Source organism: Ixodes scapularis, unplaced genomic scaffold (genome assembly GCF_016920785.2).
Source record: "Ixodes scapularis isolate PalLabHiFi unplaced genomic scaffold, ASM1692078v2 PGA_scaffold1__304_contigs__length_218370807, whole genome shotgun sequence".
Classification (NCBI taxonomy): Eukaryota; Metazoa; Arthropoda; class Arachnida; order Ixodida; family Ixodidae; genus Ixodes; species Ixodes scapularis.
This window is the reverse complement of record NW_024609846.1, coordinates 100690287-100761998: the sequence shown is the minus strand read 5'-3', so window position 1 is coordinate 100761998 and position 71712 is coordinate 100690287. Positions and strand designations below refer to the sequence as shown.

General features: G+C 48.7%; 2 protein-coding genes and 2 pseudogenes across 2 annotated transcripts; 2 read left to right on the top strand and 2 right to left on the bottom strand.

Moving 5' to 3' along the window:
• Positions 1 to 16775: 16775 nt before the first annotated feature.
• Positions 16776 to 18914, top strand: LOC115318215 (annotated as a pseudogene).
• A 263-nt stretch (positions 18915 to 19177) lies between these two features.
• On the bottom strand, positions 19178 to 25208 carry LOC120836321. The gene is made up of 3 exons (XM_040217911.2): positions 24861 to 25208; positions 23191 to 23481; positions 19178 to 19987 (listed from the first exon to the last, which is right to left on the bottom strand). Exons 1-3 carry the CDS (start codon positions 25059 to 25061, stop codon positions 19214 to 19216), a joined length of 1266 nt encoding a protein of 421 aa, XP_040073845.1. The 5' UTR covers positions 25062 to 25208; the 3' UTR covers positions 19178 to 19213.
• A 1578-nt stretch (positions 25209 to 26786) lies between these two features.
• Positions 26787 to 34449, top strand: LOC120846226 (annotated as a pseudogene).
• A 1845-nt stretch (positions 34450 to 36294) lies between these two features.
• On the bottom strand, positions 36295 to 41323 carry LOC120846217 (the record flags this gene model as incomplete). Its single annotated transcript, XM_040217910.3, has 3 exons — positions 36295 to 36786; positions 39699 to 39852; positions 41112 to 41323. Coding segments are annotated over 3 exons (858 nt in total), but the record flags the coding sequence as incomplete, so codon positions are not given.
• Between the last annotated feature and the right edge of the window lie 30389 nt (positions 41324 to 71712).

The following is a 71712-nucleotide window of genomic DNA, read 5'->3' as shown; positions in this document are numbered from 1 at the left end:
CCTGTTTCCACTCAAGGTTGGCCCTTGCTGCCTAAGGAGGTGAAAAAGGAAGGAAGAGAGTGCAGAAGAAAAGAGAAAGAGGTGGAAGGAAAAGTGAAAGAAGGAAGAATAGGGTAGAAGAGGCGACTGACTGAATCATCCTGGTCGGGCCAAGCCAGGACACCCGTCTACGAGAAGCAGAGGCCGAAGCGGTGTATTGCCTTGCCCGGGGGGCCCCGAAGGGTCCAAACATACCCCGGGCTCAGCTCAATTACCACCAGGGTCCCCCTTTCCCCGGACACGGGTACGCCACGCACAGCCAGACGTGGGTGGGCGAACCCACATGGCTCGGGGTTCGTAGTGATGCCACTCACCAAGCACCTACTAAAAAGTAGGTGCCCCCTGCGTGCGGGTATGGTGGCCCACGTGGCTGGGGTCCGTGGTGACGCTACTCACCAAGCACCTAGCACCTAAAGTGCAGGCGCCCCCTGCGGGGCTCGGGGTCCGTGGAGACGCCACTCTCCAAACACCTGCTTTCACAGGTGCCCCCTGCGGGGTCCTCATCCCCAAGCCGGGCAAGCAACCCAGTGTAGAGAACCTCAGGCCGATCTCACTTACGTCGTGCGTCGGGAAACTACTCGAGCACGTACTGCTAGACAGATGGCAACGACATCTGGAGGAGTCGGGCCTCTACCTGGACACCATCATCGGGTTCCGGAATAAGCTGGGGACACAAGACGCAATGATTCTCCTGAAGAATGAAATCATAGACGCACCACTTAGCATAGGTGACAACAGGGCCATCCTGGGGCTGGACTTACAGAGCACCTTCGATAAGGAGAGCCACTCTGCCATCCTTGCCCAGATCTCAAAACTTAACATGGGTAGGCGATCCTACGATTATATCAGGGACTGTCTAACTGGACGAACCACTAGAATCTGTGCGGGGTACTTACAACTAGACGAGAAAGAGTTAGGCAGCATCGGAACACCACAGGGGTCGGTGATTTCCCCACTACTTTTCAATCTTGTCATGATAGGGGTGGCTAACCGATTACAGGAAGTTAGGGATGTCAGACACACCATTTATGCCGACGATATCACATTATGGGTCAAAGGAGGCAGCGATGGTCACATAGAAAACCAACTGCAGGAAGCGGTCGAGGCCAGAGGAACATCTAGAAAGGTCCGGGCTCGTGTGCTCCCGACAAAATCAGAACTGCTAGTGTTACCACCTAAAAGGGCAGGCAGAAGAAAGGACGCGCCGATCATGGTGGAGAGACCTAAGATCACAGTCAAGACGGCGGGCGGGCAGATAATTCCGGAGGTAGACAAGCTCAGGGTGCTCGGTTTGCTACTCGAGCGGAACAGAGTGAATGGAGAAACAATCACTAAGCTTAACACCAAGGTCATGTCTGCTACGAAGCTCTTACGGAGGATCTCCAATAGGAAAGATGGCATGAAGGAAGAAAGTTTAATCAGGTTAGTGCAGTCCTTTGCGATCAGCCACATTGCGTACGTGGCTGCCTTCCACAAATGGACTCCAGGGGGAACGAAACAAGATAGACGCCCTTATCCGCAAGGTATACAAGATTGCACTGGGACTCCCAAGCAACGTGAGCACACAGAAGCTCGTGAAGCTGGGGGTACACAACACTCTGGAGGAGATTGCAGAAGCTCAACGGTTGGCGCACCTGGAGTGCCTCTCCGGCACGAAGACGGGGAGGAAGACCCTACAGGACCTGGGCATAAATCCTAATGGCAGCGGCTCGGCGGCTTTCGAACCCGTTCCGAGCAGCTTAATGAGCGGAATCCGAGTATGTCCAATACCGCGGAACATGAACCCCACGCACAACGCAGAAAGAAAAGCAGCTAGGGCGGGTGCTCTCGTGGATAGGCACGCGGAAGACGAGGGAGCCGTCTACGTAGATGTGGCGGAATATCAAGACCGTGTCGAGGCATACACAGCAGTAGTGGCGAGTGCCTCGACGGGAGCAGTCAAAACGGCGGCCAGCACCCGCACCAGGGACACGCATCAAGCAGAGGAGGTGGCCATTGCCTTGGCCATCGCCGACCCCGGCTGCAAGACGGTGCTAAGTGACTCAAGGACGGCGGTGTTGAGTTACGCTAAGGGCAGAGTGTGCAGTGCGGCAGCCCGCATTTTGCGGGCAGCCGAAGAAGCAGGGCGACAAGGGGCGGTGGTGATCAAGTGGTTCCCGGCCCACATGGGCAGTGATGTGTCAGGGCGGGGCAACACCAACCACAACGAGACGGCCAACGCCGTGGCGCGAGGACTAACCAACCGCGCGACGGCAGACGTGGCCCTCTCGGAGGGCGGTGCGTGGTATAGTTCCGAGGACCGGATGACCATATACAACGAGATTGTGAAGTAGTAAGGTTAAATGAAGAACTATGCCTCCCCCTCACCCTGGAGTCAAGCGGGAGGAGGCTGTGATCTTTAGGCAACTACAAACAGGGTCCTTACTAACACCAGTGTTAGCTAAGTACATACTCGGGACTTTATGCGGACGATACGTGTAGACAGTGCATGAAGGCTAGGGCCACCGCGGTGCACGTACTCTGGGACTGTGAGAAGAACCTGAGAGAGGCAACCGAGAAGACGACGATTCCCTCGCAGTTCGAGGCTGCGGCGAGCTGCGACTTACAGCCGAATTCATAAACGGGCCTCGACTCGAACTCGACTCAAACTCGACTCGAAACTCCACTCGAGGCCCGTTTTGCGCTTCATAAACCGACCTCCACTCCAAACGCTCCTCGACTCGAGGAAATACTCGACTCTTCCCTCGAGAATCTCAAGGTAGCTCTGTCGCTTCCTCGAGCCGCTCCTCGACTTGAGTTTGGGGTGTCATGGCGGCCGGCGAGTCGTTCGCGGAGTTCGTGCACTTCTTTTTTGTTGTATCTTCTAGCTAATTACTTTCCGGTCACTTCGTCTTCTTCTGTCCTTTTCCTTTCTACTTCCTCTTCTTTACCAAAAAAGATTAAACATAGAGTCTCGTGGCAGCTGCGCTCAAGTGTGGTCGTTCCATTCCGGGTCTCCAGACACCACATCCTTTCTGGCGTCGAGGATGGAGGGATTCGGACTCAAGCCACCTCCAGACTTCTTGGAGAAACCAGGGACTCCGGAAATTCCCTGGGAGCGATGGCTTTCGCTGTTTGAATGTTACATGGGTGCATCTGGTGCCCATGCACTGCCCGTGGAACGCCGCCGATACATGCTCCGCCACTGTCTGGGAATAGAGGGTCAGCGGGTCTTTGACAACCTGCCTTCTTCCCGCGCTGTCGCTGTGCCGTCGCCAGCAACGACGTCAGCGGCAGCCACTTCTGCAACGACGTCAGCGGCTGCCACTTCTGAACCGCTGACAACGAATGTCTACCAAGAAGCTGTCGACGCCCTCAGCGCGCACTTCAAGAGGTCGTGCGACGTCAGCCTGGAGCGTCACCGCTTTCGTCGGCGCCATCAACAGCCTGGAGAGTCCTTGTCTGATTACCTGACCGCGCTTCGAGACATGGCAGTTCCGGCCAACTTCGGGTCTGAACAGGACGAAAACATTCGGGAACAGTTCACGGCTGGAGTGCTATCGACTACAATTCGAGAACGGCTGCTCCTGGATAGCACCCTTCCCTTCGAGCAAGTAGTGAAAATCGTCCTGAACATCGAAAGAGTCAAGGCCGAAGCCAAAGAGATAACCGTGACTACAGAAAAGCAACTCGCATGCAACGTCACGCACGCCGCCGAGACCGTCGACTACCGACCTTCACGTGGAGCTTCGTCCTCCCGTCAATTAGTGGGGCAGAACTTTCCACCGCGTCACGGCGACCGGTACAGCTCGCAATTTCAGCAAGAGTCACGTGAGTGCGTCCCTTTTGCCAAAAATAGACCTGGCTATCGCGCTCCAAGGTACAACGACCAGCAATCGACTCCATCCATTGCGTTCGGACAGCCGCGGCGAGCATTTCAAGCCCAAACACCTAAGCGGCGCGAAACCTATCGCGACGGTCGATCATGTGCAAATTGTGGATTTGGGGTGGACCGCTGTCAGAGCTACGTTACGTGTCCAGCACGAGGAAAGACTTGCAACGGTTGCGGCCGTATCGGACACTTCCAGCGCGTGTGCCGCAGCAGGCACCGACCTGTCCACCGTCAAAGTCACGTGCGAATCCACGAAATCTTTTCCGACGAAGAGGATGACGAGACACAGGTTTGCCATGTAGCTACGACTTCCCGGATGGGAATTTACATTAACGTAAGTGTCTACGGTAGACCCCTTACGTTCCTCTTGGATACCGGCTCGTCAGTGTCCATCGTCGAAAAGGAAGTCTTTCAAAAGTGTTTCAGAAATGACGCAAAGATTATTCCACCGCCAATAACTCTCCTCAACTACTCCCGGCAACGTATTGAAGTCCTGGGAGCGTTCAACGCAACAGTCACGTTGAAGGAGCGTTCAGCCAGGATTATGTTTTATATAGCGAATACTGGCACGTCGTTGTTGGGAATGGATGCCGTAAAAGCCCTGAATCTTCAGATTCAAGGATCAACAATGAGCTGTCTCTACACGGAAACTGAAGACTCAACAGAAGCCTCCGAACAGAGCTCTGAGAGTGCCGTGCCTTTTGACCCATCATCTTCGGGTCACAGCTCGACAGGAGCTCCTGAGCATCAAAACGAGCGGACGACACTGCTTACAACTGTACCTTCACGGGCCTCAGAGCGAGATGTGTCGTCGGACTCCATCAAAGCTGCGTGGATGTCCTGTCTTCAACCCCAGGAATCTGCAGCTACGTCCGATGGACTTCTGACGCAAGTTGATCCTCCAGGTCGTGAGAACATGGCCAGACTCCCACCAGCATTACCGGGCCTTCCAACGTCCTTGAAGGAATACAGCCACCTCTTCTCTCCCGAGCTGGGTCACGTGAAGGACTACACTCACAAGGTGAAGATCCGAAAATCAGTGCAGCCCGTGCAGCATAAAATGCGTCGCATTCCATTGATGGCGCGGAAGCCTGTGACTGAAGAAATCAAACGCCTTGAGGCAGCGGGAGTTATTGAGCGCATAAGTGCCTCAGAATGGGTGTCACCCATTGTTGTGGTCCAGAAGAAAGATGGATCAATTCGGATGTGTGTGGACCTTCGTGAAGCTAATAAGGCTGTCGTTATTGACAGTTACCCTCTTCCTCATGTTGAGGAGCTTCTTAATGCGCTGCACGGCGCGAGACGTTTCTCTAAATTGGACTTGGCGTCAGCTTACCATCAAGTCACACTACACCCTGACAGCCGAGACTTAACCGCGTTTATAACGCACGAAGGCTTATTCCGTTTCAAGAGAGTTTGTTTTGGTCTCGCTTCTGCTCCAGCTACCTTCCAGCAGATGATGGCAACGATTCTAGAAGGATGCGAAGGGGTCTTGTTTTACCTGGACGACGTCATAGTCTTTGGTAGGACTGGAGAAGAACACCTGGAGCGATTGCGCCATGTCCTCCAGCGAATCGCTGATAGTGGACTCAAACTTAACAACAAGTGCGTTTTTGACGTTGCCGAACTTTCATTTTTAGGCCATCATGTCAGCGGCGAAGGAATCGCCCCACTTAAACAAAAGGTAGACGTCATCAACGCAGCTCCCATCCCAACAGACATTTCGCAACTTCGATCATTCCTTGGGATGGTAGAATACTACAGCCGTTTTGTTCCTCGTCTAGCCGCAGAAGTAGAGCCCCTGCGCAAGTTCTTGAGAAAAGACATTCCATTCATTTGGGATACCGAAGCTGACAACAGCTTCAAGAAAATCAAAACAATGCTATCTTCGGCAAGGGTTCTGAAGATGTTTGACCCCAGTCTTCCCATAATCGTATCCACCGATGCGTCTGGATACGGGCTCGGTGCCGTGCTCCAGCAGCGCAATGGAAATGAAGTTCAGACCATTGCTTTTGCCTCTCGCACATTAACAGCAGCGGAGAGAAAGTATTCGGTGGGTGAAAGAGAAGCATTGGCATGCCTGTGGGCATGTGAGCGGTGGCACAACTACTTGTGGGGCCGCCGTTTCACCCTTCGGACGGACCATCAAGCCTTAATGACGCTGCTAGCAACACGGGGTACAGGCCATCGACCCCTCCGAATTACGAGATGGTCGACCCGTCTCCTCTGCTACAACTTTCAAGTCGAGTTTCAACGCGGAGCGGAAAATCAGGTCGCCGACGCGCTTTCTCGCCTCCCTCAGCCTGAGGATGAAGGCGGTACCGAATTTGACGAGGAAATAATTTCCTTCATTGCATTGCAGAACGAATGCATCACCAAGCTGCAACTACAAGAAGCTACAGCCAATGACTCGGTCTTGTCTGCTGCCATGACATACGTCACATCTGCGTGGCCTTCAAGACGGAACTTGTCTTCCGAACTCATCCCTTTCTATGACCTTAAAGATGACCTCGCCGTGGATGATGGCATTCTTTTAAGGGATGAGCGGTTCGTGATCCCTCAAGAGCTGCAGGGCATTCTCATCGCCAAGGCGCACGAGGGGCACACCGGGATCGTCAAAACCCGTACGAGGCTCCGAGAGCTCTACTGGTGGCCGAAAATGAACGGTCAAGTGGAGAACGTCATTCATGCTTGTGACATCTGCCAAGCGGCCGACAAAAGCGCAAAGACCTTTTCCACACCGCTTCAACCAGTACCTTTCCCTGAGCGACCGTGGTCGAAGGTAGGAATTGACATCGTGGGCCCTTTTGAGCGTGCCGAACCGTCATGCCGCTACGCCATAACCCTGGTTGATTATTTTTCAAAGTGGCCAGAAGTACAGTTTTGTGCAGATGTCACCACCTCAAGGGTAACAGAATTTTTGCATCTGGTATTCTCCAGAGAAGGTTTACCAGAGAGCCTAGTGTCCGACAACGGTCCCCAATTCATTTCTCAACAATTCAAAGACTTCTTAGGTTCTCGTGGAGTCAAACATCATCTGATTTCGGTCTACTACCCGCAAGCCAACGGGCAAGTTGAGCGTTTTAATAGAACACTCAAGGGTTTCATCCAGTGTGCATCGAGGGAGAAACGGCAGATAAAATCTGCTGTAGTTGATTACCTGGGCATATACAGATGCACACCTCATACGACAACAGGGCTATCTCCTGCTCTGCTACTTCATGGTCGCAAACCCCGAACGCGATTGAACATTCTAGGACTCTCATCGTCAGAGTTTCTTCGTAACCCTTTCGAGGAAGTGCAGCGACTTCGTCGACGTGTTCGACAACAACAAGAGAAAACCAAAGCCTACACCGACAGAGGGCGAGGAGCTAGAACACCGAAGTTCAAGGTTGGACAGCTGGTCCGAGTGAAGAAGCCCGGATCTGTTCCGAAAGGATCCTCTGCCTTTAGCAGTCCCTCCCGGATTGTCGAGCGTGTGGGCCGCTGGACATTTCGGCTGGAAGATGGCAGAATATGGAATGCCTCTAAGCTAGCGGCAGTTCCAGGACCGGCTTCCTCTGGTTTGGACCTCAGAAACCCGGTACCAACAGGGAAGTTTAGTCAAAGGTCAGCTGACCATCACCAGTGGCAACCACCGTCTGCACCATTGGGCTGGCGGAGCCAGCATGACCAGCAGACGCCACGGACATCAGCTGGTTCCCCAACGCCATACGGACAACTGACCAGGTCAGCTTCTCAGCCGTCATCGCCAACTGGGAACCGACCTCTATCGGTACCTCCACCAGGTCCAGCGGGAGATGTGCCGTGGCCAGATCGACCACGGCGGGAACGACGACCGCCTGTGCGGTTTGGGGACTATGTCTCAAGATGAATAACTTTTGGACTTTGTATATGAACATTTCTATTACTCTTTGATTTATTTCCGATTTTCTCTGTGAATCTTCCTCTTTATTTTTACCCCCTTAATTACTTTCTTTAGGCTTTGTCTTTTAGTTACTTTCTTAAAATGGGAGGGGGGAAAATGTTGTATCTTCTAGCTAATTACTTTCCGGTCACTTCGTCTTCTTCTGTCCTTTTCCTTTCTACTTCCTCTTCTTTACCAAAAAAGATTAAACATAGAGTCTCGTGGCAGCTGCGCTCAAGTGTGGTCGTTCCATTCCGGGTCTCCAGACACCACAGTTTTAAGCGCAGAAGAGATCCTCTACGACGACGCAGGCGACAGCGAATTGAGACGTGTGACGAGACGAAGTTTCAGAGAATGCCTGAACCCGTTGGAACACTTCAGTGACCGCGGATTTCCTGTGCGGTGCCGCTTCACGAAGGCGACCGGCGAGCACTCTGCTGTCTCTGCCAGGAGCGCGAGAACTCGGGGCCTGCCGCCCTCAACGATGTTGCAGCTCCTCGTTGCTTTGAGCTTTTATGGTGCCCGGACGTTCCAAGTAGTTACGGGAACCATGTGAACATGCCGCAGCCGACTGTGTGCCGGATTGCGGAGCGAGTTTCGCGGCTCCTCGCACGGACCATTTTCACCCGCACGGTGAAGCTCCCGCAGGGCGCAGCGAACTTTAATGCGTTCGTGCGGGGCTGCTGCGAAATGAAGTTTCCAGGGGCGACTGGGTGCATTGATAAGAGGACCCGGCGGTCCCGATGTGGAGGTGTTCTCGAAACAGAAATGGATACTTCTCCATCAACGTGCAGGTAAGTTCACCCCTGTTGTTTGCGTTAGGAGTGCCAAACTTAATTAATCAAACTGTACGCTGAGATGCGATATCGTAGGTCTAAACTCTGACGTAACGATATCAATCAAAACTTTAAAACAAATCTGTATCCGGCGACAGCTTGCACGACCGAGCGTGAACGTACTCCCGTTCTTATGAAGAAAAAAAAATGGCATTAAACGGTTGCCGACTCTTGTGAGAGCACAGTTGAAATAAAACGAACTCCCGATCGGGTTACCGAGCACAATGATAGTAGCGGCCCGAGCGCACCCTCCTTGCCAGAATGATCATGACCAAAGCACATTTCCAGTGAATGTGGGATGAGACGATGTGTGTTGCAACACAGTCTCAGCCCAGATGAACCTTTTTGATCGTCAGATTCTCAGACATGAAAATGATGAGCGAATGTTGAAAATGACGAGCGAATGTTGAATGTTGAAAATTGAAATTGAAAATGATGAGCGAATGTTTACTTTCTACATACACATGAAAGTATTCATTTAGTGGCATTCACTAAGTTGTCTGTGCAATTGTTAACTACAACAGTCACATATGTAAACAGTTTTTGTGTCTGCATGTGCTTGTGTCGTGTAAACCAAACTGCACGGCGAACACCCACTGCTTAATAACATTTGTTGTTCATTGAGGTTGTTTGTTTGTTGGTTCTTGGCATTTGTTGCTTAAATGAGACCGCGGCTTACGAGTCCACAGAAATATACAATAATGTAGGAAAGATACGCCGATACCACACCATTCGCAGGTTGACATCCTTCGGCAAGCAGCAGAGTGTACTGAAAATACAACTAGTACCAAAGTCCATATCGTACAGCATACCACCCGAAACGGACTGATGCCTGCAGCCATCTAAAAGAGACTTTCTGAAGCTTAAGATGTGCGCGAAGGGACATTATCCACTCACGACAAAAAGCTGTGTGAGTACATCTGAAGAAGAGTGTTATCATACACAGCACTTTCTATCGAAAACAGTAGTCTTAGCATTAATTGGACATACACTACTCCACAAACTAGTCCCACATTTTCTATTCAAACAAGAATTGTGCTGTATTGTTCTTCATTTTTGTCTTATGTAGGTACCAAAAGGCCCACTTCTGGACTAGGAACTCAGTGCAGCAAGCCTAGGCACTTTCCGTGCCTTGACATGTGCTAGCAGCACAAGCCTGAATAGTCAGCTGTGATGATCACTCGTGGACTTGCACTGCAAAACTTGGCCCACGTGCAGAACGAGCCACTTCCCGCTCTACCAGTCCCACCCCCCAATGACGATGAAGGCAGTCTCATCTCCCATCGACTCCAGACCCCGTGGACACATTCAACGGGGCATGGGTGGTGGCTCAACTCGTTGTGTGGTGTTTCCAGGAGGAACTGAATGCACAGCATGTCCTCTTTAGCTTAGGTCACCGAAGAATCAAGTCACTGGCCATGTTAAAGCTCAAAATGCAATCGGGCCAGAAACAAATCAACCTTACACTACGGCCACACACTTTCTAATTTGAACCGAAACAAGTCCGCCGGTTTCTCAGCTAGTTGGTCACCACAGATTGTTGCAATGTCTTTGTTCTAGTCAGGTTCCCGCTGGACGACAGTGTTTGAAACTATGCTGGTGGTTGCTGTTTTATCAATCTTCCAAAAGAAGCACGACCAACTTGCCCTCTTTGTTGTGGAAACATTTTGCTCGAGAACAATTCAATATTTGTCATCACACAAAGCAGGGGGGGAGCAGGATACAAAGAACGTGAGAAGCTTCAGGTAATTACATTAAAATAACTCAAAATTTTGCCGTGTTCAGACTCGAGACTTCTCAGCGAGTTGTTCAGTGCACATTTGTTTGAAATAAACTTATACATGAGAATGTCTGAAATGATGTCTTGCAGCTGTGACCCCACATGAAGAGCTTTCGGTTAGAATAAATATTACAATAGCGCAGCGATTCCTTGCAAGGCCACCTTCGGATGTTAGGCAGTCAAGGGTGTCCTACCTAACAGTTACTTACACAAGCATGCAGGGCCCATGCACTCAAACTGATGGCATCACACTACGTATTACTGAATGCGAGCATGAATGAGGTGAGCACCGTACCAGGGTTTAGCTGGAACCGCTGTTCAATTACTGTATCACTGTGTGGTCAGCTGCAAACTTGGGCCCAATTGCTACGTCGGCACTGTAGTAGTGTGCAGTGAAAAGGCAGTGAAGTCGAATTTGGGGGTTTTACGTGCCAAACCAACGACGGGCATCTGGCACGCCCCAGCAGAGAACTGAGGATTAATTTTGACCACCTGGGGATCTTTGGACAAGCAACCCAAAGCTCTGTGACAAGGCGCCACCTCCGCAATGAAAAGGCAGTGGGCAAGCCTCGTCAGTGTTATGTCGACTTTACTCTGGTAGGCGGTGCAAGTTCATAGAGGATTGCGAGGCACAAACCCCCGGACAGGAAATGAGACGTCTTAACTCAATGAAAACTATGGCAAAACTCTGTGACAACAGCATTTAATGAGCGAGGCTGCACATGGACTACACAATAATAGAAGAGACATTACATAAATAACAGTGGCAATGTTTAGGAAACACCTGGCTGTACATTCAAACAGATTCCTAATTTCCATCAAGGGGATCGGTGGTCGAATGCATTCACGGATCACAGCTTGGAGCACGTGGAGTGAAAGCTCGCACAGCTGAACATAGGAATCTTGAGTTCAACCTCTGCCTCTGCCTGTATCGATGTGAATGAACATTGTAACAGCATGCGATTGTGTATCACTACTGTGATTTAAGTTAAAGATCCCAGGATAGCTGTGGTATGACACTGGCTGAATATCTCTTCTACAGTAAAGATAAGTTGCTCACTGGGGCTGACTAACTTCCCATTGTCTAAACATACAAACAATGTAATTAGTAAGAAAAAAAAATACTTGGTTCCTTTTTAAGTTTTAGAAGAATAGATTTAAAGCTGACACAACTGCCCTTTTGCATAAAATGTTCACTACAAATAGCCAATCGAGAAACAAGTTAAAAAAATGCTAGGCTTTACTGAACGAGAAACGGTCAATACTTGTAACAACTTCAGGTCAGGGATAAAATGAAGCAAGTTACAGACTTTAATAAAGCATTCTTAAACCCAAAAGAGAATGTAAAACATTGTAATTACTAAAGAGGAAAATGAAACAAATCGAATAAATCAGCGTATACTGTTGTGGCTGGGCCCCGAGAATAAGCAGTTGTTGCAGCGTGATAAGTTTGTTGAGCTGAAGCAGCTCAAGCTCGAACCAGCTTGTTACGCTGCTGCTGATGAAAAACCTGGGCCTGCGTCTGTTAATAGGCAACCTGACACTGACGTAGCTCCACCTGCAGCAGGTGCAGCTCCTCCAGTTGGTGCGGCCCTTTAGTTGTCTTCACTCGGACAGCCACACGTGGCGGCTGAGGAGGTAGAGGAGGCAGGGGCTTGGTTGGTGGCGCAGCAACCGCAACCTCCATGATGCCACCCCAGTCCAGCAGCGGTGAGGCAGGTGAATCTAGGCAAGCACAACACACTGACGCCGAGTGTTACAGGCACGTTGAAGACACCGGAGAACTGGTAGAAACTGTCACAACGACCTTATTACAGAAATGTTAAATGCCAACTGTTGGTAAACATGAAAGTTTTCCTTCCTTATTCTGACCCTTTCCTTTCCGTTATACTGTCAGTAGCGGCAGAGCAGACTCCAAATGGCGATAGAAACAGCGCTGTTATCTCGGACCTTGTTGGCCCTCGGGCACACGTGTGGTGTATTCGTCAAAAAACATGTCATTATCCAGACCCAAGGAATTTACTGTGTTTCTACGTGGCACCCCTAACAAGTCGCATTCATGAAAATGTGGCTCATTGTCACAGTTTTAGCGTTCCTACGAGACAGTATGCCAAAATCGAAATAATAAACGGAAGAGCATAAACAGATTTTTTTTATAAATAAACATTGGAAGCTGTGTGATCAAGTAGCAACTAACCATCATGGGTACGTAGCAAATGCAATCGAAAACTTTTACCAGGCATCATGCCAGTCGTCATGCTCGTTCACTGGGGCTTCGGGAATGGCGGCTGGCAGCATTGACAGCACCGGCCAACCAGCGCGGGCGCTGCCACTGTTGTACGGGCTTGGCAGCCGCATTGCCATGTGGGACACCAGTGCCCCCACAAGATGGAGGGACGGGCTCATTGTTCAGCGGGTGCGACACCAGTGCCCCCTCCTGCAATGAAAGGCCGAAAAATATCCTGTGACAGCATCCATGAGTTGAGATGTACAGAGCACAACGCAGAAAGAAAAACAAATCATACTACAACTTATGCGGTACAATTTGTTGTTTGACACTTAACTGCAAGAAATAAAGGCGAAACAAGTGATGTCATACCTGTGCTGTTTTTATATATGGAAAATACTGGAGTAGCTTAATGTGATCATCGACAACAGTCATATTGTAGACACACAACTTTTCAAATCAATAATGTATACTTCTACCCATATTAAATTTGTGCCAGCTTAATCATGCCAGTACAATGTGCTGGTTAACCTCGCAAATAAATGACAATGGTTGCACACTAACATGGACACCTGAAAAAAGACATCTGTCAACAACTGGACTCCAGCACGTCTCATGTTCACATAATGGCATTTCTTAGGAGGTTACAATTAAGAAATGAGAGCTGGTAGTCAATTAAACCAGCACAAGATTTTTTTTTCTTCAAAAGGTTAGCACACAAGGAGATGAGGTGCTACGTCTAATTTACATAGTCGAAACTCCTACTTAGCGTAACTTCTACGTGCACTAGTGTCAGTTTCGTGCGTCGCGTTTTTCTTTATACGTCCAGGTTCCTCTCTAATCTCAAGAAAGGGGCCGGAGGCTAAGGTAGTGTGGCGCAACCAGAATGTTCGCAGCGTAACTTTCGCTTGGATATAGCACAACACGCAAAGTAAGTTGTCGATGTCGGCACAAGAATCACCAGATAGCGACAATTCACCGTCACTGCCCACCTACGGCCTCGACAGTAACGTGCTTGACTAGCTCCAGGGGGGCTATGTTGCGCTTTTTGCACTCCCAGGAGACTTGGAAGAGGGAAGTGACGTCAACGACTAGAGCAGATGCAGATTGGATGTTGACAGAAGAAAACAAAATCAAGATCCAATCTGCATTTGCTGCGTTGTTGACGTCACTTCCCTCTCCCTAGTCTCCTGGGAGTGCAAAAAGCGCAACATAGCCCCCCAGGTGGCCACAGCAAAGTCCCTTGCAGAGGTATCTAGTACACACGTCCTGTCATGTGATTTTGCGAACCCGTTGCGTTATTCTGAACGAATATAGAAATTGCTTACACACCTGCTGCGTGGATGCCCTGATTCTTCTCGGAGTCTGTTTTCTTCCACTTGGGTTTACCGTTGTCCCAACTCTCATGGGCGGACATGCGGCTGGCGCTTATACTTGGTGCAGACTCTTCTACGCGTCAATTTTAGCTTCTTTCGGGGAGTTGTTAGTAGAACGACGAAGAAGCTCCCCTCCTTCGTGAAACCACTCGCCCCTTCTTGTCACCTTCGTTGAACGACATCGTTGTAGGGCAAGGCACTCTAGTAGGACTCTGAAGAAAGAGGAAGGGTGAAAATGCTCGTTCTAGGCGGTGACAGCGAAGCAGATAAGCGGTGAGACGAGGTGAGACGGCGAAGAACGGGCGAGACGCAGAGACGAACGACGGCCGCGAGCTACAGCTGCCTCTACGACGCAAAAGCTGGAGAGCGGCCGCCACCGTTGCCAGACTGGAGAACGCTTGTGGCTCTTTGTCCGAAAACCGGCCGGAAAGCATAAAACATGCGTGCTGCGGAGCAGAAATCTTGCAGACTCCCAATTCAATGTTAGTAAAATGTGTCCCTTCAAAGAAAATGAACTAATATGTTCGTAATTCACACCACAAAATTGTTTTCAACTTCGTTTTTTACTACAACCTCGTAACCAGACGCCTTTCACGTCTCCTCGAGTTTCCTCGAGTGGAGGAAGCGTTCTCGAGGAGCTCCTCAGCCGAGGAAACGCCGAGGCGCGTCTGTGAAGCCCGATGGCTCCTCGAGTGGAGGCGAGCTGCTTTTCTCCACTCCAGTGAGTCGAGGTGGAGTCTCGAGTCGAGGCCCGTTTAAGAATACGGCCGTTAGAGACTCAACGTAGGGCCGTCCAGCAGATCTCGACCGCCCTGGAGAGGCAACGGGCAGGCGATAGTAGGGGGGGTAAGGGAACGCCCGGAAAACCGGGCGGCTCTCCCTCCCGATCCCGGTTAGATAAGGGGAATGCTCGGGGCCGGGGAGTAGAAGGCGCGAGATAGACGTGGGGGCCCCGTCGCGTTGTGGTCACCACCCCTGCGCGGGGCAAGGTACCACCGACTGCTGGCATTCAAATAAAGTTTTTCCTCCTCCTCCTCCTCCATCAGAAGGTAATTAAGTTACATATATCACTGAGTACCACTATACTGTGTGGAAGATGATTCTAAATTTCTGCAAAATGTAATCAATGTAAATTATGATGTGTGGAACGTATATATATATAGGGTATGTGGAGTATAATTACAGCGATTGCGCTAACTAATAAAAACAAACTTTTGATGCCTAACTGAAAGGGGCAAATAATTTCGATATCAATAAGAGCCCGAAAGGAAGGTGACCAGGTGGAGCCGGTGTACGTCCAGCAAGGAGGTGTACATGTATTAAACATGACCAGTCGTACTGACCTTGATCAAGCGCATGGCAAGGATGGAGAAAAAAAGCAATCTCGTCTTCAGGACGTTCCGGAAAGGGTAAAAGGATGCATTTTCAGGTCTTTTGTATTATCGCTGTGAAATGAAGAAAATGCATACTCATGCCACAACTCCGTAATCGCGATTTCCTCTTTCTTTTTTTTTTTTTTTGTAACACGGACTCTTATTTTATTAATGTTTTTAAAAAAGGAAAAGATGCTTTGCTTACCTGGGGCTAGACACCCACAACGCGTAATGTTTCACAGGAGCACGTCCGAAGATGAGAGATGTTTATAAAAGTCAAAATGTTTGCCACTCATAAGGAACTCACCGGTTTGGTGGGCTTGCTTTCAATATAAAGATGCAGAATATCAATTTTGTACCATCCCATCACTTCGGAAGGCCCCGAGATGGCAACAAAATGCCTCAAATTGCCGTTACATGGGGCTCCATTCAGATGCCAAGAGTGGCAATTAATATTTCGGGGAGCGTTCATTTCAACAATGCTGTCACAAGAAACTAAATTTTGTAGCAATTTATTTCAGAGTGGCCGAGCCCCTCAATGAGATGGGGTACCCGGTCACTGAGGAGCAGTGTCACAATAGAAAATTTAAAAAAAGCGTACAAGGGGTTAAGGACCACAACACCAAGAGCAGCAAAAACAGGTGCGCATTTCAAGTTTCATTTTTATATTTCTCGAGAAAGATTTTGATGAGATCTTTCAATCACGTTTTAATCTCGCAGGAAGGATTGGCCATTCCTCGAGGAAATTATTGACATATTCGGACGAAGGCCGGAGGTGGTCCCCCTGGCTGTTGCAAGCACCTCAGCTGGCCCGAGCATCAGGGAAATCAGAAAGGAGCCGAAGGCAGAGTAAATCCGAGGAATTAAGAGAAAGTCCAAACTCTCAGAGGCACAAGAATTGCGGTCCAAACAAACGGTCTTAAAAAAAAGTAAAGTCAAAGCCCCGAGTAATTTAATTGTTTCTTTAAAGATTTTATAGAACTTAAGAAAGCAGAGAAAGTCAGAGTGGAAGAGCCATAAGGTTTGACACTTCATGATCATGAATTTAACTGATGCAAGCAAAAGAGCTATAAAGATGAGATCATCTATTCGCGACTCCAACTAACTATACACTCCGTGCGGGAACTACAGGGGGCGCTTTGAAAAACGCGCGTGGCGCCGCTAGCGGCGGAGCCGGTGCTAGATTGCGAGTGTTGTCCGGCAGCCTGCAGACGGCTTCGTACACCTGGAAGCCATGGCGACGCAAGCTTCCGCGGTCGGAGGCTTAGTTTTTCGGGCCGGTTTTAGAGACATCCTAGCTGACTCCCTATTTCGCGATTCCACTACAAAGAAGGGCGAAAAACTGCATGAAAGTGGACATGTCTTCGATGTAAACGAGAGAGTATCGACTGCGTCGTCGGTCCTGAATGCGAGGTGTGTGCGACAGGCAAGCGTCTCCCAAGAAGCCTACTCCATAACAATCAAAGTAAGTTGCCGTTATTCAGTGCTCAGAAAGTACTTTGTGCGTATTTACTAACCGTCCATCCTTCAGAATCTTGGAGTTATCCGGGGTTGCCGATCGCCTAGATTAGATCGTAGCGATGCTGTGTTTACTGCTTCCGATTATGGCAATTCGCACGGCGTCGAGTTTGCGCAATGTTTCGCTTCACTTCGTTGCTCTGTGTAACGATCTCTCTCTTTGCTTATCCTGCCTTTATCTTTTCTGGAAGTAGTTTGTTTACATGCCATCTCTTTGTCGTAGCTTGCTCGATTGTATTGAGCACCCAGAGAGCCGCGATATCAAAAATTTCGTGAACGACAGCTACGGTTACAAAAGCCTCCAACCTTTATTCGTTCAGGAAATTTCGGCAGCGCCTGTGAGACTTTGGGGGTGATTTTTGGAAACCATTTCTGTCACTGCTACCAATTGCTAGACCCAAGCTCATTGCAAAATGCGTTCTCGCCTTTAATATAAAAGAGGGATCATTCACCGCTGGCTGAAATAGGATCGAGCGTCCGACCAGTAGCAGAAACGGTCTCCTCAAACTGTTTTCGCGAGGGGGGGGACATTAACGGGATAAATGTGCCTGCATTTGTAGTACAGTTGTCTCACTCATCTCATTCCACGTTGGTCGTCCTAACTAAAATAAATTCCTGCACACTTCTGACGAATATTTTGTGAAAATGTTTTTTTGTTGCTGTGGTTGAGAGGATAAGGTGTAGGGCTGATAATCTTCATAATGACAATGTTCAATGAATTTGACTGGCCATTAAGTAGTGTTACATCTATGGTTTCCTTTTGTCATTAGCTGGACAACAGCAGGAGAATCGTGGAAGCTCACTGCACCTGTAGAGGTGGCACATGCGGCCAGTGCAAGCATGCAGCAGCAGTTGTGGCATACGTGAACAAGGAGGACACGTCGACAAAGACGTCCATCACGAACGTGTGGAAGAGGCCATCAGCCAAGCAGCTGGGCATCTACAACAAGGGTGTTCCGTTTTCCGAGATGTACGCTCCGAAACTACCAGATGGCAAACTGCGGGGACAACCAGTACCAGCTTCGATCGTTGACTCGAACTGCCCTCTGGGCATTATGCTTCGGCAAGAAGCGCAAGTGAAGGAGAACCTCGCAGGTCTCGACAAGCTTTTACCACAACTTGGACCCGAGGTAATATTTGGAGCACAAAACATTTCATGCGAAGAGGTATGCGACGATATCCTTCTTCAGGTTATGGTGAGCCAAGATGAATGCAAGGACATTGCAAAGTACACGATGCTGCAGAGTGCTTGCCCACAGTGGCACCATGAGAGGGCAGCAAGAATTTCTGCCAGCTCCAAGGCTCACCGAATCAAAATACGAACTGCAGACTTTGAAACCCTGGCGAAAGACCTTGCAACACCGCGGTCGTTCAAGAGTGCTGCATGTGCTTATGGCATTGAAAAAGAACCTGAAGCCCGGAGGGAGTACGAGTCGTTGGAGAAACACAAGGTTATCCAAGTAGGATTTGTTGTCTGTGCCCCACAGCCATGGCTGTGCTGCAGCCCTGACGGCTTGGTAGAAGAAGACGGGGAGATCCGACTCCTAGAAATAAAATGCCCTTCCAGATGCGAGGCCAAGCCTGTAGTCAACAGGGATATCAACCTCCAAAACGTCCAACCAACTAGCTCAGCTCCTTCCCATAGTAAGGATATCAATGTGGACTATCTCTACTACGAAGGAGAAAAGCTACGACTACAGGAAAGTCATGTTTACTACACACAAGTACAAATAAGCATGTATGTCTTAGGTGTGAGGATATGCGACTTTTATGTGTATTCGCCAAAGGGGTCAGAATGTGTAGAAGTGAGAAGGAACGACTCCTTCCTGAAGAAAGTTGTGCCGAAATTAGAGTGGTTTTTTTTAGGCACTACTTCCCAGCTGTGCAGAGGCGCCAAAGTCTGTGTTAAATACAAAACTTGAAAGTATAAAAACAGTGAGGACGGGGACAGGACACTGTCCCCGTCCTAACAATTATACGTTATAACAATTATCTCCTTTCCCTCTTTGAGAGCGTTGAAACCTTTGGGGGGCGGTTTTATCGTTGTGCCATTCTGTGTTTTTGCTAAATGAAAGATGCCCTGTCCCCGTCCTCACTGTTTTTATACTTTAAAGTTTTGTATCTATTAACCAACACGCTCGTTTTCAATTGTATCTATGTTAAACTCCAGCAGTGTTGATTTGTGAATCTTTTTTTTAATTATTTATGGAATGAAATGCGCGCATGCCTGCAGAATACAGGAAAAATAAAAACATGTATCCAAACATTTATTTCTGTTCAAAGCACTCACACAGTTTTTATGACAGGACCTTGTAGGTTGGCCAGTGTGCTGCACACATGTACTATCTTGTCAATGTGAAATCTGAGTTCTGGTGTTAGCCTTTCACTCAAGATCGCAAAACTCTTGATGCGCTGAATGCATCTCTCGACATGAATGCGGTGAGATGCAACCTTGTAGGTCTCTTTCAGCTCCGCCTCAGTGAACTGCTGGTTGGCTTTTGCGAATGGTGGCATGACAAGTGTGACGTCCTTACTTTCCAAGTCACACTTTATATGAGGAAAACCTTTGTCCGCCATCACCATCTCCCCCGGTTCCAGCAGGCTAATCAATCCAGAGTTGGCGATGATGTATGTGTCGCTTGACCTGCCACCAAACACATCTGAAATGAATGTTATGTACCCCGACGGTGTGATCCCAACTAGAAATTTCAGTGTAAAGTCACTCTTGTAGTTGCTCCAGCAGTTTACCCTGTCTGCGACTTTACCTGGTTTCTCGATTCGGACTTCCGAACAGTCCACAATAACCCTACAAGTGGGATAGTTGAAGCAGAAGGAGGGAGGCATTGACGCTTGTACAAGATCCCTCGAAAACCACTGGATCCACCCTCGAGTGCTGACATACAGGACGTCCAGAGTGGCATAGAAAATGCGCGACGCGCTACTCCGATGAATGCTGAATAAAACTCCTAACGCAGAGAACGTGAGGCCATGCTTCATCTTCATGAGAAACAGCAGAAGCTTGCTGTCCATTGCCAGGTCCAAGTATCTCTCGCCACGCACCTGTAAAAGAAAAATATTTTGTGAGCACAATATTTACAGCAGAGATGAAACTAACCTTGAAAGCTTTTTGGTTCTGAGCAAATCAAAAACTTGAAAACTTTTACAACGAATGTTCAGCTTATTTGGTGTTTTAGGTGTATAAAGCATGTCTGCAAACCCTCTACCATAAAATACCGGGCAAGCGCCCGCTCAAAATAGAGATAATAACGAAAAAATGGGGGTGGGCGCTTATCCGGTCATCAATTTTACATACAAATGTACTGTGCATATTTCCTCAGGTCTTAAAAATTTGGATATGGGCGCTTAATGTGGAATGGGCAGATGTGTGGTATTCTACGGTAATGTCAAAACACAAGCAGGCGATACTTTGGCGTGGGTAGACGTCCTTCCCAAGTTTGTTGATTTTGCGTCGGACGATTGCCACCTCCTTATTTTCGCAGGAGACTATTGCCAGCTCCTCCGGCCCAGTGCATCTGGCACATTGATACAAACACTCCTGTGCAGTGCCGTTTCGTGTCTCATACAAACATTTATCTGAATGTCGCTGTTGACAATGATGTTTAGGATTGTACCCGTGGTACATAGTGCGACCGCATTGTCAAATGCAAGCTCGAAACCACCAGAATGTACCCAGGCCTCCTCCTGTATCAATTTAGAGATGTTTCTCATTCATTCTCGAACCACAGATCCAAACACTGACAACCTTGATAACCTTGTCCACTGTCGAAATATTTTTAGGCTTGAATACGTCCGACCAGGGGAGCTCACACTCCTGGCTTCTTGGATCCAAACCTATCCGACACGCCCGAGGTTCAGTCGCTTTCGCAAAACTTTCCTGCGACCAGCATTCCAAACTCAAAGCCTGTTTTCATAAAAAAAAAAAAAAAAATGCCACATTGATACTTGAGGACCATGCTATGGGTAAAAATAACCTAGCGGCCGGAGCACCAAAAAAGTATACCTTTCGTGCCCATGGAAGTGCATTGTGAAACGTTTTAAGCACACACCTGATCTCACTGCACCGCCATGTCCTACCTCATCAAAAGTTTAATGGTTGTACGTATGAAGCCAGCATTTGAACCCAGCAAGAACGGACTCCATTTCCTGGCTATCGTCTGGTGAAATAAAGGCTTTCCGAAGGCTGATTTTCTCCAGCACCTAATATTTTTGTGCATCTTATACAATCAGCATGTTTTAATGTTTGAGTTTAAACGTGTGTTCTCCTATTAAGAACATGGTCCTAAAGTATCAATGCTAAAAGATTTTCTCCATCACAAACTTTAAATATTGTCAGACGAGGGGCTCATTTTTTTTTTGTGTCAGTTGAGATCGATATCTCAATTGGCTTGCACTGAGGGGGCTAAAATCGCGTTAGCAGACAATGCCTGTAAAAACGAGGGGGAATCTACCATGCTGCAGTACCATATGCTTTGACGAATTCCACGGTGTGTTAAAATTGAAACAAAGCTCTAGCGCATTAGACATCTTGAAGGTGAACATTTGAGAGAAGTCTCTCTGGTTGGGGAGCAACAATAATGAAAAATAAAATATACACCAACCAAATCCTCGTTTAAAGGCGAAACCCCACTTTTCGAGACCTGCTCGGTCTCTTCTTTGGGGGTTGACTGCGGCTATGGCCGTTGAGGAGCAGTATTCTGTTTTCTTCTCCTTCTACGGCAGTCTCTATCGTTTTGCATCGGTGTGGTGGCTAAGTCTGTTCACGTAGCCGGTCGGCAGAGTGCCGAGGGATCTATTTATGTTTCCTGGCATCGTTTGTATGTGCCAGGGTTCAATAAAAGGTCTATGTCTGGGATTCGTCTCAACAGCCAGGATGCTGGTGTTGGCAAAGTCAATTCTGTGGTCCTTGACGTCGCAGTGCTCAGCTACGGCGCTTCGTTCATGGTCGAACTTTCGGACATCGTTCTTATGCTGGCGGATTCTCTCCTGAAAGTTCTTCGTTTCCCCGATGTATGCGACCGGGCAGTCCTCGCAGGGAATTTTTATAAATGGACGCCTTGTCTTTTTCCTTAGGCGGGCGACCCTTTGGACGGGGCATGAGTCTTCCAAGCGTAGACATCGGCTTGTGGGCCACCTGGATCCCCTCTTTGGGCAGTACATGCGCCAGCGCCTCGCTTGTACCTTTTATGTAGGGAATGCTGATGCGTGAGGTAGGACGGCTCCGTATACTTGTTGGGAGTTGCAGGTGTCGGCGATCCCGGGCTTGATGAAGTGCAATGCGGCGGATGAAGCTGCTTGTATAACCGTTACGTTGTAGGTCGGCGAAGATGGTGTGTTCCTCTTTTTTACGGTCAGCTTCGGATGAGCAGATATTTTTTGACCTGGATAAGAACGTTTTGACCCCTGATGCCTTGTGACAGGCTGGGTGATTGCTGGCGCATGTACTGCCCAAAGAGGGGATCCAGGTGGCCCACAAGCCGCTGTCTACGCTTGGAAGACTCATGCCCCGTCCAAAGGATCGCCCGCCTAAGGAAAAAGCACAAGGCGTCCATTTATAAAATTCCCTGCGAGGACTGCCCGGTCGCATACATCGGGGAAACGAAGAACTTTCAGGAGAGAATCCACCAGCATAAGAACGATGTCCGAAAGTTCGACCATAATTGAAGCGCCGTAGCTGAGCACTGCGACGTCAAGGACCGCAGAAATGACTTTGCCAACACCAGCATCCTGGCTGTTGAGACGAATCCCAGACATAGACTCTTTCTTGAATCCTGGCACATACAAACGACGCCAGAAAATGTAAATAGATCCCTCGGCACTCTGCCGACCGGCTACGTGAATGGACTTCGCCACCTCACCGATGCAAAACGATAGACACTGTCGTAGAAGAAGAAGAGAACAGAATACTGCTCCTCATTGGCCATAGCCGCAGTCAACCCCCGAAGAAGAGACCGAGCAGGTCTCGAAAGTAGGGTTTCGCCTTTAAACGAGGATTTGGTCGGTGTATATTTTGTTTATCATTATTAGACATCTTGTACGCATTTGTGCAATCCATTATCCACAACAAAAAAAAACTAAAAAGAAAACTGAAACTTTTAAGGGAAAACGTTGAAATATAATAATGCTGCGGCTTTAGATGAACATGCAGGACATCAGCCCCATATCTATCTTTCTGTCCAATTTAAATTGAGCAACTTGTGAATATGCCCTCATTGATCTAATTTGGAGGCAGATCTAATATTTACCCGTGGTAAGAGGCTCAACAGAGCCAGGAACACCGTGATGGTCACCCCAGTGAGGTCTCTGAGAGCATCGTCGTTTTCTTTGTCTGCCAAGGACTGGTAGCCATAGAAACCCCTAGGCTGGTGGTCCTCCAGACACAATGCTGCGACACTTGCATCGGCTGTTGCAGGTAGTTCAGATGCAATGAACGCAACCTGCGTGGATGCCTCGCATGCACCGGCGAACAGGGTGCAGGCAATCAGCAGGACCCCTTCGCTCTGGGCTTGCGATGTCTGTTGAGTCTGAGTTGAGACCTGCATAAAATTGATGGCATGTTACAATTTTCCAAAAAGAGAACAAGGTGTTTTCTAGCTTTATCTTAACCTAGAACACCAGTTATACGCCACTTCAAAAAGCCCTAACCAGTCACACCAAGACATGAAGGCCCTCACAAGGGTCATTTACGGCGACAGCATCCCTGGGAATCTATGTGAAACTGAATGAAGATTTATTGTGGCGAACGAGAAGGGAACTACCATCGCAGGTTTTTTTTAATTGGGAGAAGACAGCAGCGGGCATTGGGCCCTACAAGGTTCTTCACCGCCTGGGTGACTTCAGCTACGAAGTGGCGCCTGACAAAACACAGCTTTTTTCTTGTGGCCATTTGCCGCCCGAGGTGGTCAACATTGTTTTTCCCAAGCTGTTTTACGCTCAATAAGACTGTAAATGTTTCCTGTTCCAGATTACTTTTCAGTGCACCATTCTTTTGTTTTACTTGGTTTTGTTTTGTGTTGCATCGGGCGATGCGCTTTTTAAAGGAGGCAGTAGAGGCTGCTTGACACATTAGCACTTCACTGCGGTGTGCTGTTCTCTGCTGCGTCAACTTGTGCTAGAAAAATTGACGTGCATCCAAACACAATCGTGCGCAGTCAACAACCAATAGAAAACCATAAAGAAGCTCTTTGAGTTAGCCAATAGCAAGCGACTTGCCCAGACAGCTCTGTGATGGAAAAGCTCGGTGCCCTGCATCGCTGCTCCCATCCGCTCATCTTGCAAGATGGCCGCAGCTGAGCACAAGTCGATGTCGACCACGCCAAACTTGTCTGATGTGCTGAGAGATCTATTCTTTGAGTGCGTTTGGGGTTACATTGCTCATTCAGACAATTACGCGAGCTGGGCCTATATAGCACAAGGGTCTGCTGCGATGTACTTGTACCTGCATTCCCGACAAAGGCGAACCTCCCGCGAGTGGGTTCGCTTTCTGCTCCTCATTAACTCGACGCAAGGAGTCGCAGGCTGGCGTGGATGTGCTCATGCATTGCCGGACGCTCGGTTATCATAGCAGGCCGTGGGGAGGCAATGCACTGCTCAACGCAGCGTAGCGCAGCGCTACACAGTGCAGTCAAACGGAAATGTGTGAACCGGCCTTAAGTGTGTACTAAAGAGGATACTGAGATTGTTTGTTCTTGGTGATAACTTGCCCTAAGCATCCCAAAATTCCAAAAAATTATGGCGATGCGACAAACGACAAGGGAGTTACTTACTACTTTATCATTTGTCATTCGTGACAATATGTCTGTTCTGCCTTTTAGCTTTCAAACCTGAGAAGCACCCATCCTACGGTTTTTTCAATAATCTCCAAATCTTGAGTGGGCACTTGCTTGGTATCTTACGGTAGTACAGGAGAATCTACCTCAAGTCCTTGCAGCTCTCTGGGTTCATTATTCTCATCGGTGCCTTCAGGTTCCTCCAGCGGGGGTGTGACTGCTGGTGCTAGAGAAGCTGGCACGTCCATGGTGGCCGTAGGTGGTGCAGCTTGCGGCACATTCGGCGAGGATGTTGAGGAGTGGGCGAGATTTGCAACAGCTGTTGCGGCCGTCCTCCGCTTCTTCATTCTCAAAAGAAAAATTCACACCGTCACTTCCCCGATCAATCACTGTGCGGGCTGACATTGAATGAGAAAACCTCTCAGTCTAATTAGGGTGGGGGTGGGTGCAACTGCCGTAAGTTTTCAAACAGTTGTAAGCAGCAATGCCTGCCTCAAACTGACGTAGCACGCGCAGACTGAAGTGCGGCAGTAGAACAGGGGGGCTATGTTGCACGCTTTGGACTCCCAGGAGACTAGGTAGAAGGAAGTGACGTCAACAACGCAGCAAATGCAGATTGGATGTTGATTTTGTTTTCTTCTGTCAACATCCAATCTGCGTTTGCTGTGTCATTGACGTCACTTCCTTCTCCCTAGTCTCCTGGGAGTCAGAAACGTGCAACATAGCCCCCTTGCTTTAGGTTGGTGCAATCTCGTCATCTCGTTTACAGCCAACAGGTATCATGAATATGCTCCCCACCCCCCCCCCCCTCCCCCTCTCTCCCAGATGGGCACCGGCAAAAGACCAAAACAAAGACTTCAACAAATCTCTTAAGAGGAACAGACTCGATTTCTGTTCCGCATGCAAATTTGTCTTTTTGCTGTACACTTTGTACGTTTCATTGCTCCAAGAATGGCTACATGCACTGCTATTTAGAACTATCCACCACTCATGGTGCGCTCTTGGCTACCTCGTTTGCGCGAGCTCACTGAGCTGTTCTTTTTTTGAGCGAACTCTCGTGCAAGCCAAGCTGTGCGGAAACTTTGTGGGACCGCAACCTCTGAAAGCTTCCGAGTGCCGTCCGACGACCCCCGCCCTATTTCTGTGTCAATTCGGAACTCTCTGTGGAGCCGCGACCACCAGACATTGTCCAACACCCAAAATGCTAGTTAAAAAAGAAAGTGCCTATTTCACGGAGTTCTCACCTCTCATAGCGTTCAGCCTTATCTTCCGGAAGCACGGACCGCTTAAGATACACGTCCGGAAATATCGTCGGCACGTACGACGGTGAAGACACATCCTTGGACGGCGCACCTCCAACGAAATGGACGCTGCATATCTTCGTGTGCCGAGTGGGCTTCCAGTCTGTTCCGTCGGCACTGAAATATACAGACGTTAGTGACACAAGAAAAACAAGACCGCAGAACGCGAGACGGCAAAGAGCAGACACGATCGCGCGGGAAGCCTAGTAACACAAGAAAAACAAAACCGCAGAACGCGAGACGGCAAAGACAGCGACAGCAGACACGATCGCGCGGGAACCCTAGTAACACAAGAAAAACAACACCGCAGAACGCGAGACGGCAGAGAGAGCGATAGCAGACACGATCGCGCGGGAACCCTAGTAACACATGAGAAACAAAACCACAGAACGCGAGACGGCAGAGAGAGCGACAGCAGACACCGCAGACACGATCGCGCGGGAACCCGGAGCCCAACTTACTTCTTTCGTCGCACGGCCGTGATCCACTGCTGCCGCTGCCCGACGAAGCACGGACGAGTTGAAAAACGGTGAAACGTCGTCCCCGTGGGGCGCGATGTGTACCTGTTGGTACAACCGACCACGCAACAATTCATGACACGAATTAGCAGCGCGTTAACGACGCAGGAGCGAACCGCGGCGGCCGGATTGGAATGGCGGCGGCGAAGCGTCGTCTGCTCGGATTCACGTCAACTGTCTTCTCTGACGGCCGCGCGGCGGCGCGCCGGTCGCGTTGCACGGAGTGTATAGGGGGCACTGCTGCAGTTTCAAAATGGCGGAAGTATTGAGGGTCAAAGGTACTGGCAGAGCACTGCTACTGACTAGCCTTCTGGATTTCTGCGAATGCAACGAAATATTTGCGTTGCTACGAGGCAGACCGTTTACTTCAAGCAGCCCACCTCCTTTTCCTCTGCGGAAAAACGACATTGTCCGAGGACAAGGTGAGTATTTTTGCCTTGTGCCTCGCGACGAGCAGCGTGAGGGGAGACCTCCATGAGATCAATGTGGAGCTTGTTGCAGGAGGTGGCAACTGCAAGTTCAGAGTCGAAAGGGCAGTTTGCTCCTGCATGGCAGGCCCGTCGGAATGCTGCAAGCACATGTGGCCGCACTTCTACATTGCAACAGGTATGTACCTACAAACGGGGCTTTGTCGTGCGGCGCGGGTACAAGATAGCCTTACGGCATCCCCGATCGTTGCTCGCTGATACTTTAATGGGCGCAGGCGTGCTCACGGACACTGTTATGGGCACAGGTGTTTTCGCACGCTTTCGTCTCTCATTCAAGCACGATAGTCGGTTTGGCTTAAAGCGCGTACGATCAGGACTACTGCGCTTTCGCGAAATGGGCAATACCCTGAACGTTTCTCTGCTGTGATCAACAGCACCGCGCGTTAACGTGGTCGGGTTTTGCCGTTTCATCAACCGCGGACTTAATTGTGGCACGATGGAACTAAGAGTCAACATACGCAGCGGTACATACATGAAAATTGAGAACAGGCGCAGGTTGCTTTATTTGTAACAAGCTTTGCTTTTGGTTTCATCTTGCAGAACTGGAATTCACCGGCTGGAAGAGCTGAGCTCCACAATAGGGAGTGTACGTGGAAGAAAACTCCTAGGCAAGTACTTTATGAAGAGCCTTTACAGCTGAATTCCTTCTGCCATGTTAAGACTCTGCCAGCTTTCCTTGAACTTGCCCCTGAAGAGGAGGCAGACACCCTGAAGTAGCTGATGGAGGCCTGCTTCAATTCTGCAGTTTCATCTCCCAGCCTTAAATTTCAATTTTTTTTCTGCAATCACTCCATAAAATAAGGTGAAGGCACAGAATGAAAACCTAATAAGCAATTCAATCAAGAGAGATGGGACGACACTGATTGTGCTGTGTCAGTGGCACCACACAATCAGCGCTCATATCGTCCTATCGCCAGTGTCGTCCCATTAGTCCTGATCTTTACTTCTGGCACTGTGCCACCAATAAAGATTAGGACTAATGGGACGACACAGATTGGAATTATAACTAGTGACCGCAGCCACGTCGAATGCTTATTTTATTAGTCGGTGCACAGCTGTCTGTTTTTGGCTGTATGTTGGCCGCCTATCCTTTCAAAAAGCCTTTGACACACAACCAGCTCAAAGTTATCTTGGCTCATTAAATTAACTCATGAGACATGGGAGCATTTTGTTTGAGAAACGTAATTCAACTTTGCTTATGAGCATCCTACTCGAATGACCTCAGAGTATCATCTGTACAAAGACATAGGTTCATTTCTGTTTATGGATTTTTACTTTCTTTTTAGGAGGCGGCAGCGGGCTGAACCGTCGTGCAGGTGAGCCAGAGACATGCTTATGTGGCCCCAAGAAGTAAGTGGAACTTGGCAAGGCCATTAGATAGGCAATACAGGAGTCAACAATAAATTAGTATGTTGGATCGTGTGCAATGGTTGGTTTTACACTCAAGCGTTGTGTAGGCAAGACAAAACAGTATGAGGGCCACATACGGCAAGCATGCACTTATTAGTAGCATTTGATCCCCATATGACCTTTGTCTTGCATAGTAAATAAAAAAAAAAGTATGTGGTAGAATCGGTGTGCATCAGTTTGCTTTGGGCTGCAGGCATACTATCGGATGTGTGTGTGCTATCCAGTGCCCCGGATGATTAGGGTTTTAGTGGCGCATTGACAACGGAGGCCATATTGCGCCAATTTAATGTTGTTTAGCCTGCACTAAACAAAACGGTCTAAGATAACAGTATAAAAAATTACAACTGGTGTATGTAGCCAGTTTTCTTTAGGTAGTCGAACACACGGTGAAAAGGCACTAAAGGGCAGTCACTAAGTAAAAAACATTGGATGAAAGGGAAGATAACCTCTGAAAAGTTCAGGGAAGCTAGACTGGCGTAATCGATGGTGAAATGGGCAATGCCATAAAATGTGTAACACTGTAAGTCCTTTCCCACAATGGGCACAAAGCTTCAGCCCACAAGGTTGGACGAGAGGTTCTGCCAGATTGTAGAAAGCTGCGAGGGCAGTGTTCTGACTAGGCTTGCTGCAATCCCTGCCTCTCCTCTAGAAGGCTGTTCCACCTTCTACAACAAGTAGTTGTTTCTATGGAAACAGCTGCCACCTTGCTGCGCGACACGAAAGACAAGGCAGCCTGGATGATGCAACGCCGCTGCCGGGTTACAGGCAAGTGGCGTGTTTGCGGAGCAAATCTTATTCACACTACAAGACGGATGTTAAATGTTTCCAAGATGTCCAGAGGCTTGCTAAACTGTATTACTGAGCATTGGAAATGTTTTAAAAATATGGGTGTCATTGGATTTGATTTCACATTAATCAGAAGCGGTGTTTCGCATACTGCTCGCCTTAGCATGTGCCTTAAAGGTGCACTAAATATGTTTCTAATATTGTCTGTCCTGGGTGGTAACTGAATCAGTGGGCTCTATGCATCCTAAATTTCAAAGAATTATGCTCGTGCAATGCGCATTTCCTTACTAAAAATGTGATTTGCAATCAGGAAGTGCTCCTTTTTGCACCGGACTTTCCGCACAAAAAGAGCGGGCCATAATCCAGCCAAGCGGATGGTGGCGTGGCAACGCTGCTCGTCAGTCAACCCAAGCCGTCGCTCCCATAGCAGACGACGCCATGTCGTCTGCTATGGGAGCGCCGTTCGAGACGCACGTTACATTCGGATTTCTCCACTTTCTCTATCAATTTTTTCATTGTTTTCTTTGTGCTTCCTAGTATTTCGTATGTTCCCTGTCTTCTACACATCGTGAGTGTAAATATTTTGATACCTCCTCTTTGTTTAGCTTTGCTTTTTCCTTTCTGCGCCGTTGTTCTTTGTTTCGTTCTGCGCACTTCGATGGTTGGGGACGCCGGTTTGAAACTCAACACGCAGAGACTAAACAGAAAGAGCAGACGTGCCTAGACCTCCGCATCGACAAGAACCTTCCGCATCGCCGAGGCGCAAGTCGCTCTACCGCTGGTGGAAGCGACTGGATTAAGTTTGTAATCGACACCTTCGCCGATGCCTAGGGGGAAAACAACTAAAAAAGCCCTCAGGGCTAACCAATACGCCTCGCAAGTGGGCTCATTTTCGTCTTCTGCGCATGAGAAAGGAAGTAGCGGTGACGTCAGAACGGCGAGCCCTGATTGGCTGATCGCGATTCCCTATCTCAGCGTCGTCTGCTTCTTTGCAAAGTCGTCTGCTCGCAACATTGCCTGCGTCTGTCTTACCTTTCCTGCGACTTTCGGAAGTGCAGGTCTTTACGAGCGAGAACGACTTCGCCTTTCAGAGAGGGCAGACGAAGTAATTCGAGCGGTACGTTGTTTTTGTCTAACTAGCAGACGCGCATCAAGGAGGGAAGTCAAAGGAGTAACTGGCGAGGTGTCCCGAGGCGCCGAGGTTTGTTTGCTAAGAACCGAGGGTGAGCGTGTTAGTGTTCGCAAGTTCCCACTAAATACTTTTTCCCTCCTATCGTGTGCGGCGAGACCCCTCATTCTTTAACGGCGTCGGCGGGTTGGCACAGCTAACGTCGTCTGCTTTATGTCTGCTAGTCAAAGCGATGGCTGCTTTACCTTTCCTGCGTCTGTCGGATATTCACCGCTTTTTCATTGGCGAGAGTCACCGTTGCCTCGGGAAACAAGGAGATAACAAGAGGAAGACATTGACCTCTTCACCTCAAATTGAGGTCAGCGATCAAAGTATAATACGGGAAGGGTTCACAACGGTCGTGCGGGCATATTCCATTCAGCACGCCAGCCGGTCATGGGCAGACGGTCGCCGAGCCGCGGAGTGCCTGCTAGGCCTAACTGCTGAAGCTTGCTTGGTCGCGTTCAATGGAATCGTGGCCGTTGGAGCTTTTTTGGGTGTTTGTGGATCCAGCGTTCTTGTTCGTCGTGGTCTGTTTCAAGTACTTTTTACTTTTTTCTTGCTGCTTGAAGTCGGGACGCATGAGAAGCGCACGTAGAAAAATAAACGTCCGTGGGTCGTCGCAACCGCGACGCTGTCAGCCATGCTGATTTGATCGCAAGAAGTGCGTAAGACAGCTTCGGAGCTGTTGTGGGATTTCGTCGTGACCTGCGGAAAACTTACGAAAATTTCGCTTCAAGAATACGAATTTGTTCTCAAGTTTTGTTTTACGCACGTTTTTGGCGTAAGATCGTTTCGTGAATGTGGCATGTGCACTTGCGAAAGTCGCAGGAAAGGTAAGACAGATGCAGACGATGTTGCGAGCAGACGATGTTGCAAAGGAGCAGACGACGCTCAGATAGGGGGTCGCGATCAGCCAATCAGGGCTCGGCGTTCTGACGCTACCGCTACCCCCTGCGCAAGAAGCAGACAAACTTGCTCTCCGCATTGTTGCATATGGGGCTGCTTTCCCTACCCGTGTCTCTTTTTTAGTATACAATTCTAACCAAAGGCATCCCATCAAAACATTGTTACTTATGCATATCCAAATTTCGAAGTCTATTACCCCAGCTTTGTTTTTTTCAGCATAGGCTTTTGATTCACTTGCGCTCAACCGATTTTCATAAACTCTGTACAATTTTCTTTGGAATCAACTACACTGCAAGCTAAAGCTACTTTTATTATGATATTTAGGTATATAGGACTGGCATTTCATTATTAGGCATTCTTATACCCTTGCCAGACGGGCACCTAAAAGGACCTTTACGCCCTTCAGGATCTTCAAATGACCTTTACGTTCTGCCGTGCCAGACGGCACAAGTAAATATCATTTAGAGAATGTTTACAGCGATTGAACTCCCGCAGCTCGTTCAAACGCATAAAGCACGTTCACGCCTGAAAGATAATATTTCCGCTATATAAATAATTTTTTTAAGTTTTTCTAAAGCAAACAAAATATTAGAAAAAACAAAATGACGAGTTCAGTCGAGTGATTACAACAATGTCTGCTTTATGCCCATGCACAGTGGTTTTTTGGCAATTAGCGGCAACCCTGAGCGTCGCCTGCTCGCTTGGAGGGGCGTTGCCAGGTACCGGGGGGTAAAGGTGGGTGAGGAGGAGTGGCAAATCCCGTGCGCCGACACCCGGGGTCCCGAGTGAACGATCGCGAAAGAGAGCGACAGAACACGAGAGAAAGAAAGCAACGTTGCCATGGTAAACGCGGTAAACGTGAAGAGTGTAAACTCTCAGCAATATAAACAGTGATAATTTAATGTTGTAAACTAAATTCTGAGCTATTCTAACGCTTATAAAAAGCAATAAAGTCATTACGCTGCATTAACTTCCCTTCTGTCGAAATCTCGGAAATCTGGTGGTTGCGCAATTTCGTATTCCTCAACCGCGCCCAGCCGCACCCCACCGGCGAAGCCGGGTATATGGTTTAGTTTAGCACTAACGCGAGGCCGTACATCTGCGCGTTATGCAAAAAGAAACCTTCGAAAGGAACGCGAGTATCTTTCCACCGGTAAGTTCGTGGATTGTTGAAGTTCACGAAACTGCTTTGATGATGTAACCGTGTTTGGGACCCCGAGGGTCTGCCTGCATGGTCCGCCGCTTGCGGCAGCCAGAATGTATGGGAAAATGGCGGACCTTTTCCTCTAGAGTTAGTATATGATCTCTATGCCAGGTACCCTTGCTCGGTCCTGTTGCTCAGTGCGTGCACTCCTTCCCGTTCTTTACGCTTTTGCCCTGTTCAGTTCGGCGTCGTGCTCGCGCTTGAGTTTCAACGCAGTTGCCCCAGTTTGTTCCTTCGATGGATCTTCCTCCCGATGTTGATCCGGCTACGATGGACCCTGCGTCTCGTGTCGCGTTCCTGGTGTGCCTGCGCAACCACCATGAAAGTGGTTTAGCATCGCTGAATAGTTCTTTGTCGTCGATCACGGAGGCTTTGACGTCGATCAGCTCCGACGTTCAGTCTGCCCGACGAGAAGCTAATTTCCTCGAGGAAAGGCTTCTTGCAAACAGTCTGGTCATCGCTGCAGTGACAGCAAGAGAAACGACCATGCCGCGGAGCGTCCAAGCGTACTTTCGGGGTGAAGATGGTTTGAGGAGACGCTACCGAACCTGCCGGAGCCACTTCAAGCAGGCTTTCCGGGGGATGCCGGCGACCTTTCGGTACATCGTGGACGTTTGTCGGCCCCACATGGAGCGCCAGGTCACCCCTATGCGCCCCACTATATCGGTCAAGAAACGAGTTGGAGCTGCGCTCTACAAGCTGTGTTCCAGCGTGGAAGACAGGACCGTCGCCCACTTGTTCGGCCTGGGGCGGTCAACGGTCAACGATAATTACAAAGAGTTCTGCCACATCGTCGTTTCCGAGCTGGAGCGCGACTGGCTCAAGATGATGACTGCCGCCGAACTCCCCGACCACGTCCGCGAGTTCCAGGCTGCCCTGGAATTTCCGCAGGGCATAGCCGCGCTGGACGGCTGCCACTTCCCCGTGTCGCCACCTAAGGTCAACGCCAGCGACTACTACAACTACAAGGGCTGGTAAGTACACTAATTAAAAAAAAAAGATAGCTGCGTTTAATGGATTTCAGTAGAGTAGATTGTTGGGCTAGTTCGTTTTGGAACTTGGAATACATTTTAGCGCTCAAAGCACAAGGACACAAAGACGAGAATCGCACTGTGGCGTCCGATTCTCGTCTTTGTGTCATGTTTTCAGCGCTAAAATGTATTCCGCATTTAATGAGGTGGAAATGACGAAACATTACCGAAACACGAGATGCTAGCAGGTGATTGTTAGCTTGTCATTTTCAATAATGTGCCGTGCTAGCTCTGATAATGTGTAAAAATTTTCTTTTTGAATCTACAGCTTTAGAAAAACCCGAAGCCTCACGTATTGTGTGTGAAAAACTGACGCATGCATTGTATTATTTTTCTCCAGGTACAGCATCATTCTCCTGGTCCTTGTAGACCACCGGTACCGGTTCCGGTACGTCAACGTGGGGACGCCAGGGCAGTGCCACGACGCGCACGTCTTTCGGAGTTTGGCACTGGCCAAAATTCTGGAAGGGCCAACGTTTACAACACCAATGGTCACCATCAACGGGACTGCCGTGCCGCCACTGGTTCTCTGCGACCAAGCCTTTCCTCTGACGTGCAACATGCTGAAGCCATACGCACGCAAGAATGTTGCGGGACAGTCTCCGCAGGAAAAGTTCAACCGGCAACTGTCGTCTGCACGTAGGGTCGTGGAGAACGCCTTCGGCAGGATCAAGGCACGGTTCCGCTTCATCATGAAGCGGCTGGAGTGCGACGTAGACAACGCCCGCTTCGTTATACGGGCTTGCTGCACGTCGAATAACATCTGCGAGCACTTCAATGACGGCATGGAGTCCCAGTGGCTCACCGAAGTTGGCACGGAGGCCCGCCTCTACGAGCAGCCAGTCTACAACATGGATGCCGTGGCAGGCAATGGTTCGAGTGTCCAGGACTCCATTGCTGCCTACCTTCACCAGCACTAGAGTGAAGAGCGAAGCAAAGGCCCTTTCGAGTTCCACCGGAACGAAGGCCCTTTTGAGGACCAGCAGACCAAAGGCCCCTTGACCACCACAGAAGAAAAGGCCCTTATGAGCGCCAGCAAGGGCCCTTCTCAGGGCCAAAAAAATTTGGCTTTAGAGCTGACTTCTTTCGATGCCTCCTCTCGTCTCAAATGAAGTTAAACCGCAGTATTTATTTGAACATTTCAACCATTTTTCAGTTTTTATCTTTTTTTTATGTCTGAATGAAGACGGTAGAGGTGTGCACGTTTCAACTTTGATGCCCCATCTGGCAGGGTAGCACGAGACACGGTTTGGGCACAAGTTCCAGGCCGAAGGTTTCTCAAAAGAGAGCTGAAACTTTCTTTTGAGTCACTAACGTAGTACTTGTGTCCACTCTGCATTCCTGTCTGGCCTATCAGTACTAGATGTGGAACTTGCTGGGTACTATTGGTGAGGAGATTAAGGCCTGCGTGTTTGCTCCTCTAAACATAATCAATAGTAGATCCCCTTAGCACCCTTTAGGTAGCCCGGATGAGCACCATCATCTGCTCCATTGCCTGCTTCAGTGGTCATGCTCAGAACGAGCTCACATTAACAAACTGCTAAGACCGGCAACCAATGGTGTCGCGAGAAATTACATTAGTAGGCTGCTAATACAGGCAATCTTGTAGTTTTATTCACATTGCAAATAACTGTGGAAGCTCTCTATCGCACTCTGCAGTCGCACACACACAGCTGTGGCCGCCAGTGAACGAGACGTAGTTGCGACGTGACCCATACTCTCGTCAAGCTTCGGGCTGCTTGCCGCTTGGGGCGGGTCAGGGATCTACTAACCAAAGGTCATGCGAAGGCCTTGTTTTCTAAGTGGTATTGCTCCAACCCATTTGTTGTCCCCACACCTCGGTGTTTACCCGACACGTCTGTGGACATGCCCACAGGCCTTGTGGTCATGTTCGCCTCATCTTCTGCAATAGAGCGCAGGGTAGTGTAACATACAAATACTAACACGAAACAAAGTCACGTTTATTGTTGGTGCCGGATCTCTCCCAAAAGCAGTTGTCGGAGAATGCGAGCTTGACCCACTTCGGCTTTTGTGCCGAGCTGGGCATATGCGCCTTGCATGCTGCATTCTTCATGCAGGCCGGAGTAGAAACAAAAGAGCCCCTCGTTCCCCGCAAGCAACTGAACACAAACTCCAGCCAAACGCTGACGCAGCGTTCGGTTTCGTCAGCCAAGCGCTGGCTCATTGTTATTTCTCGTCCCCATCTGTGTAGTTCTAAAGTTAGTCACTTGGGGTGTCAGGGTCTGATCTCCTCTCCAATATTAACTGGAGATGCTGGAGTTTCGGAAAGATTCATCCTTCTCGCTTCAAGTCAAATTTGGGGGTTTTACATGCCAAACCAACGATGGGCATCTGGCACGGCCCAGCGGAGGATTGAGGATTAATTTGGACCACCTGGGGATCTTTTGAACTATACTGAAAGCTTGGTTACACGGCGCCTCCTCCGCAATAAGCCTCCGTCAGATTGCGGGCACCTCGGCCGGGATTCGAACCCGCCACATGGGATCCGTAGGCCACCACCCTCGCCTCGGAGCCACCGAGGTGGCTACCCTTCTCGCCCTGTCAGTCACTTTAACAGCAAGACACAGGAGTGTCACTTTCCATAACATTTTTCTTTTGTGTGTGGGTGGGGGGTGGGGGGGTAGTATGAATATTAATGCGTAGTAGAACACTTGGAATTGTGCATGTTAACAATAAAGACATATCAAATACCATAGCTAGATGAATAATTGCTCCCAAGTACAACACAAATGTGCTCCATCCGCTTACTTTGGTGCTTTATTTAGAAAAGCGATCATCGCCGCAGTCAAGTCTTCCTGCACCTTCGCAGCACGTTCTTGTTGCTTTAAAGCACGTTCTTGCGCTTGCAACACAAGTTCTTTCTGAACGAGCTCCCGCTCCCGGAGCTCGAATTCCTTTGCTCGAGCGGCTTCAAAGCTCAAACGGAGGAGCTTCTGCTCCTCAATTGCTGCCCTAATGAGGGCAGTACTTGGGTGCTGAGCCCTTTTTTTCGGAGGCGCCCTCGCTGGCACGGACACGCTGTTGCTTGCAGAGGTGCTTGCAGCGCAGCTGGTGCTCGCAGTGCTCGCCCTCCTTGAGCTTGCAGCCAAGCTTTCTTCTCTGTGCCCGCTCAAATCTGGTGCCTCGAAGCCGACTCCAGCGGCTGCGACATTATGTGAGTCGTCTCCCACGTCCATAGGTGGCTCCTCAAACATCTCGCCATCCTCTGCACCTCCATCCTGCAAACCTGCAAGCAACTGAGAAAATTTCCACACAATCAGATATTCATATTAAACCGCACTCCAGGTATTACAATCCATCTCACAACAACTTGGCAAACTTTGGAAGCTACACCCTCGTGATTCCACAAGTGCATCGGTGTGAGGCATGTTGCATCATTGAACAGATGTGCCATCACTTTCGGACGCACGGGCATGAGGAATCTGCTGTCATCTTTGGCTTCTTCAACTCCTTCCTTAACTATATTCAATGAACTGACACCCATCCAGTGCTCGCTGAAGAACTACCTGGCCACCACCTTTGGTCAGAAGTCTACCAATTCAGTGATGTGATTGGCCCAAGCCGTTTTGGAGCACCTTTTGGAGCAGCCAATACGGTGTTTTGGAGCAGCAAAAATCGCCTTTGGAGCAGGTAAAACAGTGTTTTGGAGCAACAAAAGTTGCTTTTGGAGCAGCCAAAACAGTGTTTCGGAGCAGCAAAAGTGGCTTTTGGAGCAGATACTCTTAGAAAAATAAACATATTTGTTTTAAGTGCTGGACGAACGAAGGACACTTCGCTCGCCGCAATAGACAAATATGGTCAAGTTCAGCCACCTGGGAGTCTTTCAACATGTAACTGAAATGCCAATGACATGACACATTTCGCAATGCTTCAGTTAAATTATACATATATATGTGCCTTTATAGATAAATTAGAATCAAACTGCACATATTAAAATTTATTTGAAAATGACCAGCTTATTAGTAGATATCACAGCATTAGGTTCACTACAGTAGCTATATAATATAATAAATGGAAGCTGTCTCCGATTGATGAAACACGTAACTACTGCACTGCAATGCGAAATTGTATACAAGACAAAGGTGCATTAAGACTACCGGGCGCTTTTCTTTTTGCTTTTCAAAACTTTCTACAAGGCTGCTGCAAGCCTCGCTTTGCCTTTGGCTAGTAATGAATTACCACTTTCAATGTCTCCAAAGAAACATTGAGACATCCCACAAGTGAACAGTGCTGTGGCCGTTGCCGAGCAATTCTGAAAAACCGCTTGCCACCACTTTACTGGTTCCCGACGTGCCAGATTTTCGTCAAAAGTAAGCAAACGTAAAAAAATGGGTTGCAAGCGTCCCGACTGGTGCCTCTGTCGTGCAGTCATGTTCGCATGCACATGAGGGCAACTTCGGCAGCTTGCATTTGCACGTACTTCGCCGCGCGAGCGTAGATGGCTGTTTGATCGAAACATACACCATGCCACTCCGCCCCGTCGCCAACTGGTTCCCAAAATTGTATGCAAAATGTAATTGTCCAGCATACGACAAAAAAACAGTCCAGCGGCAAGTGCTTGACCGGCCAGCAGGCAAGGTACAAGCTAAACACACAGGAAAAAAAAAAAAAAACCCTGATTGAGTCAGGTCAAAACAAGACATTGCGAGTCAGGGTCAAATATGTGCTTGGAGCGCCTTGTACAACGACTGAAGCACTGAAGCGTCAACACACGCCCGCGTCTATCGTTGAAATAGTTTTTAAAAAGACGCGAGACGAGACAAAGGAACGACGAGAGCGTGAAACGAGAGGTGGCGAGAAAAACTATGCAAGACCGGATGGACGATTGATACAGGGTACTTTCTGGTGGGCGGCCGCTTGCGCTACCTAGCTCATGCATGCTCAATTACGGTACTCAGTTTAGTTTCGGTTTTGAAAGACGACCTTAATCTTTTGGCGCAGGCTTGGCGCAGATTACCCATATTTTGGCAAAATGTAGCAGGATGTAACAGGGTTCGCCTCTTGGCGCAGTTTGGCGCAATTGGCGCAGCAATCACATCACTGCAATTACACCACTGGTTTTGCCTATATTCTGTTTCACGATAACTTGGCAAACTGTGGAGGCTACGGTTCCTGCGACCCAAAAACAGCGTTGGAGCGAGGCATGTGACACTATGTCACGGGAGCGTTTGTGTCACTGCTCCAAAATCAAGACCTGGAGGAACTGGCTGTCATCTGCTGATCAAAAGTCGTCTGCTGTGAAACCAACCAACTTCAGATGAACATTCACCGGCGCAACATTGCCATCCACTAGAGTAGTGAGCTCTTTGGAAACAGTTTATGAGACAACCATACGTTCAATTTACTAGCGAATCTGTGGTGGGTGCTAATGCCAAGGCACAGTGCGATGTTCGAGCGGAAGTGGTGGATTACACGGCTGCAATCGTTCACGTATCATTCAAAAGCCATATTGTTCCTGGGAAAGGGTTGATCCGTATTAAGTATCATTGAAAAAAAGTAACATGTCTTCATCTTCCGTGTCATGTAGTGTGGCGGACAGAAGGGTCTCACTGCAACACTACTAACAGTAAAAGAAGCCTAGAACAACTTTTTGTCACGGACAATGCTGTTGTTGTGGTGGTAACGAGGCTTAGCTCCGTGGCCTCGATTATGGAGTGTTGTCACCTGCCTTGCTCAGACACTCTTATTGGGTCGCGGAAGCTGCAGCCTCCACAGTTCGCCAAGTTATCGTGAAACGGAGTATAGAGCTGCTCTATACAGCAGCCTTAGCTCCCCAAAGTAACAACACGAGGACTAACTTACCCGACAAGTGAGAGACCTGCAGTCGCCTGCTCCACTTTCGGTATCGTCACCATTGCATTGCCGATGGCCCGTCTAGGAACCTCCAACGAGGGCACATAAAGGACAGTAGCCACCCTTCGGAAGCGCTAGTGTAGCTTTGAGGTATTTCCTCTTCTATTTGATGAAGGACGAGTCCCAGTTCATGCAGAATCGCTGGATCTCTGACAGGTAGGTCGGAAGCAGACGACTTGCTTTTCGTATAAGAGCTTGCCGATCTGTTTGTAAACACGAGTTGGTGTATGTAGGAACCGTTGAATATCTAATAATACAGAAACCTTGTTATGAAAGATTGACATCACCAGCCGACCTGCACTACTGCAGGCGTTGCACGGTCCAAGCAGCTCTCTACGACCAGCCTGCTGTTGTTGAGCGGCAGCGACTTCATGAACCTATGGATGGCGAAGTAGTAGGCCCAGGTCTGCTTCCCGGATCCCGTGGTGGTGCCTTCCCGTGCATGCTTCCTAAAAATTAAGGCAGCTGTAAGTGTCACATTCATGTAGTTCCGTAAATGTACATGCAACACTCACGAAATTTAATAAACAGAAATCGCTTTGCAAACCACCTTCAGATTGAAGATTGGCACACACATGATGCTACCTGTTTTACATGGCTTGCATGTGACATCATGGCATTGTGCAGGTGGCCAGTTCTACTTATTATTGCTGAAAAAAACAACCTCAGTGGGGTGGAACATATGCTGCAGAAGGGACACACATACCAGCTGCCACAACAGCAAGTGGTATGATGTCAGTGATAACCGTGTATATAGTGCCAGCACATAAAAATCAGCATGTTTTACTTTCCAATTGTATTGCAATGTCAGGTTAGGCCTTCAGTGGCATTGCCTGTTATTGCTTACAACATACAAATACATATAAAATAGTTGAAGTCGAAGGGATTGATGGCTGTTTGAAAGAAACTCAAAAATCTGCTTCTGAACGTGTCGGACTAAGACTCTACAAAGGGGGTCGAAGCATGCGCTTTAAGGGCATATGGATCCCACTGCTTCTGGGTGGAGTTTTGACGGCAACCTCTGGGCTGTGTGAAGCGCCTCAACGAGGAGGGGTAAAACCAAAACAAGCCACAACAAGAGTTGTCATCAGTAAACCCGACTCTGAAAAATGCGGTACTCGATGTCTTCACTGCTGTCGACGCTGAGAGCACTGTTGATATCTGTCGAGTCCGACTGTTGCGCCAATCAGACATTTTTGGGTCGCCGTGGGAAGGAATTTAATGTTTTTAATTTCTGACTGTTTACTCAAGTTTCTTCAGTGAATTTTTTTGTACCCTTGATGCACGTTCACCGCCACCTTTATGCAAAATTGTAGCTTGATACGTTTAGAAACCGATTTATGCCGTCCCTTCAAAAAGTCATCGATCCCTTTGACTCATCCTGTAGATTTAAACGGATTTTGCTCCTAGGTGAGTTTAGCTCTTCAGTACCGATGTCTTATGTGGTTTGAGCCTCGGAGATCATGAAACATGGCAAGTCAGCTGTGAAGCTTTGAACATTGCTGCAGGCGAAGACGGCTACTCAAAAAGCGTACGAGCTACGCAAAGGAGCGGTGGCCGAACACGGCACGCGAGACAAACACTGCAGGTAGGCGAGCCCTGTCTTTGCGCGCCGTGCAAATTGAACGGTCGTCCCTATCGGCACTGTTTGGCGTGCGTGTGTTCGTAGGACTAGCAGGTTACACCAAACGTGTGAAGTTTTCCTTACCGATAAGTGCTGCACAGATTCTCGATCTTGTTGTGGACTTGGTCCCTCGTCGTTCGAAAGCCCAGGGCCCCCAACGCTTCCGCGATCTCGGCGTAAACGGCACCGTTTCTCTTGGCGCGACGGAGGTCCTCCAGCCGATCCTCCCAAAGCCGAATCAGCGCCCAGGTCGCGTCGACGCTCCAATGGACGAGCGGCGACCCCTTCCTACTCGTCGACGCTCCTCCGTCGTTCGACATATCGCACGACGCGAGAGATATAGAAATATATATGTACAAAACAAAGATTAAATATATACAGTACAGTTAGTAATACACTATTAAAGGATGATAAAATATAAAGTAGAGAAATAAAAGCTAGATAACTATGGTTGTAAGAAAAATCGAAAGGGGGAAAACCGAAGTGCCGAAGCGAACGATGCGAGCAGGCGAGCAGCGGGACGACTACGCCTACTAGATAGCTGGGGCCGTGGGTACAAAAAACTATTAGTAGAGCGAGGTCTGCACAGGTTATACGTCAAACACGCTCTTTTTTAATAATGAAATTACAAAAATATTTATTTTAGAAATCAGTACGATCTTTATTTTCAATCCGCATCTCTAGTGTAGACTGCTGCTGACGAGGGTAGGCCTTTAGCAGCCGTAAAGGAGTTGTGGGAACTCAGGTTCCCGAAAAGGACCTTTACGCTAAATGTCATTTGAGTTGCCGTGTGGCACTGCCTAAATGACATTTACACTAAAGGTCCTTTGGCGTAAAGGTCCTTTTAGGTGCCCGTCTGGCAGGGGTATTATAGCCTCTATTATATGACTTCTGTTCACTTTAATTCTTTTACATGATTATTTTGTGCTAAAGAGATAAAAATAGTTTAGCTTGTATGGCATTTCTTTAGGAAGCAAGTGATACTTTTTTGCATTATTTAATAATTTTTTTTTAAACCCATGCTCAAATTAGCTAATTAATATTTTATATTGCTGATAACTTTTGACAAAGAAATATCTGAAATCTGATTGCAGTTATGGAATCAGCATAGTAAACTGCATGCCTATGCAAACAATCACAGACAAACCAATAAACAAAATATATTCTTCGATAACACGCACGACAGTCAGGCAACACTGTAGTTTTCTATGGACACCAATCGCCCCGGAAATTCTGGTCTGCTCTCCGGTTCCAGGCTGCCGCTGGAAAGGTCTATACACTGAGTGCAGAGTGCTCCATGATAACCATCAGATCCTTTGATGCATGCAGATGGAGCGAGACTAACTGAACACTTAGGTTTGTACTCAGTGGCGTAGTAACGGGGGGGGGGGGGGGGGGGGGGGGCCGTAGGCCCCGGGTACCAGGAGTCTCAGTCACGAGAGGGGGTGCCACTTATGGCGGCAATCCCTCCCGGCTTGACTGGTTCGTAAGTGGCAAAGAATGTGTAGACGCATGAGGTTACCACTCTTCCATCATGAACGTGTCTGGTGCAGAGTCGCAAAACTGGCTTGGCTCGCGCACCGGCGGAAAAAACAAGCGCGGAAAGTGCGGGAGCACCTGAGAAAGCTGTGCCCGGGCACGCCGAGCCAACGCCACCTAGTCTACACCAAACCCAGCGCAACACGACGCTGGCTTGCGCCGACCACGGCCGGACTGCGCCGAGAAAGCAAGAGAAGGCGCCAGACGAAGAAGAAAGAAATCACACGAAGGTCTTACATGAAGGGAGTCGCGGGGAGGGGATAAACGTGTTGGGTAAACTCGCAACGTGTCGTCTCCCTCACCCCGAGGGGGAAGTGCGGAGAAGAGGTTCTGGCGAAAGGCTTCTGCTCAGCAAGCTCCCTTGCACTCTTACCCCGCCGTAAGTTCTAGAAGCGCGTCGCTCACCGTCGGGAGGCGGTCACAATGTAGTGTTCTGGCAAGTGAATTCGTAATGTTGTGACGGCGACGGCGTTTCCCTGTTACCATAGCGTGGCATGACTGGAGACCGTCAAGCTTCCGGAAATCTGCGTGGACGGACTGGCTTCAGCGCCGCAGTGTACCGTATGCCAACAATTGTTTGATTGCATTACTTTCCATTTTAAGGCGTGCGGTTTAGAGACTCGTTTTAGCGACAACATCTTACCGAATTGCCTCGAAACTCTGTTTAGAGAAAATGGCGGCCGCCGGCATGCCGTTGCTTGCCGAATCGTTGGTGGTGAACCCTTGGCTGTGTGCGCTCGAGCTTGATATATCATATTTTCCCGGAGCAATACCGAGGGTGACCACAAGGTCTGTTTGGAAGCGTAGCTTGCCGCCGCGTACAGACCGCATTTCTCTAAACTGAGCCTTCACATTCTCTAAACCAGAGGTGTGCAAAGGGGGGGTCGCAGGACGATGTCTGGGGGTCGCGGGGTATCAGGGAGCCGACGAGGTGCCGATGGCGCTCTGACACTGCTTCAAATATTTTACTGCCAAGTGCTACCCGCATGTCTTTAAAGGGATACTGGAATGAAAATTGAAATTTGACTATCGTGTCCATAATTTAGTTGAATGTGACCTATAATACCCGTAAAGCGTTTCATTTGCACGAGAGCGCGTGCAAATGAAACGCTTAACGAAGCCATGGTCTTGCGCCTGCAGTTTATGACGAGTTCACCGGTCATGATGACGAAATCGTTATGGAGATCATCCGACTGCGAAGGCACCTGAAAGCCGCTGGGAAGCATCATAATGAGACAAAAACTTGGAATGCAAAGCAGTTTCTAGAATGTATTGCCAAATGAAGCTTTTTCGAGACCCTTCCAAACCTGACTGGTATATTTTGCTTGTTCCTCACTATTTGTGTTTCAGTTGCCTCATGCGAAAGGAACTTTTCCAAGCTAAAGCTAATCAAAATGTCTCTGCGCTCCACCATGAGCGATGAAAGGCTCTCAAACCTGTCGATACTGTCCATAGAAAAAGAATGTGTCAAAAACATAAATTTTACAACAGTAATCAATAACTTTGCAGAAGCCAAGTGTCCGCGAAAAAACTTATGAAGAAATTGAATGTTCAGCTTTCGTGACACAAATGCTCAATATAAAAGAAACTTTATGTGTCCTCATTATGTGTACATAGTTAAATAAAAAAACACTGTTTGCTGGCTAACCCTGTATTTATTATTTCATTATCGCGGCGTGACCTCGCGTCGCGGTTATGGCTTTTAGCTTTGTGGTCTCGGGGAGCAGGGGGGGGGGGGGGGCACAAAAGATTTAAGGGCCCCGGCCACTGTTTGTACTCCCTGTTTGATTCATCAATCTTATGATCTATATATTCTCACTGAGATATCACGTATGCCGTAATGCATGCCACAGTACAAAAGTTCAATGAGCTTGTGGCACAAACGGGAGTCATAGATAGGTGTACTGTTAGGTTTATATTCACTGGTCAAGGTACAAGAAATGTATGTTAAACAAAGCAGTCTCACACCCTATCATGCTTCAGCTGTCAGCCTGCATGATATACTATCTTGGCAGCTTTCATGCATTTTGCCTCATGCACTCCTATTTCCTTCTATTCAGGAGTGGTTCAAAACGAAATGTTGCCATAAGTGCTATACTATTTCTTGACTACTTGTACCTTTCTAGCACCTCCATACATGGTGCCCTTTGACATAACAGCCTATTGTGGGATTTAAAAAAAAAAGACGAGCAAGGCTGCATGTACGTGTGTCGGTCGTATGCAGTTTGCAGGGACTATGGTATGGAGCATAGTAACATGACCCACATCACAGCATAAAAGAAGCATGCCACTCTTCCTTTTGTATGTTATTTAGGTTTCTCTACATGGAACTGGACCATTGTGGGAGTGAGAGCGACGGTGGTATTTTTTTAAGATGCAGCCTCCAAAAACAGCTGCTGCTAGAAAAAATGGGCACGCCCCAAGAACAGGACGTTGGGAGTGAGAGGCCGCTTTTTTTTTTTGTTGGTGACGAGGCCTTTTTTTTTAAAACTTACATGATGAGGCCTTTTCCAAGGAAAGGTGGGTAGATTGCATCTTGAAAGCTTCATGTTTAATACAGCTCACTGTACTACTGCTTAACCTTGCTAATGATTCTCGGGTGTGCGTTGTCTCCCTCCTTCACCTCACAGAACCTAGTGAAATATTCAGGTGTACGTAGGCCACACTTCAGCACAACCAATTCTCAAATGAGCTAACTAGGAACTCGGACGTTCCTGAAGTGCAATCAGGGGCTCCTTGAGCTTTTGTACTCTATCCTTTGGTTGTTCCAACCCCTCAGTCGGAACCCTCCATTTTGTGCTTAACCATGTGGTGCACATGTTGCAGTAGTTTTATCATAAACAGAAAGGGCCAGCTCATTTAAGATTAAGATAAGAAGGGACATACACACCGCTTTTCCATTTATCACGTACCAACTAGCTCAACTCAAGCCCGTTTTGCCGTTTTATTGTCGTTTACAAGGTATGTAGGCTCCTGCATCACTTTGCTGCCTCAACTCATAGGGTGTGAAGCGTTGCTTGCCTATCAATCAATTACGCCTTTCTCAAAATCAGAAATTTTGAGTACCTATGGTCCATGATTTTGCACTACTCATGTTTATGCAGGCTTGCAGCCTCCTTCAGACCCAAACCCAGAGGCCGAAGCCTTGTAGAAGGCTGAGCTGCACGAGCGAAGAATATTCAACTACCGCCTAAGCAGAGCCCGCAAAGTGGTTGAAAATACCTTTGGCATTTTGGAACCAGAAGTGGAGAATCCTGAGACAACCATTCAAGGCAAATGACAAAATTGGTGAAAAGGATCATTGGTGCGTGTGTAGCTCTGCATAATTGCATCATACTGCCCAGTAGGCTTAACAGACAGTGATGACTGGCAGGCGAAGCTGCAGCCTGGGAGCTGGAGGCATGACCACCAGCAAGCTCTGCCCTGGTGGCAGCACCAGCAGCTGGAAACAACTCAAAACAGTATGTAGTTAATAGTATCTCAATATAGATAATGATAGACTGGGGAGTTAATGATATAAAGCTCATTACCTTAAGAGTATACTGATATCAGAAGAAAGGGCAAATAATGATAGTGACACTAATTGACTCGGGAGAGCCGCCGCACTGTAGAAAGGCAACAGCCCTTATCATAGAGGCCCACGTTGTTACATGTTTGAAACTGAATGTCATGAAAAGGGACGAGATCAGCGAAATGGTCGTCCGATTACCGTCTAAGATTATTCAAACATGGAGGTGCCCTTTGAGGCGAATCATTGTTCTAAGATGACCTCGTGTGCAAGAGTGCATGTAGCAGATAGCCCAGCTGCGTGGTGGTGCACAGGGCAGTAGCTCACTCCATCGAAGGCAGCCTATTCAAAGTAGAAACCTGCCACCTCAACGTGTTTATGTCCAGGGATTGAAGCATAGCAACGCAGTCGCGGACGACGGCACTGCTATGCTTCAAGCCCTCGAGTGTGTTGATGGTCCAGTTCTCACTGTTCTGTTAAAAGAGAAGTTTAAACTTTCATTTTGGTTATCACTATACCGTAATTACCCGATTCTAACGCGCACACTTTTTCAAGAAAAATACAGCTACAAATGGCACGCACGTTACAATCAGATACGAAACCGAAACAAAAACTGAAATCACGCTACCGGCAGTCTCACTGTCGTCGCTATTAGAAGATGGCAGCATAGCCTCTGCACCCTCTGTGCAACAGCGCAACACACGTGGTCTCGTGGTCGCAACCTCGTCTTGAATTTCGCAACCTGAGGAGCTGCTCTAGCGATTTGTTTTGTTGTCAGTTGTCAGCGTCGCCGAGACAGACAACTCGTACTTGCGGAGCTGAAATGGCCGTCGCACCAGCTAAGGCACGGCGTTTTCATTACGAGGCCGGCCTTAAGAAGCATGCTTGTGCTCGACGCATCCAAGTGCCACCTCGACCAGTGCGTGAAAGATAAACTTGCCGCGTGCAACACAGACCTTGTCGTCATCCCAGCCGGCATGACCTCCCAGCTTCAGCCACTGGATGTGTGCCTCAACAAACCCATGAAGGACCGGGTGTGGGTACTCTACAACGAGTGGCTGATTAACGGCCCTCACACATACACGCCCGCCAAAAGTCTGAAGCGCGCGTCTCTAGAAGAGATGGCGTGATGGCTTTTCGAGGCGTGGAGCACAATCCCATCTGCTATGGTTGAGTGCTTGTTCAAAAAGTGCAGAATTTCGAATGCGATGGATGGCACCGAGGACGACATGATGTGGCACGTAGAGAGCGACACGTAGAGAGCGACAAAGAGCTGTCCAAGAGTGAAGACAAGTGATATGCCTACAAGCACAGTGCTTACATGTAAATAAACTTCGCTTGTTCTTTGTGCACAAACACCGATTTTTCTTGCGCATGAAAACCATGTGCGCGTTAGAATTGTGGGCACGTTAGAATCAGGTAATTAGGTAATCACAGATACACCCTCGATGCAGAAATACAGGCCGTTAACAGAAACACTTATAGATTTTCATAGCTTGCAGCATATGAGCAGGCTACGCTCGAGGAAACGAAACGACGGAGTAATATGGATGTTTGTAATATTTTTCCTTCTAGGTATGCTCGCACTGTGCGCAGCAAGTTAGCCCATCACTTTGTGAAAGCTGGCACAGTCCCCTGGCAGGACGACAGGATTGCTTGTCGCCCGCAGTAAACAAAGGTATGCTGACATTTGCAATACTTTCATTGAACGAAGGTAATGTTTATCTCATCGTCATTTCCTTGTGCGCTACAAGATAACAAGGACCCTGTTTCTTGAATAAATAAAATAGATAATTGGAATATTTTCAATTGCACGTTCTTGTGCACTTGCTAAAAAGTATAAAAATTGTACTGTGATTGCTGTTGAACCAAATCTGTCCCAACAAATCGCCTCCTTGGCAATGGAAATTGCCATGAAATTGCACTGAGATGACAGAAGGGAACATAGCTATAAAGCAGTGTTTCCGAAATGCACCTCTCCGCACCTGTCACAAAATACGGCTGTGTTACATTATCCATGTCACAAAAATCGGCCGAGTTATATTATCCATTCTCCCGGCCCGACGTATCCTTCCAAGAAATTCGTGGGGTGTGGGCGCTGGGATTCAGCTTCCGCGAAAACGAAGCGAGGTTGCCTTTGGGAGAGGACGAAGGGACGAGCGAGCCAGCGTCCTGGGGTTTGGTTGCTTTTTGCTTTTTCCCACGCCTGCGTGCTGGAATGCAGGGCCCCATTGAGGGGGACTCTTTGGGGCAAAGGCGGGCAGTGTGAGCAGGGAACTCGGAAGCAAGAGACAGAGAATCGTAACGTCGAGTCCGTGGAGCTCGACGGTAGCGGGCCAGGTCCAGACTGGGAAAGACTTCGACGACGAAGTGTGTGTGTGTGATTGTGTGGCCACTTCAAGCCGCCCAACCACCGTGGTACCACTGGGACCATTCCTTCCCCCTTCGGACAGCACCTCGCAAGACCGTCACTCCCGGACACTGTGACACGAGATTTCCCCTCAACTCGGATTTTTTTATAGTAATTAAGGTAGCGGTATTTCCGTAGTTGGTTTTTTATTCTCACGGGTGTCCGATTTTATTATTTGATAACATTTAAGCTCCGAAGTTGTCATCTTTCCCATGTTCGGGAAAGCTCCCGCGTAAAAGATCTGGTTAATGCATTGTACTAAGCTGTAGACCTTGGTTTTTAACTAATCCGTAGTATGTTGAGTGTTTTTATCTTCACCGACGTGCACTGGCCGGGTGAAATGCGTTCGAATCCTGTTGTTTTCGCTGTTCGGCACTTGTTCATTCCTTTTTGAGTATTAAAACTTGTTTTGTTGCAAACCTGTGGGTCTCCCCTTCATTGGCAAGACTTCACTGAGGCAAGGACCTATTGCCTGGTCGGTCATCCTTTGTGTTTAAGCAGAGAATATCAACAAACCTGTGACAGTACCTCACCTACAGTATAGCAAGCGTGCCACGAGCGAAAAAAAAAAAGCACAGTGCCAACTTAACGGATAATGATCAACACCTTCCCAAGCTGGCTGAACGGTTTTTCTGATCAAAGGTGCCGGCAGGAAAAAAACAAAAAACTTAATGGTGCTTTGGAATGTAAAACAAAGGCTATATGTGCGCTCCTTTAACTGTGATATTGTACGTACCTGCCATGCCCAAAATGTTGCCGATCTCGTTAAAGGCCTGCAGATTTTTGTCCGATCCTTGTGGTCGGGGTGCCGCTTATTGTAAAGAAACAGATAGTCTTTGACAGCATAATTAAAAGCTTCCGTAGAGAACTCCATGCCAGTTACCGCCGCCGTGTGCGAGTCGCTATTTCCCATGGGCAGAGCCGTATATGTAGAGAGTTTGGTCAATGGGAGGCGCGCGCAGAGCTAGGGCGTGCGGCAGACTCGGAAAGAGGGCTTGGCATGCTCTGTTGACCAACCAGAAGCCGAAAAGAATCCCCTAGCAGTGGTAGCGAGAAACAGTTCTGATCAAAGGTCTATGTTCGTATATGGTTCTAATAAGCGCGTAAGAGTGAAGTGGAGTAACTCTTTGTGGTTGAAAATAGGGTGCCCGTGTTGTTTTGATCATGATCATGCAGAAAGATGTAAGAAACGAATGCGCCGCTCAACTCTGTTTTGCGCGGATAGAGTGTGACCGCTTGGACGGCAGATTCCCGGCCCTCGGCACTTGGCGTACGGATTATGTCGATCGTTCCGCTAGTCGCACTCTTCCACCATCATTCCGGATGAGCGTGATTGAAACATCACGTGTGCCATATTTTCAGTCATCGAGAGCTACTCCAATGCAGTTATCAGGTTTGTTTCTCGCGACCACCGCCAGGGTATTACTCCCGCTCCTGGTTGGCCACATTCGAATTTCTGAAGACGCCCTGAAACTCGCCCAGCCCACTTTCGGCCAATGGCGCCTCCTCATTTGTCTCCTATACTTCCCAACGAATGGCCAAACTCTACATATACGGCTCTGCCCACGGGAAGCAGTGCAGGATTGTAAACAAACGCACGCACCACTTCCGACGAGACTGTGATTGGCTCCGCCGTCCAGCGACTCGTTTTTGCGACCTGAAAAATTGGTCAGGGAGCGACTGCGCAAAACAGGTCGCTCCGTGACCAAAAACCAGTCGCTAGGCGCTGGTCGCTCCAGCAACTGTCGCGAGTGCAAACGGACCTTCAAAGAGGCACTCTCCCACAATTCAAGAATGGGCTTGGTGAAGTGAAAATGATTACCCTATTCTGTCTGCCCTCGATGGAAAATTGATGCTCTCACAACTGGTTTGATGTCCTGGTTGGGTATGGAGACTGCTAATTGCCGAAGATTCCTAGATTTAAGCTAAAAGGACTGTGCAAAAAGGTTAACAAAATGAAGGCGACACATTGGGTCAATCGTGTCGGGTAAAGCACAAAAGCAAGTTCGTAGAATGCGTAGAAGGGGTCGTCTACAAAATACCATTGACGTGCGGAAACTCATACATTGGGCAGACGGGGAGGTGCTTCAATGACAGACTCAGAGAACATAAATATGCATGCAGGCAATTGCAAGCACCTGGCAACTTAGCAGCGCATTGCGCAAGATGCAGCTGCGAACCGCTATTTGGAAATACATCAGTCATGGACAGATCGAAAAATAGAAACAAGCGCAAAACCATAGAAGCCTTCCACATGGCATCAGGGAAGCACGGCACGTGTGTCAGTGATCCATCCATTGCACTGAACGAAAAGGAAATTGAACTGCTGAGACACTACACAGCATAACGAGGCGGACACCGGCACCAGCCTCAAGGTCCCCTCTCACACCACAAAAACCGAACGTTTATCAGAAAAGAAAAAAAAAAGACCACAAAAATCGAAAGTCCACACATTTTCATAAAGACATTTATCATTATTTCATAGCTTTCGTTCTTTTCCAAACTCATGCATTGAAAAGGAAGAGCAGGAGCTCCTGCGGCGCAGGCCCTGCCGATACCTCCACGTGCACAACTCTCGTATCGAACTGCGATTTCAATACGTCGATCATATCTAGACCGCGTTAGGCGGAAAAAGGGGGAACGGGACGCAATGCGGCCCTCTCTTTGAGGCGTCGCAGGGGCGGGACGTGCTAGCGCGGTACCGGTTGGTGTCTCTTTACGTGAGTGATCATGCGGACAGGCGCTTTGCCGGGCGGCGGGCGCGTGCCCGCGCCTTGGGCACGGGGTTGGCTAGCTTGGCTTGTGGATTGTAGAGCCTGTATATACTGTACATAGCGCGTTTTCGGTTTTTGGTTTTGTTCTAGGCATGACACCACTGTTGTAAATAAAATTTTCTAACCAGAAAAAAGAAAAGAATAAACAGTTGTTAGTCTGCGCCCATTCCTGTTCGCTGTGTTTCTCCTCATCTCAATGTAACTCATCCTTTTCCTTTAAATTTTTGGTCGCGCGTTTGTTCTGTAGAACTTCACAGCTCATGACCTGCGGCTTCAGGATCAACCCGGATGACTCCAAGTTCATCCCCACACAACGTATTCGGTTCCTCGGCTTCCTGCTAGACGGGAACACCCAAACCATCGGACACACCCCCGCCCGGTGCAGAGACCTCCTCGCGACCCTCAAAATCCTCAAAGTGCCCCGGACCGTCCCGACCTACCAAAGACTGGCTGGACTATGGGCGTTCTACTTCTCCCTTTACCAGGCACACTTTCACACGATTAGGACTCTTCACCGTGCTGCTGCTACGGGCATCCCCCCATCAAGAGAATGGGTGGAACTTTTTTCTTTCGTGCTGAGCATGCTGCCCGCTTCAGTCCCGTTTGTCCAAAGCCACCTAGAAGAGGAAAGCCTGGGGACTCCCGCGATCACGTGTGTCTACGTCACCGCGACTTGGCCTACGGTGTGGCCGCGGTGTAGTTCCATTCCGGCTCGGCAGATGAAGCCCGCTTGCTTCGGTGTGTTTCCAGAACGTTTCACGGCGAAGAACGGATAGAAGTGGCTTGTTTCGGGGTGTTCAGAGACGCGTGATTTTGTCTCGGTTATTTTCTTTCTTCGTCTTGTTTCAAACATCGCACAACTTGTGAGTGTTCTGCGTATTGTGCTCGATGATCACGTGCTGTTTCCGTCATGCCTGACAAATGCTGTGTGCCTCGGTGTACCGGAAATTACAAAACGGGGCCCAAAGTGCACGTGTCTGACTTTCCTAAAGTTGAAGCACCGCGGAATGCCTGAATAAGCGCCATTCCTCGAGAAAACCTCACTGTTTCCCAGAGAACGAAGGTGAGGAATTCCCATTTTCAATTGTTTATATCTCAATAGTAGTGGCATAGCGCCATTTGGACGGAAGAGCAATACAAGGTGTGTGATTAGGCGATAATGGCGACGTCTAGCGTTTAATGGTAAGTCGCTATTATTTATATGAAGGGTATATATATTTTACAGGTCTGGGAGCGTCACTTTGACGACGACGACTTTCTTTTGGAGGTGTCTCGCGTCGACGAACTTACCAGGAGGACGGTGACTGCGCCGCTGTCCAGGGTGCGTCTTCGACCAGGCGTAGTTCCATCAAATTTCCCCGGCTGTCTAGAATATTTATAAAAATACCAATACGAGCAGAGAGAACCCGGACAGCAGGCGATTGCGTCAAGAGTTTCTTGCAATGGAAAGAGCACTTGCAGAGTCGATTGATTGACTTCGAAATAAAAAAGAAGCGGACCGAATACTGAGCATGAAAGACTTGTTCGACCACTTGAAAAACGTGAAAGGCAATAGACACCTTCAGTACAACCTGAAGTTTTTCAAGGAGATCGCCATGTAGAAAATTGTGAAGCTGAAGACACCCGGCAAAGGACTCACGCTGAAAGATCAGTTTTAAGAACCTGTGCGCCCGGCTCCAGACAACAAGAGGGTGGATTTTCTCTATAACATTATAGACTGGTTGAATAAATGAGGAAAAAATTCCAGCAACTGCAGATTGACCGACAAAGCCCATACCGGACTACACCAGTCAACTTACGCGCTTCTCGATATATGCAGATACTGCTTTGATGCGTTCAAGCTGTCCTATGTCCTCGGGAAATTTCAGACAGACAGTTTAGAGGACCACTTCCGAAAGTACCGGCGGCTGGCAGGTTCGTAATACCCTGTGTGTATACGACAGCCTTGTGAAAAGGAAAACAAGCTGCTTCTGCAAAACACACTCGCACCGATTGGCAAAGCTTCTGGAACAGAGAGAGATGAGAAATGCGGGGAAATGCAAAAAAAAAAAACGAGGAGACGCGCCGCGCCCTAGCTGCAACATAACGGTAACAGAAGATGTCCTTTCAAAAAAAACATCGTCCCCGTTCTAGCCTACGTGACCGGATATGCGGTGTACGCGACGGCGAAGAAGCTAAAGTGCGAAAACTGCAAAAATGCCTTGACAAAAGACCGCACAATTGCAGCTTCCACCGGCCATGAGTACTACCATCTCATCAAAGACATTGACAGAGGAGGCTTTCTGTACCCTGCAATGACCACAGTCAATGCTGTCGCACGCTACTACATTGTTGTTGACGAAATTTCCAAGTGGGTAGATTTCTGAACGATGATTAACCAACGCCGGCTGGTCACGGACCTCACACTGGACTTGCTGGTCGAAAGGTCATTCCTACTTCAATTTGTGTGAACAAGGACACAGGAGTGAGGCCCTGCTGGAGCATGTGTTGTGGTACTCTACAAACATTCAACTAAAAAAACGTTTGTCGCAAGCTCGACGACAAAGTTGTAGAAATAAACAACAAATCTAAGAAGAAAAAAAAAACTGGCCACGTTAACAAAAAGTGATGTGAATATCTTAGCATGCGCAGTGATCACCGTTTTGTTCGAAACATTTAACGCGCGAGTAAATAAACACGCGTTTACGCCGAAAAACTGGAGTAATTGCTACTCTTCAGCGCTGCTCCGCGGAGCGCTTTTGGCTTCGCCAAAGCCCACTAGCGTGACGTCACACGCGGAGCCCCCCGGCCTTCCACTCTAGGTGGCTTTGGTTTGTCCCCCCAACGGTGCAGCACACGGCCTTCTCCGATGCAAGCCTCACCGGACTTGGCATCTGCTCTACCAAGGGAAACATCGCAGTCATCTGCCCCACTCCTTTCGGCATCTACAAACGTGAACTCTATGCGGTGCTGTTCGCGCTACTGTGTTCACCACCTCGGACCCTTGTGTACTGTGACAATGCCGCAATTGTGTACGCCCTGACCAGGGGCCACGGGCGCACTTTGTCCCCTTTCGAGGCCCTTGCGGCCACTCTTTTGTTGTCAAATAAACAATCTTGGCTGCGCTGGCTGCCCACGACTGAGAACCCCGCCGACGTTCCCTCTCGGCTCAACCGCACACTTCTCCGTGGGTCGAGAGGGTTCCGTCGCCAGGGGGCCGGGCCTACTTAAGGCTCGTCCCGCTGGAGGGGGGCTCAGTCGGAGGGTAGGCACCGAGGCAGAAGGGTATCAAAAAGGGCGCCACGGGCCTATGCAGGCTCGTGGCGCCTTAGACGAATGTCAAGATGTCTTGGCTCCTGGCAGCGTCTTTGGCCCTTTTTATTGAGGTAAAGTTTATTTTTACCAGTTGTATTCATTATAACTTTGCCTCCAAGCCTACTGACTCGCCGCCGTTGGCCACAACAAGAAGCAAGAAGTCTTCTTCTACTCCACCCAGCGCCCGGACCACATCTTTCAAGATCTCCCCTCCCGGTTCTCAACGGTAGCTCAAAGCATTCCATTGAGGTCCGGGAATAAAAACAACCTGATCACTACTTGAGCCTATCAGCTATCTCATTGGGAGCCACATGGCCGACACTGGGAAGGCTGAGGGGCAACAATAGACGGCGAGGGGGGAGGGGGTGGGGTGAAAGATTTAAAAAAGAAGAGACCTCGTGCTCTATGCTTTTTGTAAGCTCAGTTTTGCCAGTGACATTTTTTAGATTTAATTTGTTCATCTGACAACTCTGGGCCCTCGCCTGACATGATAACAATACTTCAAATGACACCACCCCGTCTACGTGCTCGCATTTTTAATAGAACAAGTAAGCAAGTACTCTGCCATTCCCGTTGCAATTAATTCACTCAAGAATTGCTCAATATGTCTTTAAAAAGAATATGTTATTTGACAGTTCTTGCTTTCCTGATGATTTCTTTTACAACACCCATACTTGTCTTTTAATGGTGATATTTTTTAAGGCGAAAATCCCCACCTTGTATTTTTATCTTCGGCAGTTGATCCTGCCGATCGACAGTTCGCGCAGCCGGATACATCCTTCAGCAAAGAGCTCGTGCTTCCAGCCTAGTAGTGGAATCGTTGGGCATTACAAAAAGCTGGGAAACAAAAGATAAAGCCAGACAATCGGCAAATGAACACAGATAAGTTAAAATTTTGTGAATACTTTAAAAGAGCGGAGCCGAGTGAAAATGAATAGGCGAGATGAGGACACGATGGCGTTTGTGATTTCTAGTCCTCAAAACATGGGAACCGAGACTCATAGCCGGTTGCCTGCAAGCCCCGTCCCAGCGAGTCACGGGCCGCATGTGGACCGCCGCCGCGTGATTGAGGCCCCTGCCCTACACAGTACCCAAGCTACAAAAGAAAGAGGTCAGTTAAGAAGTACATGAATTTCTCAACTGGGGGCTGATCTACCCTGTGGAGAGCGACTTTGCACAGCCAGTAGTATGCATAAAAAAAAAGGACGGGACAATGCGAATGTATATTGACCACAGAATGCTCAATGCTCTCACTCACGGGGATGCCTTCTCAATGACTGATCCACAAGAATTGATCCTGCGGGTGGGTCATGCTAAGTTCGTAATGAACTTAGCATGACCCACCCTTAGCAGCCCGTGAGTAGTTGATCTGAGGTGTGGGTATTGGCGAGTGCCAATGAACCCTCAGAGCCAATCTCTCATGGCATTCATGACGCATGAGGGACAGTATGCCTGGAGGGTGATGCCATTCGGGCTAAAGAAATCTGCCGCAACCTTTCAGAAGATGGTCAATGCACTGCTCTCCAAACACCAGCGATACGCAATGGTCTATCGTGATGATATTGCCATTTCTTCCAACACGTGGCAGCTCCTGCCACGTGCAGCACATTGACACTATCCTTCAGGCACTGGGAGAGGCTGGGCTGAAAATGAGCCCTGAAAAGTGCCAAGTGGCACAAGCGCACATTCGCTACCTCAGACATGTCGCTGAGTCAGGGACCCATGGTCCGGACAAGAAAAGATAGTGGGCGTCAAGGGTCTTGTGCCGCCACAAACTAAGAAGGAGTTGCAAAGCAGCTGCTCGGGCTATGTGGATATTATCGAGAATATGTTAAAGCTATGCAGAAGTAGCTGGCCCACTAACTGCATTGACAAAGCGGGGAATTTCTAACTTGATCCCATGGCCGGAAGATGCACAGCACGCATTCAAAAGTCTAAAGATTTACTCCGCGAGGCGGAGGCATTGAGCACTCCCGAACATATTAACGGCATTAGCGCACACGTATGAGGAAGAGAGAAGGGACAGAAAAGAGCGCTACTCACAACTGTATTTACAGAGATGAAGAAAAGAAAGAACATCGTCCAGCTCCCCATAAAGATGAAAAAGGAAGAAGAGGAAGCAGAAATATAAAACAGGAATATAAAACACAAAGTCGGGTGTTCCCTCGCGCGCACAGGCTTAATGCACTGGTTCTTTGATTAAACCCTAAAACCTTTTTTGGCTGTGCCTTCGTTGTCGTGGTGCTGGGTGTGTGCATTAAGCCTGTGCGCGCGAGGGAACACCCGACTTTGTGTTTTATATTCCTGTTTTATATTTCTGCTTCCTCTTCCTTTTTCATCTTTATGGGGAGCTGGACGATGTTCTTTCTTTTCTTCATCTCTGTAAATACAGTTGTGAGTAGCGCTCTTTTCTGTCCCTTCTCTCTTCCTCATACGTGTGCGCTAATGCCGTTAATATGTCCGACTACCAACTAGCCCAGTTATCAACCCTTTTACAGCACTCCCGAACCTCGTTAGCCATACTGGCTTTTCACTGACGCGTCGGCAAAGACGGCAGATACATGTTTCACACAAATGTCGAAAAAGGGGAGAGAGAAACCAATAGCCTTTGCGAGCCACCATTTCAAACCGACACAGTCACGGTGGTCGACTATCGAAAGGGAAGCCTTTGCCGTCATCAGGGCTTTAAAAAAGATTGATTATTGGCTTTTTGGCGTTGTGGTGAATGGTGTCTCCGACAATAACCCGCTGTCATGCCTGTCAACGAGTACTTCGCATGGGGCAAAGCTGGCTAGGTGGGCCTTGGCTCTAAAGCATTACAATATGAAAATCCAGCATAGGAAAAGAACCCCCAAAGGAAATGCTGACGCGGAATCACGTGCAGGCAGTCATATATGACATTAGTAAGTTAGATAACTACGAAAAGACTATAAAATATGTTCTTTAGCTTTTGTGATTTTTCAGGATCCACCGAGATTACATCTGTTGTGCATTCGCATAAATTGGTGAAATAAAAATTTTGTCAGCCCAAGCAGCAACACAGGGTCTCAAAGGCAGTGGAGACAGCTGACTGTATGCTTGGTTTGACGGGAGTGTTTGCCGAAATGAGGTAAGGATATCATTTTTGCGGAATTCTATTATGAAGCTAATTTTTTTTTTTTTTTTAATTACTAGTCGTATATTTCATCGTATCGAACCATTGAACACTGAGACAGAGGATCGCGACAGGGTAAACATGCTCAGAGGTATGTGACTGTGCACGCCGCCTGCACTGTTTTCCTCTATATCGGACTTTTATTGAGTATCTGAGCTGCACCCGTCGTTGTGATCTCCCTGCTGTATGTACGTAGCATGTGAGCTTTCAGATTCAGTAGCAAGTTCAAGTTCAGTGGCAGTGTAGTAATTGGCTTTTACTACCTAGATTGTTGTGTCATCACAGGTGCTATTTGTGCTGTAACAAGCACTAGCTCGGGCCCGAACTCGCGCCTCTTTCACCGTTCGTGTTCTTCAGTTTTGATGTTCTGCTATATGATTCATTATACCTAAACCTAAAAGTCAATCACCTCTACCTCGTCTCTTGTAAGGGCACCCCATAGCCCGGCCGTTCTACCGGCCCTTCTTGGATGTCTCCTGATGCCAAGTAGCAGCCTGATCGTCGAACCACCTCAGAGAATCACTACATTTTGGTGTGTCAGCTACCACTACATTTTGGTGCATTGGCCGCTATTACGTTTTGGTGCACTGGCCGCTATTACGTCAAGATGGCCGCCCATCTCCGACCTCCTAAGAAGTTGGCATTTACAAGACAACCACTGTCTTCATTGGCCTCCTCGCTTGAGACCCTATGTCGAAGAACCAGCGCTCACCAGCACATGCCACAAAGCTTAATCGACGGCTGCACATACGCAGAGGAAATAGCATCTCCTCCATTCACGATGGATGCTTTCGGGGAATCACAGTGCTGTGAAATTAACTGCTTCTCTTTCTGTGTTTTCTTCTAAGAAAACATTTTCATCATAAACACCTGTGACCTCAACAGCACCCGTTGAGACGACATTTTCCTCCGACTTCAACTATCTCAAATATGAATAACTCCCCAGGGATATTAAGTTCTTTCAATATCATTTTTCGTTGACTGCTCCTGTGTTTTGGAGGATAAGTGTCATGTTCTAATGTTTTTATTATTGTAGTCTCCCTTAGCTATTGTTAAAAAGATATTTAAAAAGGAAGAACAGTAGTTTTTTGTTCTGCTTTAAAGGGGAGCCAAACTGCCAGGGGTCAGACTTGTCATTTATGCGCAGCACGTAGATATGGTTAAAATAAATGAAGGAGCAGCCATGTTTCATGTTCCATCCAAATTTCTGTTTCGTTTGCAGAAGCTGAACTTCCTTCATGCTCCATTGGTGAAAGTGGTTGCCACAAAACCACACAGAACAAAATGTGGTCCCTCATCGGCACTCAAGACCTGATGTACAAAGGTCGGCGGCTCCTTTCGCTCCGTTCAGGGTGCCCACAAGGTGACATCAGTACAGTGTGTGCACATCATTATCAAGTCTACCTTAAAAAGTACACATCACTAATTGCTTCCAAGTGGTGTTCTAACTCTTTCTATAATCATGTAGAAGCACAAATATAACGACGTGAAAGAAAAGCGCCCAAAGACACACGTGCCATGAACCAGCGTGGGACAAAATTCACGTGAGGCACGGACACGGGAGCTAGCCATGGACACCGTTCCAACGGCAAACCGCCCGATGAGCAATCTTTAATTATAGGTTCTTGTAAATATGTAAATATATTATCTGTACTGTTCGCACTGCTTCTGGTTGTAACCCAGCATCTACAAACATGTCAAAAACTGCCATGGATCAGCTGTTATTGCAATAGCCTTGGCAGATGTGCACCCCAATTTACAGTCTAAGCTCGTCATAACAGACCTTGATTTTGGCCAAGATTTTGGTCTGTTGTAAAAGGAGTATGCTGTATGCAGATATGAAGTTGAGTCAATGGTGCATAGGGGGAAACCAACTGAACTTCACAAATTGGTATGTTATATCCAAATGTCTGTTGTAACCAGGTCTGTTATAATGAGCTTAGACTGTAAACCTTATTTCTGGCAACCGACTTTGTCAGACATGCCGGCGACATTGTTTCGAATTGAAAAAGAGCGGTGCTTTTGATGCACCACCACCACCTCTAGCTCGTGATGTCCCTACTGAGCACGATGTCTTGAAGTAGCACTTGAGAGCATCGACGAGGCCGTCACAGCCGTTGGAGAGAGCCCTCTCCAACGAAACCGAGGGCAAACAAGCCGCGAGACATATTGTCACGGGTGGTGACCAAAAAAACAAGAAATACACAGGAAGAAATAAACGTTTAATGTGGCGAACTTGTGACAAAAATAAAAGGGGTACAAAAGATAATAATAGAACGTCGCGGGCGTCGAAGTCGGCGTTGCCGCAGAGTCGAACGCTGGGGCGAAACTGACTCCGCTCGCCTTGCGGAATCCCTTATGTACCCTCGTGGATTTCTGGATCGTTCGGCGTAGAAGGTTCGGTGCGTAGAACGTTCTAACCTCAAATCAACAAGACGGTTCTCGAATTCACCAGAACATCACATTACAGTGTCAACAAAAATGTGTAGCTGCGGCCAGGAATCGAACCCTGGCCTTCTGCGTGGAAGGCAAGCGCGATAACCGTTACGCCACGCGCGCGCTGCCTACTTGGCCAGCTGCGCGCGCGGCAGTACTCCCCCCTTTAAAAAGTGCATTGTCCCGATGCAACCCAAAAACAAAACAAAGCAAATAAAAAGAACGGTAAACTAAAGAGTCATTTGGAACACAGGTCCACACTCCTATCGAGAGTAGTACGGCTTCAGTCGCACGACGTAGACAACTTCCGGTCGTGGAGGGCGGCATGAGGAAGTCCGTGTTCCGTCGGGCATCACCTCGTAGTTCAGATCCCCGAGCTGAAGAAGCACTTTGTAGGGTCCAAAGTAACGTTTCAGGAGTTTCTCGCTGAGACCGCGGCGGCGAATCGGTGTCCACACCCACACCCTGTCTCCAGCTGGAAGTGGACGTTCCGACGACGAAGGTTGTAGCGGCCAGCGTCGTCACATTGTTGAGCCTTAATCCGGAGTCTGGCGAGCTGACGGACTTCTTCTGCCCTTTGGGCAACCACCTGGGCGTCGTCGCTTGCGTCGACAGCCAGTTCGTGGGGTAACATAGCGTCCAGCATTGTCGTTACCTTGCGCCCGTGCACCAGTTGAAAGGGTGTCACTCTGGTGGTCTCTTGTACGGCCGTGTTGTAGGCAAATGTGACGTACGGTAACACCTCGTCCCATGTCTTGTGCTCCACGTCGACGTACATGGAGATCATGTCGGCGATGGTCTTGTTGAGTCTCTCCGTTAGCCCTTTGGTCTGCGGGTGGTACACCGCGGTGCAACGATGGCTGGTGTGGCTGAGACGAAGGACTTCTTGCGTCAGCTGGGCCATGAATGATGATCCATGGTCTGAGATCAGGACTTCGGGAGCGCCGTGCTGGAGAACGATGGACTCGATGAAAAACTTGGCGACTTCAACAGCCGTTCCTCATGGAAGGGCTTTTGTCTCGGCGTACCGCGTGAGATAATCGGTTGCGACGATTATCCATCGGTTTCCTTGCATCGACGGTGGGAAAGGTCTGAGTAAATCCATACCGATTTGCTGGAACGGGGCAGATGGCGGCGCAATAGGTTGAAGAAGTCCTGCCGGTCTCGTCGGTGGCTTCTTCCGTTGTTGACACTCGTGGCAAGATCGGGTGTAGTGGGAGCGGATAGACGTCCTTCTTCGTCACAGCGTTCAGTCGACGATAGTCCATGCAGAACCGCAGGGTTCCGTCCTTCTTCTTTATGAGGACGACTGGGGACGCCCATGGACTTCTTGAGGGTTGAATGATGTCGCCGTCGAGCATCTCCTGGACTTAATCTTGAATCACTTTCCTTTACTTTAAGGAGACTCGATACGGCAACTGGTGGACAGGGAGTGCGTCGTCGTCGGTAATAATGCAATGTTTCGCCATTGGTGTTCTGCGAACTTTCAATGTCGTGGCAAAACAGTCACTGTATTCGGCGAGGAGATCAACCAGCTGCCGGCGCTTCGCAGCTAGGAGCTCGGGGTCGATGTCGAGCGGCGGCGGCGGCGTGCTCTTCCGCTGTGGCGACGAGGTTTCTTCGGAGATTGCGGTGACCACAGCTGGCGCCTGAAGCTCCTCGACGTGGCCCACGGTGGTACCCTTCGTTAGGTGCTGCGGCTCCTCTCGAAATTTGGTCACAAGAACAGTTGTACGTCCTTCTTGGAGATCCGTTACGCCTCTTGCGACACCAATTGCTTTTTCGAGGAGCAGTTGGACGCTGCCTTCCAGAAGAGCTTCACCGTGCATGGCTGCGTAGGTTATAACGGTGACGAAAACACTTGACCGCGGTGGTAGGTTCACATGGTCGGCGATAACACGGATAGCGGTTGACGTCATGTTGGTCTCCACCGGCGGCAGGACAGGCTTCCGCAGCGTCAACTGGTTTGCTGCGAGGTCGATGACGGCGCCTTACTCGCAGAGAAAGTCCATTCCGAGGATAACGTCCCTCGAACAGTCTTGCAGAACGACGAACTTCACAGGGCACGTCTCACCATGGATCTCGACGCGGGCAGTGCATCTCCCGACTGGTGTAATGAGGTGTCCTCCGGCGGTTCTCATTTGTGGTCCATCCCACAGCGTCATGACTTTTCGAAGGCGGCGGGAGAGCCTCCCACTCAAGACTGAGTAGTCTGCTCCGGTGTCCACGAGTGTCGATGAGTCGAGGCCGTCGATCACAACGTTTAGGTTGTTGGACACCGAAGCAGGAGCGTCGTTGTGATGTGTAGCATCGGGAGAGTGGGAGCGCTCCGTCGTTCTTGGAGGCTCTTTACGTCGGTCGTCTTCGGCAACTCCACCTCCGGGGGTTGCCGCGCCTAGTTTCCCTGGCGAGGAGCGAGGGGGGACAGGCTTTCACGTCGTGGTCGGTGCATCGGCAAAGCTGGACGTCGCGGTGACGGCGACCGGAACTCTCGGCGGGACGCAGGCTCGGGGGACTGAGATCGTCGCAGGTACTCGTCGATCTCAGTAGGGTGTTCACCATAACGGGGGCGCGGGTCACTCGGGTGGAACCCGTGTCGCCCGAGTCATCGGTATGGGCATTGGCGGTAGGTATGGTCCGCTTCCCCACAATGGAAGCACAGAGGCCGTCGGTAGGGCGTTCGCCACACGTCAGTTTTGCGGGGTGCGCGAGGCTCCGGGCAGGTGTACTGGAGCTGGTCGTCGTGGCGTCGGTCTTGCTGCGGCGCAGGAGACTGACGTCGGGGCGGCGCGACATAGGTGCGACGAGGAGGGGGTGGCCGTCGGGCCACTGCGGCGTAACTCAACGTCGGTGGTTCCGGAGCGGTGCTGACGAGAACCTCAGGCTGCAGCGCTTGCTGGACTTCTTCCCTGACAATCTCGGCGATTGAGGGCGAAGCTGGGCTTGCGGCGGCAGGTAGCAGCTTCCCGATTTCCTCCCACACGACGTCCCGGATAATCTCGCGGAGGTCCGGGCTGTTGCAGTTGGAAGTCGAGAGGGCCGCGACGCCGGGAAGTCGCTGGTAATGGGAGGCCCGTGCTTGAAGGGCACGTTCGATGTTTGTTGCCTCCGTGATGAAGTCTTAGACGGTGATAGGCGGGTTCCGCACAAGGCCTCCGAAGATGGTCTCTTTCACCCTTCGCATCAGGAACCACAGCTTCTTCTCGTCAGGAGCGTTTGGGTCGGCGCGGTTCATGAGGCGGAGAACGTCCTCGACGAAACTTGTGACGCTCTCGTTTGGCCCTTGGCTTCTTGCTTGAAGAAGTTCTTCGGCCCGCTGACGTCGCTGATGGCTGGCAAAAGTATGTCGAAGCTCCGCCTGGAAGTCCTGCCACGACGAAATCTATGATTCGTGGTTCTCGAACCAGGTGCAGGCCGTGCCTTCCAGGGCGAAGTAGACGTTCTGAAGGCACTGCTCCGGAGTCCATGCGTTATGGCGAGCAACTCGTTCGCAATGTTGCAGCCAATCAACGTCCTCGCGGACCTCCCCGTGGAATGGCGTCGGAGTCTGGGGTGCTACGGGAAGGTATACGACGGCGGCGGAGGACGGGTTCTGCGACGACTGGTTGTCCATTGTCGGCCTCGTTGGCTGCCTGGTCCGGGGTGGCAGAAGTATGTGTTCCGGCGGTAGACCTTGGGTGCGGTGACTGGATCGGGTCCCGATCTGGTCTTCGCTCGGTCCTCGGGAGGCTAAGTTCGGACTTGCACTGCGGGCCCTGGGAGGGGAACGCTGCACGGGCATGTGATTACCCAGCACCTCCACCAAAATGTCACGGGTGGTGATTAAATAAACAATAACTAAACAGAAAGAAATAAACGTTTAATGTTGCGAACTTGTGCCAAAAATAAAAGGGGTACAAAAGATAATAACAGAGCGTCGCGGGCGTCGAAGTCGGCGAAGCAGCAGAGTCGAACGCTGGGGCAAAACTGACTCGACAAGGTCGCGGGCGGCCTCTTATCTAAGGTGAGTCACTATCTCGAAGATTCGGCGGAGACGGTTCGAGCGTAGCGCGCTGGGGGCGAGAATGAACACGCACTTTCTGGAACAAAAGCAGGGATAAACGATAGATGTTACGTCTGGAACAAGAATAAACGAGAACTTTCTAGAGATTCGTGATCGAGCGTTGCTTTCTCAGCCCTGCGCGCGGCAATATGTGCTGCTGTCTCGCTGTCAGCAGCAAGACAGCAGCGCGTATGTCTCGTAGTAGGTTAGAAAACTTAAAATAAATGCCGAAAAGAGAGTTTATACATCTTTGGGTCTACAGCAGAAATCAACTTCTTAGTTGGATTATTGAGAGTGGTACTGGTTGACATTCAAATGATGCCAATATATTTATTGGCAGCCGAGTTGGGGCTTCAAACACTTGATGTCAAACAGTCCCAACCCTTCGAAATCAGTCGAACGTACAGGGTTTGCAAGAGCCCTGCAAGGCCAGTCGGCAGAAAGCATTCATGCTTAAAAAACCTGAAAGCTGGCCTGACTCCTAGAAGATCCGCTCCCCTTATCTAGTAGGAGTGGGAAGATATTGAGGATATATTTTTAACGCTTTCTGAATCGCCTCAGGTGCTAGAGACACAATCTCCGTGCATCAAGCTATTTATTGAGGCTTTGGCAAGATTTTGGCAGAGTTCAATCCTCAGGTAACGAGTGGCACGCATTTTTACAAGGTGGCCACTCTCCTGAAAAATTGCCACATCTCACTTGCATCTACAGCAACCATGTGGCAAGCTTTTTTCAACCTGGTCCTTCCAACACTGGAGGGCTATATCAGCAGTGCTCCAGCTGTGCTCTCGTTTCTTTTTAGTGTTTCTTGCTCCATTTTAATGGTATGTAGCACTTTATACACACAAGCCTGCGGTTGCTCAGGTACTTCAGCTGCACATAATAGCATGTGCTTTTGTGATTTTGCACCTTAGCAGTCTTCAAATCGAAAACAGGGGCTGCACCTATTTCAAACTGAAGATTGACACAAGAGGCTGTGTTATCTTCAGCTAGGGCCTACAGCCTGCTGGAGCAATACTAGCACACGGTCCAAGTGACTCTTGAATATCCGACCTACTACCAAGGGTGAAAGTGGCGCCCCCAGCTAGCATTTTTTTCCAATTATGCACAGCTGACACTACATATGTGGGAGAAAACGAAACTGTCAAAATATAAGCCCAGGTTTGTGCCAAACTTTAATTAGCTCCTTTCCCCCATACAGGAAGAAAACAAAACTCTATCAGAAGAGGCATAAAACAGTCAGGCTGTTGCTGTCAGTGTTGGGAAATATTGAAGTTTCCACTGTGGGAATCCTCAGCGAAGACATGTATTTCGCAAAGATGTGGCTAATGACCAACAGCGTAGCCTTCAGAAGAGCTTCACCAGTGGCGCGACTCGACTCGAATTAAGAGGGATGGAATAGTTCAGCCATTCCAGGAATGGGAATAGGCCCCATGTCTCCATTCCTAGAGTTGAAAGGAACTGCCGGAAACTAATGGCCCATAATGGACTTGAAAAAAAAAACGGCAGTGTGCATTCCACAACATTGCGACCAGCCAGCTTTCCAGACTGAGCACTTCAAATTGAACACATGATGCAGAACACTGGTACTCCGCTGTAGACAAAGGAAAACCTTCACCCTTTGACGCCGCGTGTCGCGAATTCATGATATTCCAAATCTGCCATTTCCGTACTGCAATAAGATTTGTCCAGATGCAAACGCCGGCTTTTCGAATGTCACCATGCTTCTCGAACAGCGAGCTGCCATCTATGAGAAGAATCTTAAGGGGTGACGCGGGTCTTAAAATATCAAAAAGTCGCGAAAAACGCCTTTTTTTAAAGTTCACGATTTTGAGGTCCATATAGTCCCAGATTATGCCCTCACAAAATATAAATGCTCAATTCGATCTCTAAATATGAAACTAATGACAATTTGTAAGCGTTAACAGACATGACTTCAAGCCTAAACTCTAGAACTTTGAACAAACTTCAAGCCATCGGAGCACCGCAATGGCTCAACCGATCGGAGCCGTCTTGGTCTTGTTCGAAAGCTGGTTTCCCGTGCTTATCTTTTCTGTGCTCAAAAGCGGTGTACCTCTCAAGGCAACGACATCATGGATGCCGTACAAAAGGCCGTCACAAGCGCTCGGAAAGACGTGGATTGGGCAAAGCGCGCGCTTCTCCGAGGCGCAGCTCTCACTTGCCGAAACGCGCTTCTCCTCTCCTGGCTTCCCCGGTGCGTCGTCTCGGTCACTCCGCGGGCTCCCGCGTCGTCTGCTTTCGCTCGCTTCGCCGCTCGAGACGCAGGCTGCATTCGCATTTCTCCACTTTCTATATCAATATTTTCAGTTTTTTTTTTTGTGCTTCCAAGTGTTTTTGTATGTTCCCTGTCTTCTTCGCATCGTTCATGTAAATATTTTGATACCTCCACTTTGTTTAGCTTTTTCTCTTCGTATGTATTTGCCCTCCTGCATCATTGTTCTTTGTTTCGTTCTGCGCGCTTCGAGTTCGCTTCGAGTTCTGATGGCTGGGGACGCCCGTTTGAAGGTAAACACGCAGAGACTAAACACAAAGAGGAGACGTGCCTTGAACAAGAAGGCCTCCACATCGAGGAAAACGACACCGTCGACTTCGCGGATGCACAAGCCGCTCTACCGCTGGTGGACGCGACTGGATCAAGTTTGTGTTTGACAACTTTGCCGATGCCTCAAGCCGCTTTTGCGCTCGTGGACATGGCTGGACCAAGTTCGTCTAGAGATTGAATCGACACTGTGTTCTACACGGAGGAGGAGGGCATGGAGCGCGAACAACGTGCGGACGACAGAAAGGCTTCGTTGGCAGATCAGTCGACGACTTCACGGAAGTTTGAGCTCCCCGACGTCAGCATGGAGAGCGACGACACCGACCGCGGCACGGAGTACGTCATCGTAGACATGAAAGCGCTACAAGAACTCTTCCCGTCCACGGCATGCGGCAGGTGCAAAATGGCTACCGTAGGGCTTTTGAAGTGCGAAGAGAGGCAGTACGACCTGGCAGTGAAGTTCGTCCTCACGTGTTTGAGCTGTGATTTCGCCGAGAGTCGATTTTCTTCTCCACGAGTCGCCGGGGAAGCCAAGATTACGCCGTTCGAGATCAACTTGAGGGCGATGAAGGGAATACAGAGCATAGGAAAGGGGGTGACTGCGCTTGCAGACTTCTGTGCAGCCTTGAACCTCTCCCATTGAGGGCTTCATAAGATGTTCAGGGGACACATGGACACCATGGTGCAGGCTCGCCAGGCAGCAGCAATAGCCACAGAAGCAGCGAGTGTTGAGGTGGTGAAGGACGTCTACGAGAGCTTCCTCAATCCTCCCGGAAACATGGATATAATTTTTGACGGCACATGGAAGACATGCGGACACGACTCCAACATCGCAGTGGGGAGTGCATCCTCGAGCTTTACACTGGCCTGGTACTCGACCATGTTGTCCTCTCAAGGTACTGCTGTGGTTGCAAGGGTGCACCTGACCCAGACGTATGGGGACTTGGTGATCAACCACAAGTGTATGAAGAACATTGACTGCAACGCAGGACGAATGGAAGCCAAGGCAGCCCTCATTCTGTTCAGGCGGTCCCTGGCAAAGAATGGACTGCACTACACCACCATCCTTTCCAATGGTGACAGCCGCACCTTCCATGCCCTGACACAAGACAGCGTCTATGGATACCTCGACATTGAGAAAAAAGACTGCCTGAACCATGTACATAAGCGGATGGGAGCAGCTCTTCGTACCCTGGTGGAGAAAAAGAAGGCACAGGGAGAATCGCTCGGAGGAAAGGAAAAGCCGACCCAGGACAAGATAAAAAAAATAACAAACTACTATGGGTACGCCTTGAGGAGCCACAAGCATGATGTGCCAGGGATGGAAAAGGCAGTGCAAACAAATTTGTTGCACATGATGTCGACGGATTAAGCCCCGGACCACAGCCACTGTCCCGAAGGAGACAGTTCCTGGTGCTCCGACAACCAAGCACTGGCCAACCACGAGGAGCCAACACCACACAAAATCCCACTGCCAAGCTTCATTCGCACTTCACTGGAGCCAGTCTTTCAAAGGCTGGGCGACCGGGCACTCCTGAAGCGCTGCAGTGATGGCATGACGCAGAAAGTCATAGAGTGCCTACACTCTGTGATCTGGGGCCAGAACTCTAAGAACACACATGACTCTCTGCTGTCAGTGGAAGGGGCTGTCGCTGAAGCCGTATCACGCTTCAACCAGGGAATGGCAAAGACGAGCAAGGCTGTAGCAGCACAGTTTGGCTACAGCACAGGTAGCTGCCTGATTCGCAGGAGTCGTGAGAAAGACAGGCGGAGGCTTTGCAAGGCCAACAAGGCTCACTCTGAGAGTGAAAAGGTCAAGAAGAGGATGGCCAAGAGACACAAGCCTGCCAGGGCCCAGGACTACAGCCCAGGACTGCTATGAACGTGTGCGCACATCGGAGACTACTGAACTGATTTCGTAATTTCATGTTTGTTTTTTTTTTTTTTTTTTTTTTTTCAGGTGTAATTTTTTTACGGAGGTTGTGATTATGTTTTCATAAGCCGATTGCAATAAACTTGGTGTTGTTGTTTTCAGCAACAACTTAACTGCACCCTAAAGCTTTTCTTTTTTTTCTAGACTTGACATATAAGAGTGCCGACATCGGAGAAACTTCCAAGTGCAATTTTCTCAGCTTTGTCTTTTTTGTACAGAGCCATTGCCTTACGGAAGTTTTCATAATGTTGGCATGGGCGGATTTCAGTGAGGTTGGTATCATTGTTTTCAGTAACAACTGAGGTGTATCCTAAAGCTTTTCTTTTTTGTCTAGAATCAATAGATAAAAAGTAATTAGCTGAAACGTGGATTATTTAGTGACAAGTTTTTGCTTTGAAATTCCATGATTTATTTCTAATAGACAAAGTGGCTTTGTAAACATTCAATTAGCTTTAGGATGTATGGTGAATCCTTGAAAATCACTGCATATTGTTAAAATATAAATTTGTTTATGTGAAATTACCATAACTACTTGTAAGAAATTACCTTATTGAGGAGTTTCAGCGAATATAGGGGGCGCTCCGATCGATCCAACATGGCGGACAAAAGGGGGATAGATTTGCGACGCCCGTAGACCGGTAGCATATAAATTAAACAAAACATGTCGTTTTTTGTTTGTTGCCGTGTGCGAGACGATCATCGTTTCAACCAAGACCTACCGTGATGTTACAGATGAAGTGTTCAAGCCAATCGAAGGCAAAAAATCTTGCCATAGTCAAGATATGTGTGCAAGGTGTGCAAGTGTTCGACGTGAGCTCTCACGCTGGTGCAGCTGTCATCAAGTTGAACCGAATTACGCGGGTCCAAAGAAAGGTACATATGAACAATGTTCGCGCGTTGAAACTATGACGCGTACTTTATCTAAGACCAAACTTATCGGTCTGCGGCTACAAACATTTTCATTGACGTTGCTTAGATGATGTAACCATTCAGGCCTCGCATTAAAAGTTGTTGCGAACTCTTCGGTTGTTCTAGTTAATTGTGCTAAAAAGCGGTTGGATGGAAAGTATGACAACTACAGCATACAAGGGACGATTGAGGTCTTTATCCTGCGTTCTATGTATTGAAACATCGGTATCCTTGGTGTTATATTGCAATCAGCTGGTCGCCGATCGTCCTGTTTTTACGCATAATGTAAACAAGCCCCGGAAGCGCCAATCTCATTTCGATGTGCTTGTGCACCTCTAAAAGCCTCGTTTTGGCTCTTGTGGAAAGCTTTATTGTAATAGCAATAGTCTCATCGGTCATTCGAGTTGTATGTGCCACGGTGGTATCTGCTGACAAACAAGTCTGTATTAAACGCGAGAAGAACGAAGGTAAAGCTTTTTTAACTGTTTTTTTTTACAGAACAGGGCAAAGCTTCTAAAACAAGACCAAACTAAGCTGATATTTGAGTGTGCTCAAGAATGAATGCCAAAGGTGCTTATGCTAAGTGATAGATGTACGCAGTTCATTTCCTGTCTGCCTCTGCATTGTAAATTGGAAGATATGTATCAGCAGAAGACACGTGTACTTTTGAAAATGTCTTTTATTAGGGTAAAAATAGGTTTTCATACACAACCGAAGAGTTCGCAACACCATTTATTGCGAAGCCTGAACGGTTACATCATCCAAGCAACGTCAACGAAAATGTTTAGCCGCAGACCGATAAAATTTAGGTTTAGATAAGTATGCGTTATAGTTTCAGCCTCAAAGACGCAACATTGTTGATAGGTACCTTTCTTGATAACTGCACCAACGTGAGAGCCTACGTCGTCGAACACTTGCACACATATCTTGACTATGGTATGGCAAGATTTCTTGCTTGAAGTGAAGATCATCTCGTTACGAATAGCTACGACCGCCCATCGCAGCGATGCAGGCGTCGAAGGGGCGCAACGCAGTCAGTCGCCGTCACCCGACGCTGCTCGTTTGGCATTCACGGCTTTCTGCCCAGGTGCTTCGTTTGTACTCTGCACCGAGTGTTATTTACTGTGCTTGTGTGTGCTCAGTGGCTAGATATGGGTCTCGAGAGCAGTTCTTCAGGCTCAATAGCGTTCGCCGAAGAACTTCTGAAGAAAATGCCTCCCAGGAAAACAAGCACGAAGACGCAACGCGCCAGCTTGGCGGACTATGCACTGGGCACGGAAATCGGGCCCTGCGGATAATACACCAAATGCAAACTATCTAAACAAAACAAAAACATTTTTAGGCTCAAATTGGCTTCTGCAGACTATACGCCTGGACACTGGTGCCTGTTATTATGCATTGTATATTTACTGCTGTTTGTTGCGGCTCGAGACTGCCTTCCTGTAATGATGCAGAGGGGTCCATTGAATTTTGAAATAAAGATATTTAAGCACATCTAGATGCAATGTCCCTTGAAGCCAGATGGTCAGGGAAAAGGTGTGCCACTACCTTATTTGCCAACAGCACACCAATGGTCACGATCAAAACTCACCGAGTCGATGGGCAGTTTTTCACCACAATATTTATTGCCGTGTAATCACCAATTTGGTCCATTAAAAATCTTGAGGCCGTAGCCTATAGCACATCCATTCTGGACCTGCAAAGCTTATGCTGTAGACATGCATCATCACATGAGCATGTTTCTTATCAATCTTAAACGTAAAACGCTAGTTATGTAACGAAATTCCCACATCCCCACATTTTTAGCAAATTGAATGGCCCCACCTGTCACACTGTTAGCTTTGGAAGTAAACCAATTCACAATACCACCAGTGGCATACATCGTGCCAAGCATTAGTGCCGCAAATGGCACAAAAATGTCCTAACTAGGGAAGCAAACTTAATCGACCTTGTTGATTAAAGCACTTAAGTACGGGAGAAATTATCAATCAGAAGGTCACGCGAAAGGAAAGTTTTCTCGCTGAACGAATATGACTTTTTATTGGGCGTTCCGCAATGTAAGGCCGAAGACATTCACTCCGTGATCGGTACGCATTTGCTTAGCAGTCGGTCGTGCGTGCTAAAAA

Coding starts and splice junctions, on each gene's coding strand:
- LOC120836321 (XM_040217911.2), bottom strand. CDS start 25,061: ATGAAGAAGCGGAGGACGGCCGCAACAGCTGTTGCAAATCTCGCCCAC. Junction 23,482..24,860: donor GAGAGCTGCAAGGACTTGAG/GTAGATTCTCCT, acceptor AATTTTATGCAG/GTCTCAACTCAGACTCAACA. Junction 19,988..23,190: donor TGTTGAGCCTCTTACCACGG/GTAAATATTAGA, acceptor TTTCTTTTACAG/GTGCGTGGCGAGAGATACTT.